This window comes from Ambystoma mexicanum, chromosome 10, assembly GCF_040938575.1.
Source record: "Ambystoma mexicanum isolate Mex_15411 chromosome 10, UKY_AmexF1_1, whole genome shotgun sequence".
NCBI classification, from domain to species: Eukaryota; Metazoa; Chordata; class Amphibia; order Caudata; family Ambystomatidae; genus Ambystoma; species Ambystoma mexicanum.
This window is the reverse complement of record NC_090932.1, coordinates 726010581-726082669: the sequence shown is the minus strand read 5'-3', so window position 1 is coordinate 726082669 and position 72089 is coordinate 726010581.

The following is a 72089-nucleotide window of genomic DNA, read 5'->3' as shown; positions in this document are numbered from 1 at the left end:
TCAAGAGTGTGGCCCAAGAGATCCTCCAGCCCAAAATGTAATCAAACCAAGCATCCAAAAGGATCATCGCTGTTTGGAGTAGGAGTCCATGATTCAAGTGCTGTAGTGAAGCTAAGTCCAAATAAAACCCAGTTGTCGGCACCCTCAGAATATAACAGTCTACTCTGTGAAGCAGCTTCGAAAGAGGCAGGAGAAAGAGACCCCAGACAGTGGTTGACTTAACGAACAGCAATAGGGGCAAGCAAGAAGCCACAACCAAGCCTAGTCTCCCTAATACCTACTAAAACCAAGTATTATCAACTCAGCCGAATCCAACACACTTAACGCAGGCTTTAAGAACAAACAAATGTAATAAGAGCCAGAGACATTGGACCCAGTAGCAGGATGGAGAAATAATAACTGCTTTAAAGGTCTTAATTGTGGGGATAAGAATGCCTAAAAAGTAACACTAATCAAAGCTTTGGCTGAAATCTTGTAAAATCTTTACATTCTTATTGGACTGTATGTTTTGCAGGGGTTGTAATGTGAGGTTTGGGTTGTCTAATCTGTATTTCTTTTCAACCATAATGAATTGCAATGATGTGTTTGGGTAGTTGATATGGTTCCCAGGGGTAAAGAGAAGTTTGAATTGTGCGTGCCATATTGGTGGCTGGGGTGACAGCGATGTTGACATAATGTGGCGATTTAGCAATGCATCCAGTGTAGCTAATGGGAATGAGATATGTGTTTTTTTGTATTTCTGTTTTAGTTGATACATTTTCGAATTGCATGTGCGCAGCAAGATCAATTCAATATGGGTGAGTCAGGCCACAAAACGCTTAATAACCAGGCATCAAGGAGCTCTACATGTGAATGCCAGGTAGGAGATTTGTAATGGGAAAATCAGTGTGAGGGGAGGCGGTAGTCCTGAACATACATGCATAGTTACACATACATAGGGTTCTCTCGGGAAATACGTTTTGGGCAGCATGAATATACAGATCTGTTTTGCTGCAGCGTTATCTGATAAGTTAGGAATTGTGCTGGCTGAAAAGCTGGGTTGGGCAATTTAACTCTGAGTGACTGAGAAACTAGTTTTACAAGGATGGGGAAAGACAGCAGCAGCTGCAATGAACAACACATGGTCAGTTTCCGGCAGGCCTTTTTTATGACCTAGGTGCATTATGAAGGGGAGATGCAATCTCTGTAAGTATATAGGAGTCTGTTATTGAATCACGGGAGATTCGGCCACCTGGTAGGGCAGGATTTTAGGGCCGGACAATTAAATCCGATGAGGGTTGCTTGCGGGGAAAGGAGCACCGATAGATCAAGGGTTTTTAATAAAGTTGTCATGGTGTGGGTTGGGACCATGTGGGCTGAACTGGTAAGTTGCATAGTTTAGAGTGAAATGTGGACGCCAACATGTTTGGGCGAAAAAACCCGGAAACAACAGATCAAAAGGAAATGTGTTTACTCTCCTACTCTTCACATCAACAGTATTTTTGAACCATATGGAACCGTGTGACAATTGAAATTGTTTGTAAGTTGTGTGAACTGTGTAACTAGGATATGAGGCTATGACCAAATATGGAAAGGCCCCAGAGAGGGGTGTAGTGTAAATATGAAACATGCAATTATAATTATAGAGGATGGTGCTTAGATCAATCTATCCAATAAGAAGTGTGGGAACTGAAGGGTATATGGTTCTATTGTATCGGTTTAACCAATCATGTGTTGGGGTTGACTCTGTAACAAACTTTTGGGAGTATGTGAGAAACCTGAAGGTGTCTGCCTCTCTAGTCCCCGGGGATCTGTCATCCAGGTGGCCAGGACACGGCCATCGCTATTGGATCCAGTTCCTGGGGGTGTACCAGTGAGGGAGGATCGTCTGGATGAGAGGTCATCTGGGAGTGGTAGTGGGCCACTGAGGGGTGAGAGGCGGTATCCCCCTTCTTTTGACAACTTTTCCCCAACCTTCCACGTAGGATACACAAACACTTTACCCCCCCCTTTTCCGACTTGAACATTTTTGCATACCACCATGTACGACGGACTAACACTCGAGCTATTTACCTGACATGTCCCAACACCAGGGTCAGGCAGAGTCAGGCAATTGAACAGAACCACACACATTCCTGACAGCCCTTTCTCTTCCCCACTGGGATAAAAGGTAGAGCATGAGAGCGCAATACGAGCAAGGCAAACCGCACATCAAGAGAGTTAACTCAGCACGGCAGTTGAAAAGGAGGAGAAAGACAGCAGATACGGAGAGGGTGATCAGGGGAAAAGTGACCTTGCCCTTTTCGACCAAGGCCTGTGAAGTCTCCACAGAAGGAATTGTAAGACTGCGAACAATAGCCAGCATGTGTTGTAGCAGATGCCAATGCTACACAAGACCCTCCTTCGCTGATAACCAAGCCGTGGTACCAACCTTGACTCCATAGAGAAAGAAAGCCAAGCAGTTCTTCACCGCCGGTGAGTCAAGGGGAGAGTCAATAAAAAAACCAAACTGTGTTGAACAAAAAGTAGCAAACGGCTAATTGAACTGTGAAAAGGTAAAAGAACTATTGATGCTAAGAGGGGGAAAACCAGCAACAGAGGAGTCCGGCATCACGTGGGTGCTCACTCAGGATACTCTGGGAGATAACCCGATTGTTGAAACTACCATAACCAGAAGGCCTTTGGAAAGGCGGCAAGAAGGGGGTCAAAGTGGTCATACATGGGTCTTGTAAAATCCTCTGTACAGTTGAAAGTCTTTGACCGACAGATAATTTGATTGTGAAGCTAAGGGAAATGAATCCTGCATCGTAAGAATTGAATGACAAAGGTACGATTGACACGATTGTCATGAGTGAACCCGAAAGAGGGATGCCGAAACAGAGGGGGAGAAGTCTAAAGTCCCAAAATACAGTGTGTAGACAAGAGTGAACCCGACCGAGGGATGTCCACAGTGAACTGTACAGAAAGGCATTGAGATCTCTGAATATCACAGAAGAGATTACCATAATGAACCCGACTGAGGGAAGATAACAGTGAGAAGGGATCGGCGCCTGGAAGAGGGGGATCCAAGGGTGAAAGGCATCACTGAGCGTGCAAGTAGAAACAAACTTTTGTTTATCATTTGAATACATCAGGCCCACGGCAGCAAGAGACTTTTTTGATAGAAAAGAAACTTAACCACTGAATGCACTGATTGCTGAAAGCAGAACTGTTAGCTTGTGCTGGGAAAGCTCAAGCGTGTGCTGTGCTCCAAAGTTCCACCATATCCCGTGCTGCAAATGTGGTGAAGGGAGACCCCAAGTACTGCATCCTGACTTATTATTTGTGAAAACTTCCTTCTTTCTTATGAACATATTCTTAGTATAGGCCCTTTTATTTTGACAAGATGCCACAAGGACTGCCTTATTTTTGTTTGATGGTCGAAGCTTGCTCCCAGCTTAGATTTAGCTTTAGATTAGGCATTTTTCCAACCTACCTTTGTAGTTTAATAAACTCCCTTGAACTGTGATAACTTGTGTCTGTCTTTACTGTTGCCACCTTGAGTTCCTCCTTACATATGGTGTCAGGGGTGGGATGTGACTCAATTGAAACAAATTGGGAAACCCTACAGTTTCAAAAACTTAGTCAGAGGAGGGGCGCTGTTGCGCGGCTAGCTAAAATGGCCGCTGCCTGAGAGGCTCTGTTCGAGGTTTTAATATCCTTTTAATAATCCTCCTCTGAATATGCCCATATACTTCTGACTTGGACTAGCTGTTTTGCTGCTACTCCTGGGGCACCGTCTGCACTAATTCTGTGCCTTATTGGGAGACCGGCTGAAGTGAACCGCCGAGACCCGTTGCAATGGCCTTGTTGGATGTGTTGAAGTAGCGGTGGGGCGCTCACCCAATGCCTGGTGGCGTTCCACTGGCGGCCCCTGGTCCGACTCTAGACGGCGGCGGGTACTCCCTCTCTGGCCCGCATGCCTGCCGACTGAGCCGGGGGTGGTCCGTGATCTGCGCCGCTGTTGGCGTTGCAGTTGTCCCGGACCCGTACAGGCGGCGTCTGTGGCCTTGAGACCCCGCCCTGCATTCTGCAGCCGGAGGCTGGGGCCCACCTGCCCTGGGGCGCCCTGCACTGACCTGGCCTGCAGGGAGCGGTGGAAGCAGCAAGATCTGGGGAACTGATCTACAGCCGATTCTGGATGGTCCTGGTGCCGGTGCAGTCTCCGCTTAGCGCTGGAAGCTGGACGGCTTTGTGCTGGTACCTGGCATTGTGCTCCACCCCACTCCGCTGGGACTAGCTGAGGAGCCTCTTCTTGGGATGCCGGCTCTACCGAGCGTGGAGAGCAGTGAACAGTGAGGCAGAGTGAGTGGGCGTACCTTGGCAGGAAGCCCTGGAGACATCTGCGGTAGTGTCCGCTCGGATCAGCGTGGGGACATCACCGTTCGTGAGGATTGAAGGAAGAGTGGCGAAGGTTGGGGTTCGCTCCCGTCCCAGACCCCCTGATGTGAGGCACTACGTGGTGGTCGTGAGAAACTGAGAACACGGCCGCCGCCGGGTGCCTGTCCGCTAGGTGTGCTGCTCAGGAGATCGCCAGAGCTGCTGCTGACACTGTCTGATTGCTGGGCCAGAGTAGTAGTGAGGGGGGAAGACTCAATCTGGTTCCCGCTCCTGGTCGAGGGACAGAGGCACATCTGGGAGGCGGACCGGCATTGGGGGAGACCCGAAGAGCCATATCTTGAGAGTCCGAGGGGGTTTCGTATTGACCTACAAGATGCTCATCTGGACTGGGCCCCGGGACCCCCGTTGCAGGCACCCTCCTCTTGAGTCAACGTCCGTGGTCCCCACTTACATCTGCTTCTACCTGGTATTTCCATGCTTTCGCAGTACTGCAGTTAAGGAACAAGCCCAGTGACCCCCCTATGTGTTTTAACGCTGATGGCCCCTGTTGGAGGTCGTTGCTTTTTTTTTTCTTCCTTTCTTTCTCTGTGTCAATGAACTGCGCCTGAACTGATCACCGGTGCGGGGTCCTCTGGCCTCCTTCCGCTGCCAAGCTAATCTGAAATACAACTGCAGTTGGATTTTTTTTTCCTTCCATACCAAAACTCACACCTCCACTGCAGCTACCAACTTTGGACCGAACTGCAGCAGTGCGGGACTGGGGGTTGAGGGGAGATCTCCGCCGCTCCAACTAGAGAATTTGCTCGGCTCACTCACTTGATACCCTGACTCGGGAGAACAGAGCTACCAACTTCTACATTTGTGTGCTCCTTCTCAGTGTGGTGCTTTGTTTCCCTGACCCTGCCTCACGTGCATACTGTGCATCGCCACCCACTCAATACCCTCGACATGAGGCACCAAAAAAAACAAGTAAAGATGGATCAGTTTGCCCGGTCCAATCGGTCTTCGTCGCCCCCCCTTCAGGCCGGGAGGCCATCAGGTTGATGCAACTGCCCTGAATCAGATGCTGTTAGCCTTAAAGAGTAGTACTGATAGTCTCGGGGTTAAAATAGACGCATTGACATGCAAGGTTGACACCTCGGCTTTACAAATTGATAAGCTATTTGGTCGCATGGCTGAGGCGGAGCAGCGATTTGGGGAGAGCGAGGACAAGGTTGCCACGCTACAGTGGGACATGGCAGAGCTTCAGCAAGCAGTAAAGAAAGTAATGGCCAAAAACGATGATTTGGGGGGGGTGCTCCAGGCGGAACAATATTCACATACTCAGTGTTCTGGAATCGACAGCTATCGAGAACATGGAGAAGTTCACAGAGTCCCTCCTGATGGATATCCTAGACTGACCTCCAGTAACAGCTATGTTCATGGTGGAAAGGGCTCATTGGGCGCTAGGTTCGAGGCCCCCCCAGTGCCCCTGAGCGCCCTATTATAGCTAAGATCTTCAATTACCGGGATATTATTCTGCGGGCTGCCAGGGAAAAGGGAGAGCTGCAATGGGGATCCTTCATGATTCGCCTGTTCCCCGATTTCAGCCCAGCGGTTCAGGAACAACAAAAAACATTTAATTCCATCAAAAACACCCTTAGAAAGAAGGGGGTTAAATATGCCATGCTCTACCCGGCTAAGCTCAGAGTGCAGTATAATGGATCCACTGTTTTCTTCACCTAACCAGAGGCTGAGGAGCGCTTTGTCTCAAACCTCCCGGACCCTGGAGGCTCCCCAAGGGGCTAACCGCAACACCCTTAGGGTCTAAGCAGCCTGATGACCCCAACGGTTACAATCATACAAATCTGTGACGGTATACCCAATCTTTAGAATGGGCTTCAGAGAGAAAGTATCCTGTGGCCTCGACCATTAGGAGCAGGTTGGCCACCTATAGTGCTCCAGGTTCCGCAGTCACTGCAGTTTGTTTTATTGAGATTACGGATCTGGTTGGGTTGGGGGTGGTTTAAGGGAGCCGGTAGGCTGTAGTTTCTGGCGTGGGTGGGATTGGGGGGGTTACTAAGTTGGGGATTGCTTTGTTTGATGTTAACAAGTACACAGACGCTCAGAGAGCCCAGGTTAATACACGCAGTCCGTAATGGGCCAACTCCCACAGCTACACGGCAACCTTCATCCCATGCTGGTCTGAACCAGAATATTCTCACTGCCACTAAAGTACCACAAATTCCATGGCTGCACACAAGTTAGGGGTTCAGCGGGGGAAAGCAATAGCTTTGATGTCTTGGAACATAAGAGGGTTCACTAAAGCCAAGAAAACACGCCTGATTACAAATTACTGTAGAAATCATGGGATAAGCATATTATGCTTGAAAGAGGCGCATCTTGCAAAAGGGGACGCTTTACCTACACTTGTAGGATGGGGTGTCCACAGATATGAATCATCTTACACATCGCACTCCAGGGGTGTGGCTATACATATACATAGCTCCCTACAATACAGGCTGCACAGACAAATTGCAGATAATGAGGGCAGATTCATACTGCTAGCAGGGCAACTGCCCAGCGCCAAACTCCTTCTGATAAACATAAATGCTCCCAATGCTGACTCCCCGGAGTTCTTTCACCATTGTGCCAGGCATATACACATGTTCCCCGGGTATGGGAATATATGGTCCTGCGATTTCAACATGGCCCTTACGCTTGACATGGACAGATCCACTACCTGTCAATTATCCTTACCGGCCGCGGCAAAAACTTGGTCTTCCATATCCCGGTATCACGATTTGGGCGATGTATGGCGCTCTCAGCACCCAGGGGTCAGGGAATATACCTTTTTCTTGGGAGTACACGGCAGCTCATCTAAGATTGACTATATAATGGCCTCCCCCTCTATAATCCGAGCTGCAACGGAGACAGCCATATTCCCACGCACATTGTCCGACCATTCCCCTGTTCTCCTCCGATTCACACCAGCGGAGAGCCCACCGTTTTACCTTCGCTGGAGATTCAGGGCAGCTGCCCTAGAGGATGTGGCTTTTAGGTCGGAGATAGGCCAGGACATACAAACTTAGTTTACTGCTAATGTTGGCTCAGTCCCAGACCAGGGCACAATATGGGAGGTATTCAAGACATATCTCAGGGGGTGCTGTATCTCTAGAGAGGGATGGGTGCTTAAAACTATTCGTAGATCCATGCGCATACTGGAAGATAGGATCAGGGATGGAGAAAATAAGCAGGGCTCAGCAGATAGCGATGCAGTCCGGCGCGATTTACAATCTCTGCAGGCAGAGCTCTTTCATATGGCCATGTGTGAGGAACGATATATGGGAGATCCAATCGTAGCAGTATGATATGGGGAGGGGAACCGTCCAAACAGAACCCTAGCATGGGCTATCAAGAATGAGCAGCAGCCAACAGGCATTACCGAGATGAGCTCCCTGACGGGACCCTGGTTAGGAACTTGCAGGGGATTAACAGCGAATTTCGAACATACTACAGCAGATTATATACGTCGCGCCCTGGACACGAGGAATTAATACGGTACCTAGGTGAAGTTGTCCTGGGCTGGTTGGACGCGGACCAGGGAGGCTCCCTAAATGACCCTATCACTGAAGAGGAAATAAGGGAAGCAATAAAATCACTCCCTAATGGGAAAGCACCCGGACCAGACGGGATAACAGCTGACTTCTATAAGGTATACGAGGAAATGGTGGTACCCCACCTTCTGTCTATGTATGAGCATGCCTTTTCCAGTGGTTCTCTCCCAGAAACTACCAGATCGGCCCTTGTGTCTGTGCTCCTTAAGCCGGGGAAAGACCCTCGGCAATTACCCTCTTATAGGCCGTTATCCCTCATCAATACCGACAATAATATGCTAGCCAAAATTCTCACTGCACGTATCCTTCCCCAGATGCCGGCTCTAGTTTTGCCGGACCAAGCCTGGTTCATCCCTGGTCGCTCTACCCAACATAATCTGCGGCGTCTCTTCACTCTCATACATAATGTAAACCCAGCTGTGCCAATAGCGGTGGCTGCTCTCGATGCAGAGATGGCCTTTGATTCGGTTGAATGGCCTTTTCTCTTCGCGGTCCTCAGACGATCTGGGTTTGGCTTAGCATATATACGGTGGGTTAAAATACTGTATACCGCCTGTTGTCCCCTGTTCCATGGGACATTTTGGTTTTGACTGGAGGAGGGAGGGGGGTTACACTGCCCACTTGGATGGGGTGGTGCGGGAGGGGGAAGGAGCGGGTTTGATTTGCGTTATGGAAAAAGGCGGAGGCAGATTGCCAGACCACAGAACATCAGGGGGCCCCTGTAGGGGCGGTTCCCGCCTTGAATGCACTCTACGACAACAGTGGTGGGATGTTACTTAGATTATTAAAATGCCTGTAACAGTGATGTCTTGGAACATACGGGGCCTGAGCAATTATACTAAGGCTCGTAAAATCATGTCATACACTAACAGATATGGTTGCAAAATACTACTCCTGCAGGAGACGCACTCCACAGGCCCTCTGGCCAAATGTATGGCACCATCATGGGGACCACACATATATTCCACCTCATATTCCATATGTGCCAGAGGGGTGTTGACAATGATCTATAAATCACTTAAGTTTGTTCTCCAAAAGAGCTATATAGACCCGGAGGGGAGATACATTGTATTGCACTGCGTAATAGCTAACAGAGATTATTTGCTGGTGAATACCTATGGCCCTAATGTTGACTCCCCCGACTTTGTCGACCAGGTGGTGTCAATATTGCTGGGTTATGTGGGGCTGCAGATTATCTGGGGTGGGAATATGAACTTCATATTAGACACTTTGCTGGATAGGAATGGCACAGCCCCAGACCCCTGTCTGGTGCAGCGCGCAAACTCCTGGCACACAGCACAACACTCGACATTCGAGATGCATGGAGGGCACTACACCCACAAACACGTGAGTACACTCACTACTCTTCAGTGCATGATAGCTCCTCCAGGATTGACATCTTTTTACTATCTAGTGCTTTGCTGGGCAGAGTGGTGGAAACACAGATACTTGCGCGCACCTTGTCGGATCATTCACCGATCTCGATATCCCTGGAGTTGGGAATACCTACCCCTACCATCAACACATGGCGATTCAAGTTGTCCGCTCTGCAGGACATTATATTTAAGGCAGACATCCTTGCTGATATCCAGTCCTTTTTCGAGCACAATACGCCCCAGTCCACCACCCTGGGAGTCCGCTGGGATGCTTTCAAAGCCTTTATCAGGGGAATGTCAATTTCTAGGGAGGCGGGAGTCCTCAAAACTATAAGAGCTGCCCTTACCCGCTCCGAAACCAAATTACATGAACTGGAGCGAGCCCACCCGGCGTCGGTTGACCCTGGTATTCTCGCCCAGATTAGCAAAGAGCTCCAATTTTTTAATGAACAAGCCATTAGGGAAGTCCAGTACTTCAGCCGTCCACAAGCTGCGCGGAAATACGGCGATGGTGATAGACCTGGCAAAACACTTGCTGCTTTGGCGAGGGGTGAGTGGGGCCAAACCCAGATTACCTGCATCAAGGACAGTCAGGGGGCAGTGCAGTGGTCCGACCAGCAGATCCTGGAGGTCTTCACAGGCTTCTACTCGGAACTATATTCTCAACCGCCAGAGCATAGCGATTCCCATATGCGGGACCTCCTCGAGCAGATACCTACTAGCTGTGTCTCCCCCGCAACAAGAGACCAACTAGACCCTCCAATCATATTGGATGAAATAGTTGAGGCCATATCCAGTTTCCCTAAAGGAAAGGCACCGGGCCCCGATGGGCTAACGGCAGAATTTTATCAGGAGCATGTAGCTATATTGGCCCCCAAATTGCTTGAAGTATGGAACGAGTCACTCCGGCTAGGATCCCTTCCCCCAACACTACGTGAGGCCGTCATTATGGTCCTACTCAAGCCTGGTATGCCTAGCGATGAGTGCGGATCATACCAGCCCCTCTCGCTAATGGATTTGGACACTAAAATCTTTGCTAAGGTAATCGCTAACCGCTTCCTCCCTGTCATGTCATATATGGTTCATGATGACCAGTCAGGTTTCGTGCCCGGGAGATTCACGTCCCACAACATCTCATGATGCCTACCTCCAAGGAGCCAGACAAGGCCCGGCACCCTCAGAGGCAGGCAACATGTATACTAGGGAAGTCCCAGCCAACCCAGATAGGGGCTCTTTGGACTCAGTCCTGGCGCCGTTGGCGTCAGGCTCATAAGGGATAACAGTCCTGGCACCATCGGTGCCATGCTCATCCAAGATATGGAAGGAATAGTGTTTGGTGCAAACTTACCTGGCAGACCATGCTGCAATTTCCTTACCTGGCAGATCATTCTAAAACTTCCAGATGAAAAAGGAACTACTTAACCACACGGGTGTGGCTGGTGGCAGGTTACATACCTTCGGTGGAAGGATACATACCTGGGAATACTTGAAATGCTATTTAAGCCACGCCCAGACAGCAAACCACGCTTCCCGTTGTTCTGCTCATAGCAGCTGGACGCTCACCGTGCCTGCTCCTGCTCCAGCCCTCGACCACGCCTGCCAGCATCCTGGAAACACCTAAGGATAGAAAAGGGAAGAAGAAACAGGTGAAAACAAACCTTACCTGTTAAAGCTGCATTCCGGATTCAGCGCGCCAACGTTCCTGCAAAAAGACATCATTTTAAATACTCACCGCGTCGCATACATCTCGGCGCACTTCTCTTACCTACACGTGGCGCCTTCGGCTCTGCGATGCGCATCCGGATCTCCTGCAGCATTCCAGCACCTACGGGGAGACGAAGAGAAGAAAGCAAGCTGAGAAGGGGAAAATAACCAAGAAGCACTTACCTGCCAAGCTAATTCTTCTTACCTTCGGGTCGATGCCATTCCTTGGGCATTTCAGCACCCCGGCCCCTATGGGGAAAAAGCAAACATCACATTAGTGAATGCAAGAACCCTAGCAAACAAACTATTTAAAACTTACCTGCTTACAGGTCGGACTCAGCTTCTGCTTCGTGCCGGCTCCATTTCTTCGGCATTCTCGAACTCCGGCCCCTAAGGAAAAAGAGACAGGAAAAGACAGTAGTGGGCCTACACCAAAACTCACCTGAAATCAGGTTTTCGACGGAAACCGCCCTCAGCCCGGAGTCTTCCATTACCTGCAAAAGAGAAGAGGAACAGTTTAGACTCAAGCTTGCCATAAACATTTACGGTACTTACCGGAACAGACAAGCGAACTCGAACTTACTATCCAGTGACGTAACTGGATCCCAACGCGCCCCTGCATCAGAAGCAGGATGGAGAGCTCGCCTTTTCAATCCCTAAGGTGAGTCTCCAAAGGAAATTACAGAAGGGTTGCAAGGAGGGTGAGAAGGGGAACGGGAGATCTACACAAAACCCGCAGAGTATTAACCCTTCCTTTTCGCTCACAGAAGGGTATTCATCCGAGCCAGACAAGCCAGATTTGGGAACCCAGCCCACTCCATCTTCAGGGTGCTGAACATCTCCTTCGAAGAGGCCCCTGCCGTCCAGACCAGGCCCGCGCCTCCGTGGGAACCAGGTGAGTGTTACGCAACATTAGAAGGCTGCTTAATGTCATGTCACGAATTGACCAGGGTGCGAGTGCAGTTGCGGTCACACTGGATGCCCAGAAGGCATTCGACATGGTCTCCTGGAAGTTTATGTGGCTAGTGCTGGAAACTATGGGCATAGGACCCAAGCTGATTGCATATATTAAGTTGTTATACACCTCCCCAGTTGCCAGGGTCCGAGTCAACTCCAAAACGTCCGCTCTGTTCCCTCTCTTTTGAGAGGGAACAGAGCGGGCATCCCAACAGGGCATCCCAACAGGGATGCCCGTCCTCCCCAATCCTATTCGCCCTGGCAATTGAGCCAATGGCGGACTATGTCAGAGAGCGTCACTCACGTAAAGGGATACGGCTGCAGGATACCCCCAAAATTATCTCACTCTACGCGGATGACGTGTTATTGTTTATTAGAGACTCCGCTGTTCACCTTGACCCAATCCTACGCTACATCACCCGCATAGGCACATACCCTGGTTTCACTATAAATTATACCAAATCTGAGCTCTTCCCTCTCACTAGCTCCACAGTACAACCTGCCACTGAGTACCCGCTCCGCTGGTCCCCTAACGGGATTAAATACCTGGGAATCCAGGTGTCCCTCACCAAAGACACATTGCTAGCAGACAACTACCTGGCCGCGGCAGAGCAAGCGGAAGCCAGGATGGCGCGCTGGGGCTCCCTTCCACTATCACTAGCGGAGAGACTCTCACTTGTATAGATGATGCTGCTCCCCAAGCTGCTGTACATATTCACTAATGTACCTATCTGGCCTGGTAAGAAATACTTTACAAATGTACACAAGCTGTGCGCTCAGTTCCTATGGCACTCTGGTGCTGTGCATAAAAAGTGGTCTGATAAAACACTCCCCTATGATAGAGGTGGGTTCACTGCCCCTGATATGCTGCGGTACTGGATCGCAGTACAGGCACAGTTTGCTTCTTACTGGTACACCGGGCCCCCTCCTCGCCCCCATGTCAAGCTGGAGGCCCTGGCGGCAGCCGGCACCAACATAATGTCATTAATATTACACCGGCAATACGAGCCGGACTCGGCGATTGACCCGGTCCGAACCACTGTGCTAGCCTGGGGTCGGATATTCGCTACATGTGCCGAACAACACCCATACTACAAGTGGCTCTCCGCCTGTCGGCTTCCCAGGCTGGAACCCACATATGACATAGCCCTGGCGTGACACTGGGAGACCCTGGGGTACCTTGCCCTAACCGATTTCTACCCAGACGGGCGGTTCATAACACTGCAGACTTGGAGGCCGGGTCACTCGGGTTCACCACTGGAACTCTTGCAATTTTATAGACTCCGTGTTGACTTCCAAAGTGCTTGGCCCGACTTTCCCAATGAGCCCTTGGACTCCCCTGGGATTGCCTACATCGCCAATTCGGTTGTCGCCCGTGGGGTGGTCTCTTCACTGTACAAACTTCTCCTAATTGCTGCCCCACCACAGCCTTCCAAGGCCCGGGACGACTGGGCGTCCGAGCTGGAGTTGGAACTCACTGACCAATTGTGGGAAAAGATGTGCTCTCACACTAATAGTGTCTCCCTAAACTTCAGCTATCGCACCATTCAGTACAAATTGTTGAACAGGCTGTATTACACCCTGCGTAGGATCTCCAGTGTTGTGCGCTCCGACCCACGGCTCTGTCCTCACTGTGACGCGGAGGGAGCAGACCATTTGCACATGCTCTGGGACTGCCCAAGGCTGTCCACATTCTGGGACGAGATCATGAAAACACAATCCGAAATCAGTGACGCTGTTATTGATCCTGATGATCCTGACCCGATGGGAGTTCTGTTTGGGGTGTGGCAGTCTGAGGGGGCTAAAAGTGTGGCTAAATTCTTAAATGTGAGCTACATAATTACTAAGAAATGTGTTTTACAGAACTGGAAGTGCTCCTCCCCCCCCACCTTCCAGAAATGGTTAAACTTATTAACATGGTCCCGGAACTGTGAAGAAGAGTACCTCAGTATGCTCCCAGCCCACTCCTGCCCCAAAAACGTATGGTCCACCTTTAACAGCTACCTTAACTGCTTAGACGCACTCTCCTCTGTGGACAATTCCTCGCAGTCATCTCTGTTAAGTGCTGCAGCATTGGAGGCTCAGTGATGTTGCATTCCTCACCTTCTGTTGCGTCACTGTTTCTGTATACCACTGTACTCATTTATACATGTATCAATTGTTTTTGGCTGCTCTGATGTATGTGTATGTTATTTGCCTCTGCCAACAAAAATAAAATTTTAAAAAAATAAAAATACTGTATACCGCCCCTAGAGCGGCTATATACACAAATGGCGTGACTTCCGAACACATCTATACCTCCTGCGGCACATGTCAGGGCTGTCCTTTCTCCCTGGTCTTTTTTGCCCTAGCGGTGTAGCCTCTTGCTTGTCACATCCGAGACTTACACGCACATAGAGGTGTTTGCTTGGGTGCACACCTTGCCATCGTGTCCTTGTACACAGATGACATACTGCTGTATGTTAAGCATCCGCGGCAGAATCTCACTCCCCTAACACAAGAGGTGGTCAGATTTGGGGAACTGTAGGGGCTCAGAATCAATTGGTTCAAGTCCGAAGTACTTCCCATAACTCCTAGCGTACAACAGATTGATGTGGGGGACGAGTTCCGATGGTGCCCCCCAGAAGATACGATACTTGGGTATTGTAATATCCACCACACAAGAAATCCTGTAGATGGACAACTATATACATGTATTGTAGACCCTAGAACAGAAGGTGGAGGCATGGTCACTGCTTCCTATATCTCGGGCAGCTTGCATCTAACTAGCGAAGATGGTAATTCGGCCTAAACTTCTGTATATATTTAGCAACGTGCCCCTGTGGCCCCCTGTACAATACTGGTCCCGGGTCCGGAAGATGATGACAAGGTTAGTCTGGGTCGGGAAACAGCCCAGAATAGCTTACGCCACCCTTACGAGGCCCTATGATCAAGGCGGCCTTGACTACCCGGAAATGTATCTCTACTATCTAGTCGCCCAGAAACAATACATCGCGGGGTGGGCTGCCCCGAGTCCTGAATCGCCTCACTCCCATTTGGCCAGAGCTATAAGTGCCCCGGATGACTTGATGGGCCTATTATGGGGTACCCGAGAGAGCACCCCCAGGGGTGAGATTCAACCATTGGCTATAACCTGCAGAGCTTGGGATGAGATAGGGCGCCTGTTAGACTCCTCCCCATACTTTCTACCCACATTTCCAATTTACAACATTGTCGGGACCCCGCTGACACATGAAAAATCCTTGAAGTCACACTTCTGGGCACTGGGGGTGCGATCCCTGGGTGATGTGGTTCGGGACGCCCTTTTTGTGTCCTGGGAGGAACTCAGGATGAATGGTGAACACAACGCCCTGACCCTACTGTACTACTATAGGGTTTGGGGTATTTCAAAAAATAAGTGGCCTGAGTTCCCGCGCGCCTCCAACCCTCACCCTGCCCAGTGCTATATTGCGCAGCCTCTGTCCCCCCGGAAGCTAGTATCCACAATTTATAAACTGATTAGAAACAGGCGGAGCATTCGAGCAACTAAATATAGAGAAGTTTGGGAAGCAGATCTGGAGGAATCATTGAGTGATGACCAGTGGAAATCCATCTGCATCCAGTCCTGCTACACATCTCTAAACACCCGATATAGGTTGATCCACTACAAATTCCTTCATCAGATTTACCACTCTCCTGCGGCCCTAAGTAAATTCTTCCCTGATAGTTCCCCGAGCTGCTTGAGGTGTGGGATGCAAGCGGCAAATTTCTTCCATGTTGCCTGGTGCTGCCCCCGCATTAGGCCTTTTTGGAAAGGGGTGGAAGATGCAATGATAAGTATGCTGTCCTCACCGGGAGAATATTCCCAGAAGCTTTGGCTGTTAGCCCTGATCGAAGGAAACAAGCACACCGAAAAAAGACTGCTGGGTATGGTTTCAGTGGTGGCCAGATATTTAGTAGCCAGAACTTGGGTGAGATCCAACCCCCCCACACTCCTGAAGTGGCTGGAAATCATGACTCAGTCTGAACAGAGAGAGACTAGATATGCCTCTACCCTCCCGCCCACCAGCCGCCCATTTGACCACTGGCCCCCTTTCAGACAATACCTGATGGATAATGCTTCGACTTCCCAAACTCCTGCATCCACCCCAGAGCATATATAGGAGGGCTTACCTCTATTCTTCTTTAGCTCATGGATGTATATAAAGATAAATTGGTGGTTAGCTGGAGTACCTGAAATGGTTTTATTTTGAATTCTCACTTGCTGTGTGAAGCACGGACCAACTGCAGCGGAACATGTGTGAACTTGATTGTAATGATGCAATTTTTGACTAGGGGGAAGATGGGCTGGGCTCTTGTTACCTTATGTTAATAGGGGTGTTATGTGTACTTATCTGTTGAAATTCAAGAAAGTTTAAAAAAAAACATAGTCAGAGAGCCTCTAAACCTTACATGGCCACCAAGGAATCAGTAGGGTTTGATATCTGCAGTAGTAGGGAAGCTATTATACCTCCTAGGAAACGAGGAATGATTCCTACAGACTTGGTCCTGATACCCCCTCTGGGGTGTTACATACGATTGGCCCCAAATATTGGCCTAGCGTGGAAGTTCGGGATAAGCGTTTTAGCAGGCGTTATTGATCCCGACTTCCGGGGAGATGTCAAGGTTCTCTTACAGAATCATGGTGAGATCCCTTTTGAGGTACGTCGAGGAGATGGAATTGCCCAGGGAATTTTAGAAAGAGCTTTATTCCCTCAGTTTAAAGAAAGTGTACCGGATAAAACAGAGAGGCAACTTATGTTTTGGGAAAGCTGATAAATCTCTTAATATTGAAGAGAAAAAGGAAGACGAGCCTACAATCTATCCCGATCTAGCCTTCGTCTAGTGAAATGATCCAGCCTTCGCTGAAGCTTTCTACAAGCAATCCCAGAAGGAGAAAGCTTAGAGAAGAGAAGTCCCTTTTTCTTCTTAAAATAAGGATTGCTTTATAGGAGAGAGACATCCATGGAAAGTCTAGTAAAAACACAATTGGTAATACCCAAGAGCCACCAAAAGGTTGTACTAGAGATTGCGTGTTCCCACCTTACCAGGGGGGCATTTAGGACAATCAAAACCCATGCGCATATTAGTGGGATGTTTTTCTGGTCAGGTATTCATGCGGATATCAAAACATTCATCCAAACATGCGAAATATATCAAAAGACCAGCACACACATCCCATTACCTGCCCCTCTCAACCCATTACCAATCATAAAAATTCCCTTTTCAAGAATTGACATGGACATAATTGGTCCTCTAAAGACATCCTGATTAGGCAATAAATATGTCCTTGTGATTGTGGATCATGCAACTAGATATCCCGGTGCCTTCCTGATGAGAAATAATACCACGCAGCAGATCCTCAAACATCTTCTACCATATTTCTCTAGAGTCTGTTTTCCCAAGGAAATACTTACAGACCAGGGTTCAAACTTTATGAGTAAGCTTATGGCCAAAGTCAAAGAGCTACTCCACATTACCACTCTAAGAACCTCGGTGTACCATCCCCAAACCGATGTCTTGGTAGAAAGATTCAAGAAGACTCTAAAACTGATTTTACGAAAATTGGGAGACAAGGACGGGAAAGACTGGGATTGAATTATCTCATGGGCACTATTTGCTGTGAGGAAAACCCCCCAACCTTCCACTGGGTTCTCTCCCTTCGAACTGCTCTACACTTCCTTCTTTCTTATGAACATAACCCCCCACTTCTTTTGTATTTAGATTAAGGATTAGCAAAAGGTTTTTCTTAGCATAGGCACTTTTATTTTGACAAGACGCCACAAGGACTACCTTATTTTTGTTTGATGGTCGAAGCATGCTCCCATCTTAGATTTAGGTTTAGATCAGGCGTTTGTCCAACCTACCTTTGCAGTTTAATAAACACCCTTGAACTGTAATCACTTGTGTCTGTCTTTACTGTTGCCACCTTGAGTTCCTTACAAGTGTTTTAACTGTTGCAAATTGTATAAAATGCATGCTGTTTGTGTGGTTCAGGGAGACAGGTTAGTTTGACTCTTTGATGTTATCTAACCCCTCCCGGCCGTTTGTACAATAAACTTGATTTACGGACAAAGCGTGTACGTACTCTTTAAGAGTGGGCCTGATTTTGGTTACAGTGATCAAAAGGCCCAATCCTACATCTGGCGTCCCTGGGTGGGCCCCAGGCTCTCCGAGACATTAGAGGTCTCTGGGCCACCCAGTTTGGCTATGGAGCTTCTCTGCGGGGACCAGTCTTTGTGCTCGACAAGGAGGAGAGCTACAGGTACCATATTGGTTAGAGGCCTGTCTCCTCCCCAACCCTGGACGTGTGGTATCGTGGCCTGGCTGCGCAGGCCAGATTAAAAGGAGCACCATATCAGAGCACTTCAGGGTTCACTTTCATGAGAGTGCATCTTTGCCAGGTAAAGCAAGAGGGTAACTGGAGAAGAAATAAGGCATCCTTTTTTAATTATTGGATAGGGCAAGATAGGTGTGTATAGGGTTAGTTGAAGTCAAGTAGGTTGGAAGAATGAGTGTTTTTGGAGGAGTGAATACATTGTTCTATGTCATAAGCTTTTACCTAGTTTGTTATTTTAGAGGTGTGGTCTCCCACACCTGCACGCCCATTATACGTCTTGATACCCTTCAGTTTGCTTTTCTGGTTGGCAGGATCCCTTGCCTTGGGGTGAGGTGGCATTTTATGGTAAGACCACCTGTAGATACCTTTCTGGAGTGTACCCTAGGGAAACCCTAACTTTGTATTGATTGTGTGGATGGAGCCTAGCCCTCGCTTTTTCTTGGTTAGTCAAAGTAGTGAAGGCTATCTTCCTGTGGTCAGGAAAAGACAGCCCTCTAGTCAAGTGTGTTGTACTAGTAAAGAAGAGAGAGATAGCTGTGTTGTATTAGAAAACATTGCACTCCTTTTTATGCTTGAGTAAAGGAGAAATCTCAGAGAAGTAATGATGATTTTGGCCAGCGTGTGTTTTGATAAATATGTCGTCTTTAGTGTATGCCTGAGGAGTGGCTGATCATCGAGACGATTGTGGTGAAGGCGAGTAAGGAGAGTGAGTGCAGAAAATTCTTTTTTTTGTTTTGTTTAAGAAAGGGGGATTTTTTGTGGGTAGTGATTGTTTGTGCTGTGTGTTTGGTTCTTGGGGTTTATATCGCGATTCATGAACATTTGTTTGAGTTACATTGGTCTTGAGTATGGAGACTCCATTGAATCATTTATGTCAGGTGCTCCCCGGATATGAGGTGAAGATTTTAAAATACCACTGAGAATGGTTGAGGGAAGCGAAATGCAAAATGCTTAATTCCTGGCCTAACGAGGGGTCTTATGATAAGACTTTGTTGGAGAATGAACATACTTTCCTAGTAACAAAGTATGCAAGTTTGAAATTGGAGAATAGATTGAATATGTTGGAGCTCTGGAGGTTAAATGAGAAGGACAGGAAGACCCATAAAATTATCACTGTTGAGGGGTGGACAAGAAAGGAGGATGTAGGAGTTTCCTCCCCCCGATATGGGTGCTATGCTTTGTCGCCTGCAGAAGGGTATACTAAGCCTGAGTTTAAACCTCCATACTCTCCGGTAACCACTCCGGCGGTTACAAGACGGACAGTGGTGACACCTCTGTCAGCTCCAATCTTCGAAAGATGGGATCATGAGGGGAACAGGAAATAACACCTTCTTTAGTAAAAGTTATTGATGGGTCTCAAATGGAAGGTGGAATGAGAAAAGTTTATTCAACATTTAGATCAGCACTGGAATTGGAGCTGAAGGAACAAGAGCAGGAGAGAACTATAAGAGCAAGGAGCGATGAACAGTTTAGAAGGGAGGAAGTGCCCCATGTCACTAGAATAGAGGATAGATTGCAGATGGTAGTAGAGTGGCAGGAACAATGAAAACGGGAAGCAACAGTAAAGTTAGCAGAGAATGAAGTAATGTGGTTACAACAGAGCAGGAGTAAAAAACAGGAAGAAGGTAATAGGCAAGTGACGGAGGGAGAGGAAGGGTGTTGGAGGCATGGTCAGATCCTCATTAGGTTAGATAAATCTGTTATAAAAGGAGTAAATGTGGATTTGGAGGAAGGACGTGCTGTCACAGGTACGGAATCAGAACAAGGAGAAAGAGAAGCAGCATGTTACGGCAGTGTCGAATACGCTTCTGCCCCCATGGAAAGATTAGGGGATGTACTACTAGCGACAGAGGATGAATGGGAAACAAATGACAAGCAGGGAGGACAAGAGGTAGTAGTTGGGCCTCCCGCTCCAGCAGTAATCAGGGAAAGCACACCATGTGGCCATCGGACGTGCTGTGGCGCTCATATGGCTGTAGGGAGAGGCTGATGACAGATGGGAAAAGCCCCAGCAAAGGTAGTGGTAACTCAATTCCCACTACTCCAAAAGGGTCAGGGGAAGGCATACTATGTCCTATGGTCACACATGGACTGAAACAATCTAATGAAGACGCTTACTTCGCTCACTGCAGGGGTGGGAAGTGAATTTATGCTTTGGAAAAACAAACCGCCAGTATCATGTTAGCGATCAAAAGCCTTTCACTGCCTTGATGGGGGACCATGCAAATGAGCTCTGGGAAAAAGAGGGATATCAGGGGTTCAATTGAGAATGAACACCCATGATGGAGAAGTCTTTAATAATTATAGGGCACAGCATAATTATGGTGGTCATTGAGAATGATGTACACTGATATGCCTGATATAAACTCTATATTGGCGAAAACAATGAACCTAGATGAGGATTTTACCACCCATATTCAATTAATTCAAGAAATGGGAGGGCAGAGATCGGAGAAGCATGGGACAAGAATGTGGCTATCTTCTAACACATGTTAAAAAAGGGACTCCCCAAAGAAGTCCAGCACAACCTGGATAAAGTAGTAGGAATAGAGGCCATGATTTGGCAGGGGATTCAAGCACACATTGTGCATTTTTGTAAAAGGCAGCAGGAGAAGGAGAAGGAAAGCATGGCGCAACCACAAAAGGCAGAGGCCAAGCTCGTTCAGAAAAAGCTGGCAAAGATCTCTTTATAAGGAGCAATGATAACAAGCTCCACCAAGGGACAGCAGGGACAACCAGGTCAGCAGGGACAAGTGGAAACCGGAATGGGAGAAGGATGGATAGACGGGTACGTACCTGGACCGAGACCAATGAGAGCGTTTCCACGGGGTAGGGGTGGATTATCATGGGGTGGTGGGTCATTTGGCGGGTTTGGAGGGAGGGGGCCTTGGTTTAATGGGCCGATGGGAGGAGGTTATGGAGGGTATGGAGTGCAGTATTGGATGTGTGGGAGAATGGGACACATTGCACAGGACTGTTGAAGCCGGCCATAATATTTCAATGCAGGTCCCCTACAAATGTATCCCCCAACTTTTCCCATACACCCCAAGCTCTGTGCCATCGCAGCAAGTCCAGGTTGATCAGCAACCAGACCCAGGAAATGGAATGGCACAGATCTATGCATCCACACCAACCGTTTCAGCCCAGGCACCAGTACAAGCTTGGGATAAAAACCCTCTTCCCCACGGGACAGTCACCCACTACACCAGATCAAGTGACCAGGAATAGGACTGCCCACAGGGATCTCTGATGTTTCCAGTTCTCTCAGTTACTACTGATCTGGAAGAGGAACCTCATATTGGAATAAAGGTAGGTGAGCAGACGTTTTCATTTATGATCGATACAAGGGCTACAAAATCATCCATCAAAGAAGGTGATTTTCCCCTTTCAGGCAAAATGATGGACACACAGGTATATTCTGGGGCTGTTCTGTCGGTGCCTTATACTGAGGATCTGCGTATCAAGGTACGTAAGCACATTTTATCTGCTCCCTGTAAGAATACCCCGGCAAATCTTTCGGAAAGGGACCTCCTGAACAAGCTTAATATGTTAATTGCTTTTTCAAAAGATGGCATAATATTGTCGACTCCAGGATTTTACTCAGTGAGAGAAACAGAGCTTTCACCGCATATTACAGGGATAGCGCAACTAGGAAGGTGCCAGTGCTTTCAGCATGGTTTCCGTATGGGGTGATGATAGTGTTGAGTTGGGTCCCGGGAATAAAAGATACTACAGCAGGCTTTTGGATTCAGTTCATTCCTGTGTGAACAAGCTCTTGTGGCAGAAGCTAATGGGCTGCCCAGGGAAGAAAAGAGGGTTTCAAAGATCTGACAGGCCCCAGTCCAGCATAGCACACTGCTATCCCGACTAATTGAAGTGCTAACATTGCCCTTAGAGGTAGGAATAGTTAAGTGTGCTGCGCATACTAGTAGAACTGATTTAATAGCACTTGGTAATGATGGCGCAGACAGAGCGGCATAGGGAAGCAGCATATTTGCCCTTTTCAGAGCCTCCAAAAATGGAAATGAGGTACAATTGCCAGTCCCATATACTGCTGTCGCTTTGCTTCAAATAGTAGAAATGCAGGGAAAGGCACCTTAAGAGGAGAAAAAGATTTGGGCAAATAGGGGATGTATGATCTCTCCTAGAGACAGGAGTTGATGGGGAAGGTAGTAATGCCTGTAGAACTGCTTCTTGTGGCTCTAGAGAAACTACATTACCCATCAGATATGTGCCGACAACAAATAGCAACAGAACTCCAGGAGGAGTGGTTTATACCAAACATTCAGGGAATTGCATAGTTTGTAAAGAATTCAATCCCAGTAACACCATGAAAGCAATGAGAGGGGTAATTCCCTGGCCTTTGGGGCCTTTCAGAGAACTGCACATTGACTTTGTTGATATGATACAGAAGTGTAATAATTTCAGGTATTTGATTGTAATTTTATTTCCATTTTCCCCATGGCTTGTGGTTGGACCATGCATGCACCCTGATGCAAAATCGGCAGCTACATTTCTGGTGAGGGAGGTATTTCCATGGTGTGGAATGTGTGAGGCCCTGAGATCACATAATGGGACCCATTTTTTTAATGCATTGTTTGCCGAGATTACATCCCTTCTGGGGATCAAGCCCAGGTTGTGCTCAGTGTATCACCCCAAGCCAACAGCATAGTGGAAAGGCTTAATGTTTTGCTTAAAATGCAGTTGTCCAAATTATGTAGTGAATTGCAAAAATGTTGGTTGTACTTTCTTCCCTTGGCCCTGTTTTACTTAGGAAAGATCACCACCTCAGTCCACATGAGTGCCATGATCACTGCTTCCAAGGAGCCAGGACCAGCCCAACGTCCTTGGAAGCAGGCCCCTAACCTTAATCCTAAGCACCAGCCGGTCCCCACTGGGACCTTTTGGACCTTGTCCTGGCGCCGGTGGCACCAGGCTCATCAAAACCATTTGTCCCGGCACTGGAAGCGCCGGGCTCATAATAGGTGTGAAGATGCTTGGGTGGACTTACCTGCAGCAGACCATGCTGCTTAATTACCAGCCACTTAGAAGCCATCTGAGAACAGGAACTACTTTCTTACCTGGGTGGGGCAGCTCCACTCCCTGGATACAGCACTGGAACTCTTCTGGAAACTGGAACTCTTTTCTTACCTAGGCGGGGCCGTGGAAGAAGACGCCTCATCACTCCAAGGCTATTTAAACCACACCCGATAGATGAAGCGTGCTTCGCGTTATTCTGCATCTGCAGCAGAACGCTCACCGAGTCTGCTCCGGCCTTTCTTCTTCCGATCCTGGTCCTGCAAGAATCCTACTTACCATTTCAGTATCCAGACATCATCAGCACCTGCAAAGAACAGAAACAACAGGTTAGCAAGGCGAACTTTACACGCAGTGCTTACTTACCTGATCCATCGGCTGCGGCCGTTTCTTCACGCCGCATCTCCACCTGCAAAAACAAAAGCATTGCCATACTTACCGGCATGCTGTGAATTCCGGATTGCTTCGTTCTGCATCGCCGCCTGTGAAACCAAAGTATCGTTAACAACTTACTGGCATTCCGCAGACTCCGGCGCTGCAACCCAACATCTGAAAGGCAAAAGAAAAGACATTAAGCAGGTATTTACTTACGTCCATCACGCTCGTCGCAATAAAACGCCTGCGAATACTCCGGCGTCTCTTTAACACGAACTAAGCTGCAAGGAAAGAGACAGTTAGAGCGCTTGCCATACTTACGAACTTCCAGGCGCTTCACTTCATCTGTCAAAACTAACAACTTCCCCCTTCTCTATGTCCAACTCCTCCTCACCTGAATCTCCAGTGGAGCCCGTAGAAGTTGACCAATCCTGTCTTCTTCGATACTTCTTTGATTCCGTCTTCTTCTTGGTCTTCTTTTGACGTAAATAAGGACGTGGCTCCTCGGAGGCCACCTTGACCGGATGGGAACCAAATCCGGTGATCTCCCAGGAGCCAGTCCCAAAACTCCAGGGAAAAAGCCGTTTGGCAAAAAACCCTGTGTAGCAGATCTTCTCTACTGTCGGAAAAGAGTATCCGATCTGTTAATTATGATTCTTGCTGTGGTGAAAAAAGGGTCTTTAGAGGTTGTAGAAATTCTGAAGACTTTAAAGCAATCAAAGGACAAGAACAGATTTGTAGTATGGAGAAACTACAAGTTCCAGCAGGCACCGTTCGAAGAGTACTGCTATCCAGAAGGCACCGCAGAAGGCAGACGTTGTCTGGAAAAACCGCAAGATCCGACAGGCACCGCAGAAGGCAGGAGATGCGAAGGACCAGCGGCTCCGTGGGAGACTGCGGTAACAGGGGCTTCGGCACAGAAGTATAATTGCAGCGGTGAGAGAGTGCAGCGGAAGAAGAACTGGAAGCAGACAGAGTCTCGGAAAGGCGAGAAAAGAACAGAACAAGAAGAAAATAGATAGGCAGAATAAAAAGATAGTAAAATACAAGTAAATGGACAGAAAACCGAAGAAAAAGAGAAAAGAAACTCCCGTGAACTTACCAGAATAAACCGCTGCTGAGTATACACCTGAGAGGAGTAACACCGCGAGTGAAAGCAGAAGGGTAGAAAAAAGGCTAAGGAAAGAAGGAGATGGTAAGGTCTTTCTGCGAAACAGAATAACACGAGCAAGGGGCAATGAACAAAGTTAGAAATCAACGATGATACAACGCACCGTTGTTACTGTGCGTGATGCGTATATACGTTCCGGACGCCATCTTGTTGGAAGGCTAGACCGTTAACTAGGCATAGAAGGCATCCGTGCTAGGTGTATCTCCACCTATACCATAACTTCCATGGCTGGTGCATAACAGTATGCCCCCTTTGATGCCGGAACCCTCCCGGCTTACCGGGATAAAATCTGTGGAACTTCTTGATTAGTTCTGGGGCATGTAGATGCGAACTAGGCTCCCAAGTTCTTTCGGAATTTGGGTAACCCTTCCAATGGACCAGGTATTGCAATGTCCCTTGTTTGTAACGTGAATCCATCAATCTGGCTACCTCATACTCTTCAGGAATCGGGGACGTCTTGATGTCCTTCTTCCTAGTCCTTCTGTGAAAAGGGTCCTCAATATGTTCCTTCAACAAGGAAGTGTGGAATACAGGGTGTATTCTACTGAAACGAGCAGGTAGCCTTAGTTTGTATGCCACAGGATTGATCTTAGTCTCTATCCGAAAAGGACCGATATATCTTGGGGTGAATTTGCCTAGCCTCGCCCACCTGGGTAAGTACCTGGTGGATAGCCAGACTAGTGACCCTGGGCCCCATTGAGGGACTGGTCTTCTCTTCATGTCCGCGTACTTCTTGGAGTTCTTTCTGCTCTCTTCCAAGGTATGTAGAGCAGAGGTATGTAATTGTTGGATCTCAGCCAAAGTTTTGTCCACAGACGGTGCCTTGGTATCGCTAAAGCCGATCTTGGGGAAGGAGTGAGGGTGGTAGCCGTAAGTACACAAAAACTGACTCATACCGATAGATGTGTGATAAGTATTGTTGTAAACAAATTCTGCCATGGGGATCAAGGAATCCCAATCGTCCTGTTCCTTATTACAGAAACAACGGAGGTACTCTTCAAGAGTGGCATTGAGTCTCTCCGTCTGTCCATTTGACTGCGGGTGATAACCCGACGACATAGCTCTATGAATTCCTAGCTCCTTACAAAGTATGGACCAGAACTTTGAAGTAAACTGTACGCCCCTATCGGAAATGATCACTCGAGGTAGACCATGTAGCCTTACTATGTCTCTAAGAAACACCGAGGCAGTTTCTGCTGCCGAGGGTACTCCTTTCAGAGAAGAAAAATGGGCTTGTTTGGAAAATGAATCAATCGTTACCATTATTGCTGTCTTTCCCTGAGAAGAAGGTAGGTCCACAATAAAATCCATAGAGATGTTTTCCCAGGGGCGAGAGGGAAGCTCTGGTTGTTGTAATAAACCGATGGGTTTCTGCCTAGATACCTTAGCACTGGCACAAACTGAACAAGACCGGACATATGACTTAACGTCAGAATTTACCGAAGGCCACCAAAAACTTCGAGTAAGTAGCTCATGTGTGGCTTTTTGGCCTCTATGTCCAGCCAGAGGGAGGTCATGACATAAACTGAGTGCTTGTTGTTGAAGCTCTGGAGTGGGTAGAAAAAGAGCTGACTTGTAGAACCATAACCCTTTTATCTCTTGTAGATCCTTGGAGGTAGGTGTCTGTTTAGTGCAAGATTTATAACCTTCCTGTACCTTTTGGAGATAAAGATTGATCATGGCTATAAATCGTTGTTTGGGTAACAACTTCTCTACATTGACCAACACAGTCTTCTCCTGTCCGGGTTCAGGCCAGCTTCTGGAAAGAGCATCAGCTACTCCGTTCAATGTACCTGGTATGTAGGTAATCTGGAAATCAAAAGTCGAAAAGTAATAGGCCCAGCGAGCATGACGAGAGTTATGGCATTCCATCTGCTGAAGGACTCTTAGGTTTCTATGGTCGGTACGTATGAGGAATGGATTGGTTGCTCCTTGTAAGAGGTGTCTCCACTCTTCACAAGCCATTCTCATGGCCAACAACTCTCGCTCGAGCACAGAATAATTCCGCTCACTGATGGTAAGCGTTCGTGAATAATAGGCGATAGGGTGTTCCTGTCCTTCCTTGTCTTCCTGTAAGAGTACAGCTCCCAGAGCGCCGCCGGAGGCATCAGTCTCAACTATGAAAGGCTTCGACTGGTCAGGTTGTATTAGAACAGGTGCTGTAGTAAACAGTTCCTTTAGTGTGGCAAATGCCTTCTGGGCCGCTGGATTCCAGGAAAAAAGAACTCCCTTCTTAAGGAGTGAGGTAAGGGGTAACACTTTCTCAGAGAAATGTGGTATAAAGCGGCGATAGAAATTCGCCAGACCGAGAAAGCGTTGAACCTCCTTGATAGATGATAGATCAGGCCATCTGAGAATGGCCTTAACCTTATCTGGATCCATCCGTATACCTGTAGATGAGATTATGAATCCAAGATAAGGTATCTCTGTAACCTCAAATGAACACTTCTCAGGTTTGGCGAACAGATCGTTCTCTCTTAGCCTGCGAAGAACCTCTTTAACCTGTGTACAGTGTTCGTGTAGTGAGCTGGAGAATATCAGGATATCATCCAGATACACTACAACAGATATGTTAAGCAAGTCTGAAAATACCCGGTCCATGAATCTCTGGAACACCGCTGGGGCATTAACAAGACCAAAAGGCATTACGCAATACTCAAACAACCCCAACGGTGTTCGAAAGGCGGTCTTCCATTCATCGCCATGACGTATCCTTAGCAAATGATAGGCTCCTCGTAAGTCAATCTTAGTGAAGATTTGTGAGTCCTTAACAGCCTCTAGGATATCCCTGATGAGGGGCATAGGGTATCTGTCCCGAACAGTAATACTGTTCAATCCACGGTAATCGATACAGGGACGGAGTTCTTTGGTACCTTTCTTTGCTACAAAAAACAAAGATGCACCGCCTGATGACTTTGAACTTCTTATCAGTCCGTTGCTGAGATTGGAATCGAGATATTCCTTAAGTGCAGTCCGTTCCAGTTGGGACAATGGATACATTCTTCCAAAGGGCAAGGGTACGTCTTCCTTAAGTTCGATGCTGCAGTCCTCAGGGCGATGAGGTGGGAGGAGTTTAGGCAGGACGTCTTCAAATACATCCTCGTATTCCTTGTATTGCATCGGAATAGCTGATATTGTCAACTGAGGTTGAACTACCAGGTTGGCGGATTGTACCTCTGGGTGCGGAACCTTGATACAGTTTTTGCTGCAAAATTCGGAATCAAAACTCAATCGGTTGGTACTCCAGTTGATGCATGGGTTGTGAAGTCTCAACCAAGGTATTCCCAGTATGAGAGGGAAGTGTGCTGCTCTAATCACATCAAAAACTACCTCTTCGTGATGGTTACCCATAGATACTCCCATGGGTAGCGTTTCCATGGTGATAGGTCCAGAGGATAAAGGACAGCCGTCTACTCCCTCTACTGGTATTACCTTCTTCTTGGGTTGGAGAATGATCATATTGTTCTTAGCCCAAGTAATGTCAATAAAGTTGCCTGCTGCTCCGCAGTCCAACATGGCTAGAACCGAAATACAATTTCCGGTTGTTGTGGTTAGTGATACTTGAAAAATCATTAGACTGTTATCTTCTACTCCTTTTCCAGATCCTGTGGGGTTGCAAGGACTTGTGCTATTCTCCCGGTTACCTCCCTTGCAGAGGGACGAGGTTGAGCATTTCCCGAACGTCGGGAAGGAATCTCGGTACAATCCTTCAAGTGATCTTTGGAGGAACCACAGTACATACACAAGTTTAGTTCTCGCCTGCGTCTTCTTTCGTCTGATGTCAAAGGTCCGCGAGTAGCACCTATCTGCATTGGTTCCTCGGTGGAGGATCTTTCCCTGGGAATCGAAGGAGGGTTATAGTTCAGCTGGCCTCCTCGGGCTCTCTTCCTCTCATGGCGTCTCTCATTTATTCTGTATTCGATCCGTAGAACCAAGGTTACTAGTTCCGCAAAAGTGTCTGGTCTGACTACTAGGGCTAATTCATCTTTTATCTCCTCTTGGAGACCTCTACGGAATATTGTCTGCTGAGCCGTCTCCGGCCATCCGGCCAAGGTAGCCAACCCTTGGAATTGAGATACGTAGGATTGTACGTCTTGATTCCCTTGTCTAACATCCAACAGTGCCTCATACGTTGAGTACTGGACCTCTGGTCTCTCAAAACGTGTCTGTAAATTGCGAACAAATAAGGCATAGTCGTTCACTGACGGATCGTCAGCCGTCACCAAAGGTGTTGCCTATCTTAAGGCATTGCCTGTCAGGTTGGAAATCAAGAACCCTACCCGGGCTCTTCCGGACTCGAAGGTTCTCTTTCTAAAAGAAAAGTACACAGAGCAAGAATCCAGGAAATCCTTCATACCCTTTGGGTTTCCGTCGTACTTGGGCATGGAAAAAGGCATTGCCGGTAATTCACCTCTTCCTTCATCCCTGATTGCGGCTTGGTTCCGCAATGTTTGGTTCTCAGCCTGGAGTGCTTGCATATCGACTCGTAGGCTTTGGATGGCATTACACATCTCCTGTATCTGTTCTGGAGTAGCCATCTGGGTTTTCTCTAGGCGTTGTATACTGTCAAAACTAACAACTTCCCCCTTCTCTATGTCCAACTCCTCCTCACCTGAATCTCCAGTGGAGCTCGTAGAAGTTGACCAATCCTGTCTTCTTCGATACTTCTTTGATTCCGTCTTCTTCTTGGTCTTCTTTTGACGTAAATAAGGACGTGGCTCCTCGGAGGCCACCTTGACCGGATGGGAACCAAATCCGGTGATCTCCCAGGAGCCAGTCCCAAAACTCCAGGGAAAAAGCCGTTTGGCAAAAAACCCTGTGTAGCAGATCTTCTCTACTGTCGGAAAGGAGTATCCGATCTGTTAATTATGATTCTTGCTGTGGTGAAAAAAGGGTCTTTAGAGGTTGTAGATATTCTGAAGACTTTAAAGCAATCAAAGGACAAGAACAGATTTGTAGTATGGAGAAACTACAAGTTCCAGCAGGCACCGTTCGAAGAGTACTGCTATCCAGAAGGCACCGCAGAAGGCAGACGTTGTCTGGAAAAACCGCAAGATCCGACAGGCACCGCAGAAGGCAGGAGATGCGGAGGACCAGCGGCTCCGTGGGAGACTGCGGTAACAGGGGCTTCGGCACAGAAGTATAATTGCAGCGGTGAGAGAGTGCAGCGGAAGAAGAACTGGAAGCAGACAGAGTCTCGGAAAGGCGAGAAAAGAACAGAACAAGAAGAAAATAGATAGGCAGAATAAAAAGATAGTAAAATACAAGTAAAGGGACAGAAAACCGAAGAAAAAGAGAAAAGAAACTCCCGTGAACTTACCAGAATAAACCGCTGCTGAGTATACACCTGAGAGGAGTAACACCGCGAGTGAAAGCAGAAGGGTAGAAAAAAGGCTAAGGCAAGAAGGAGATGGTAAGGTCTTTCTGCGAAACAGAATAACACGAGCAAGGGGCAATGAACAAAGTTAGAAATCAACGATGATACAACGCACCGTTGTTACTGTGCGTGATGCGTATATACGTTCCGGACGCCATCTTGTTGGAAGGCTAGACCGTTAACTAGGCATAGAAGGCATCCGTGCTAGGTGTATCTCCACCTATACCATAACTTCCATGGCTGGTGCATAACATCATCTTTCATCTCAAGAGCCCTGCAATACATAAGGGAAAAGCATTATACAGAGTCTGCATATAAACGTGCCACGCATGTAAAGACTATAAAGACAAAAGGTGTCCAGAAACCCACCGCTCGTGCAGATAACGACGGTAACCATCCTCTGAATTCAAGAGGCCTGTGTTTCACCAGTGAAGGAACTGGCAACGGCACCCTGCACCAGACGCAGATGGAGAGCCCAGCATTCACCTATATAAGAAACCTCACTCTTCGAGTTCGACACACAGTGCAAAGAGGTTCGACCCCAGAAGCCAATCGAGTCCTGCACATCACTTTTCGAGTCACAGACAGCTTCCTGCCAAGACCCGCGCCTCCGTGGGAATCAGGTGAGCGTTACAGAACGCAAAGCCCACCACAAAACTCCTACCCAGGCGCAATGGAAACCTCAGACACTGATCAACTAGCCCAGTTGCTCGGGGAATTAAGAGCAGAAGTACATGCAGCTCGTCAGGAAACGAACTCTCTAAGAAGAGAACTGATAATTTCCAAGGAGCGAACAGAGGACCTTGTTAGGCAGTTGTTACAAACGCAGGCAGGACAGACACCTTTGCCTGTTCCAGGAGGAAGTTATCCTTCTGCATCATCTTCAAATCCAGTGCAAATCAATCTGCCCGGTAATGTTCCCTTGGCTCCGCCCGAACGCTTTTCTGGTGATCCAAAGAAATTCGCAGTGTTCATCAATCAGTGCCGTCTACACTTCTTATGTCGACCAGCTGCATTCCCAACAGACCAGACCAAGGTGGCTTTCGTGCTTTCTTATCTCAGTGGCAGCGCCGCAGATTGGTCGATCCCTTTAGTCACCCAGGATGATCCGGTTTTACATGATTTTCAGGCCTTCCAGTCCAGCATGGAGAAACTGTTCGCAAGACATGCACAAGGGCAGGCCTTGGACAATGAACTTCTCTCATTACGACAGGGTAATCAAGACCTCTTGACTTATATAGCCTCCTTCAATAGACTCATAGTGGAAACACAATGGCCCGAGGACAAGAGAATAACGCTTTTCTACAGAGGCCTGTGTGGAGAGCTCAAAGATGTGTTAGCGCAAGTTTTGAATCCTCCACAAGAATGTTCTGACTATATTGACTTAGTTGTCCAATTGGACCATAGACTACAGAACAGGAAGGCAGATCGTTCCAGATTTGATACCCGAGTGTTTTCTAAACCACAGACCTCGAATAAGGGAGCTGACACTGTGGAACCCATGCAAATAGGGGGCATGAAAGGACCTTTAACCCAGAAAGAGCGGGAAAGAAGAAGGCAGCTGCAATTATGCCTCTATTGCGGAAACTCAGGACACTTTCTTCGGGACTGTCCAGTGAAACCAGCTAAGAAGACTGTAGGAGCCGCGGATACCTGTACCACAAATTCTGAGCAGGGAAACGACCTCGTCCGACAAGAGTAGAGGTCCTCTTGCCGAGCGTTAAGATCTGTCCCGTGACCTCGCATTTCGTGATACCCATGGTCCTCATTAGTCCTGAACGTCCGGATCGTTTGCATGCAATTGAAGCTTACATTGACAGCGGAGCAATCGGTAACTATGTGGACCGCGAAATGGTATCAAGGTGAATCTACCCCTTGTCCCTAAGGCAGTGAAAGACGTCATCACTACTGTGGATGGCACGGAGATAGCCTCCGGACCAGTAACACATGCCACCCAAGAAGTGACGCTAGTGAGTCAAGATGGACACCGGGAGAGAATCGTGTTCGATGTAATCAAGGCCCCTCAGTTCCAGATCATTCTGGGAATCCCTTGGTTAGAGAAGCACAATCCTCAGATCGATTGGCGAGCAAAGACGGTTCAGTTTCCAGAGTATTTTACCACTTGTTATCCTCGGCCTGATGTTTCACTGGCGGCAATCTCTTCTGAGGAGGTTCCCAAATTACCTCCGGAATACCAGGAATTCCAAGACGTCTTCCGGAAGGATCAAGCCAACACCCTGCCTCCTCATAGGTCTTACGACTGTCAAATAGATCTGATACCTGGAACAACTCCTCCTTGCAGCAGGATTCATGCCCTCACCGAGCCAGAGAACCTTCACCTCAGACAATACCTAGACCAATACCTAGCTAACGGGTTTATCCGTCCTTCAAAATCTCCAGCTTCATCGGCTTTGTTCTTCGTTCAGAAAAAGGAAGGAGACCTTAGGACTTGCATAGATTACCGCGCCCTGAATCAGATCACCGTTAAAAACAGATACCCGTTACCTTTGATCCCTGAACTCCTGGATCAAGTCAAAGATGCATGTATATACACAAAGTTGGATCTCAGAGGAGCCTACCACTTGGTACGGATAAAAGAGGGCGATGAATGGAAAACGGCCTTCCGCACCAAGTACGGGCTATTCGAATATCAAGTGATGCCCTTTAGACTGTGTAATGCTCCTGCTGCTTTCCAGTATTTTATGAACGATGTCCTTAGAGAACTCATAGATGTGTGTGTTGTTGTCTACATTGATGACATCCTCGTCTATTCATCATCTGAAGAGGAACATCAGAGACACGTCAAAAAGGTTCTCGAGAGATTGCGTCAACATAATCTTTTTGCTAAGCTTGAGAAATGCGTTTTCAACGTAACGGATCGAGTTCCTGGGATTCATATTGTCACCTAACGGAGTCCATATGGATTCAAAGAAAGTTGATGCAATCCTCAAGTGGCCATCACCAACCTCTGTAAAAGGAGTTCAAAGCATGTTAGGGTTCGCTAACTTTTACCGCAGATTAATTCCTGAATTTTCTCGGATAGTCCAGCCCATCACCGCTCTGTTGAAAAAGAACAAACGTTTTGAGTGGTCTTCTGAAGCAGAACAAGCTTTTCAGGACTTAAAAGCTAAATTAATTTCTGCACCTGTTTTAAAACATCCTCGCCCAGAACTCCCCTACATCATGGAAACGGATGCTTCTAGTCTTGCTATGGGGGCAGTTTTATCACAAAGAGATCCGGTCACACACCAACTACATCCTGTTGCCTTTTGGTCCCGCAAGTTTTCGCCTCCCGAGATCAACTATTCAATTACAGACAAGGAACTTTTGGCCATCAGATCGGCCTTTAAAGCCTGGCGGCATTATCTTCTAGGAGCCAGACACACAGTCACCATAATGACTGATCACCGCAATTTACAATATCTAAAGACAGCCAAAGCTCAGTCTTCCAGACAGCTTCGCTGGGCTCTGTTTCTAGCAGAATTTGACTTTATAATTACTTATCGACCGGGCAGTAAGAACGGAAAAGCAGATGCTCTCTCCCGGATGGGAGTAGACGAACATTTGACCAATCCAGAACCAATACCCATAATCCCAGAACAAAGAATTTTGGGTTTGGTCAGCGCTCAATCTTTTGAAGACATCAAGACCATAGTTAAATCACTCCTAACTCCGGGCGATTTGCAAGATTGGCAATTAAAGGGGAAAGAATTCTCAGTGGATCAAGACCTACCATATTTCCGAGGACGATTGCATTTACCCTGTGAGAAAATACAAAAACAAGTAATCTCCTGTTATCACGACTCTCTAATGGAGGGTCACCCTGGCATTACCAAAACCATGGAAAAGATTAAAAGACATTTCTGGTGGCCGTCATGGAAAAAGGATATTAGAGACTTTGTAATCTCATGTGGTGTGTGTGCCCAGAATAAAAGTCAGAAGGAGAAACCAGCCGGCCTATTACTGCCACTAGACATCCCTCCCTGTCCATGGCATACCCTGTCCATGGATTTCATCACGGACATACCTCCATGCTCGGGGTATACTACCATTTTAGTAGTCGTGGATCTATTCTCCAAGATGGCTCACTTCATTCCCCTGAAGGGTCTACCATCAGCCTCAGTATTGGCCCGAGAATTCTTAGAAAACATTGTTCGGCTACACGGTTTTCCCTCGGTTTTAGTCTCCGATAGGGGAAGTCAATTCATCTCTCACTTCTGGCGCAGTTGCTGTCGACTAGCCCAAATTGATGTAAGACTTTCAACTAGTCACCATCCCCAAACTGACGGACAAACCGAAAGGACAAATCAAACTCTAGAGCAATATCTACGTTGCATGCTCCAACAAACTGAAAACCCCTGGAAGGATATTCTTTGGATCGCTGAATACGCTTACAATAATTCGATTCATTCTGGAACAGGGAAGACTCCCTTCTTCCTACTATACGGACACCATCCTAGAACCTCTAACCTGGATCCTCCCCAGGAATTCGAAGCACCTGCTGTGGATCACTTGCACTCAGAGATCACCCGTGCTTTTAAGGAAGCCTCGGCCCATCTGCAAAGAGCTAAAGCTCAATTCAAAAGAGGAGCAGATCGACACCGTAAAGAGGCTCCTCACTACGCTGTAGGAGATCAGGTCTGGCTATCCACTAAGCACCTGCCTCTAAAGGGACCCCGCACCTTCATCCCGAGATACCTTGGACCCTATCTCATATCTGCCATAATTAATCCGGTGGCGGTCAAATTGGAGTTACTGTAACGCTCACCTGATTCCCGTAGAGGCGCCAGTCTTGACTGGGCGTATACCGTATCTTCAAAGGTGATGTGTAACACACGGCTGGCTCTTTGGGCTGGACCTCTGTGCACTGTATGTCTGACTCGAAGGGTAAGATGTCTGCAGATAGAAAATATGGGATTAATGAACTGGGTTATTGAATGTCTCTCTCTTCTTCCCTTTCTCTTCTCCTGTAGAACCCCAAAGGTTAACGCTCTCACCTTAGGTAAGTGAACGCCGTGCTCTCCATCTGCCTCGGGGCAGGGTGCTGTAACCAGTTTCTTCACTGGATAAGGGGAGCAGGCCTCTTGACTTCAGAGGACTGCTGTCCGTCGTTTACTGCACGAACGGTAAGTTTCGAGTAATTCTAATGTCTTTAAAAGTCTTTAGTAATGATGTCTCTTGTTTTTGCAGGGTTCCGGCGATGGCGGATGACGGGCTGAAGTGAGTTGAAGATGGAGCCCGTGTGATGAATGGAAGCGCCTGGAAGCACGTAAGTAAGCGCTTGTTGCCTGCTTCACGATGCGCTCTAACTGTCTTTTTATTTTGCAGGTACAAGTTCGGAGCGGCTGCAGGGTGCCGGAATACCCACTGGGTTAGATGTGGAAAGGAGTAATGGCACGTGAGTATTAAAGTTCTCCAATGTCTTTAAACGCACCTTGTTTTGTCTTTCAGATGCGGGATGCAGCGCCGAAGGCCTCCGGAGCGTGCGAAGAGCTGGTAAGCTTTTGTCTTTCAGATGCCGGAATGCAGTGCGAAGACCTCTGGAGCGCACGAAGAGTAGGTAAGCCTTTGTCTTTCAGATGCCGGAATGCAGCGCGAGGCGTTGGTGACAGCCGATGGACCAGGTAAGTGAAGCGCTGTCACTGAAGACCGTAATGCTAACCTGTTCTTTCTTGTCTTTATAGGTGTTGCTGAAGACTGGATTCAGGATGGTAAGCCTTTTTCCTTAGGCCCAGGATCAGATGCAGAAGACACGATGAGCGTTCTGCTGCAGAGGATGCAGAATAACGCAAAGCAAGATTCATCCATCGGGTGTGGTTTACATAGCCTCCTGTAGTGCTTAGGTCTCTCCTTCCACAGCCACGCCTAGGTAAGAAAAGAGTTCCTGCTTTCCAGAAGAGTTCCAGTGTTCTGAACCTAGGGAGTGGCTCCTGCCCCACCCAACAGGAAAAGTAGTTCCAAACAGAAGAGGATCAGAGGCTCAACTGGCAGGCAAGTAAGCAGCATGGTCTGCTGCAGGTAAGTCCACCCAAGCATTATGAGCCCGGCGCTTCCAGCGCTGGGACTGGGCATATTTATGAGCCTGGTGCCATTGGCGCCAGGACTGGGTCCAAAAGGTCCCAATTGGGACTGGTTGGCACTCGGAACCTGGGTTATGGATCTGCTTCCAAGGGAGTTGGGAAAACCCTGACCTTTTGGAAGCAGAGATCATGACAGTCCCCCCCCTCAAGGCCCCTCCCAAACCGGGCTTCTCCGGGGGTTTTGGCTTGTCAGGAAATGTTCGGTGAAATCTTTTAATTAGACGAGGAGCGTGGACATATTCAGCAGGTTCCCAGGATCTCTCTTGGGGGCCGTAGCCTTTCCAGTCAATTAGGTAAAATAGTTTAGATTTGGAGATCTTGGAGTCCAGAATGCTTTTGACTTCAAACTCGAGTTCTCCATCAACTAGGATGGGTTTTGGAGATTTAGTTAGTCGGGTTTGAGGTTGCACGGGTTTTAATAGAGAGACGTGGAAGACCGGATGTATCTTCATGTGCGGGGGCAAGTCCAACTTGACCGCTACTGGGTTTACTATGGTAGTGATGGAATAGGGACCAAGGTATCTTGGGTTGAATGTGCGTGGCCCTTTTAGAGGTAGATATTTGGTGGATAACCAGACTTGATCCCCTACTTGATATTGAGGGGCTTCCTTCCGATTTTGATCTGCTCCTTTCTTGTATTGTTCTTTAGCCCTTTGAAGGTGAGAAACAGCTTCCTTAAAGGCTTGGGTGATTGTAGAATGCAGGTAGTCTACTGCTGGTGTTTCAAGATCTTGGAGGGGATCCAACTCCGAGGTTCGAGGGTGACTGCCGTATAAAAGAAAAAACGGGGTTTTCCCAGTTCCCGAATGGACAGAGTTATTGTAGGCATATTCGGCTATCCAAAGGATGTCTTTCCAAGTTTTTTCAGTTTGTTGCAGCATGCAGCGTAAATACTGTTCCAGAGTTTGATTGGTCCTCTCGGTTTGTCCGTCGGTCTGAGGGTGGTGACTGGTCGATAGTCTCACATCAATTTGAGCCGACCGACAGCAACTTCGCCAAAAATGAGAAATAAATTGACTACCTCGATCCGAAATTAGAACCGAAGGAAAACCGTGCAGTCGGACGATGTTTTCGAGAAATTCTCGGGCCAGAGTTGCTGCTGTTGGCAAGCCTTTGAGCGGAATGAAATGCGCCATCTGGGAGAATAAGTCCACGATTACTAGAATCGTATTGTATCCGGAGCATGGAGGTAGATCGGTGATGAAGTCCATAGAAAGCGTATGCCAAGGGCGAGGTGGGATGTCAATAGGGCGTAAGAGGCCGGCTGGTCTTTCCTTTTGACTCTTGTTTTGGGCGCATACTCCACAGGACATTATAAAGTCTCTGATATCTTTTTTCCAAGACGGCCACCAGAAGTAGCGCTTGATCTTTTCTGAGGTCTTGGCCATACCGGGATGTCCTTCCATTAAAGAATCGTGATAACAAGAGATTACTTTTTTCTGTAAATCTGTGCTGGGCAGGTATAATCGTTCTTGGAAATACAATAAGTTGTCCTTTACTGCAAAGTCCTTTCCCTGCAGATGCCAATTCTGTATGTCTGCTGGAGTTACAAGTTGCCTGGCTTTATCCTTAACTTCCTCTATGGATTGTGTGGCGATTACACCCAGAATTCTTTGTTCGGGAATGATAGGTACAGGTTTAGGGTTGATCAAGTGTTCTTCCACTCCCATCTGAGAAAGGGCATCAGCTTTACCGTTTTTTGTACCAGGTCGATAGGTAATTATGAAGTCAAACTCGGCAAAGAATAATGCCCAACGGAGTTGTCTAGAGGATTGGGCTTTTGCGGTTTTCAAATATTGCAGGTTTCGGTGATCCGTAATCACAGTAACGGTGTGTCGGGCCCCCAGCAGATAATGCTGCCAAGCCTTAAAGGCAGACTTGATAGCCAGAAGTTCCTTGTCAGTAATCGTGTAATTGATCTCAGGATGCGAGAATTTGCGGGACCAAAATGCCACGGGATGCAACTGATTGGTTACCGGGTCCTTTTGTGATAGAACTGCCCCCATGGCAAGGCTTGAAGCATCAGTTTCCACGATGTAGGGGAGTTCGGGGCGAGGGTGTTTTAAGATTGGTGCAGAGATAAATTTAGTCTTCAAATCCTGGAAAGCTTGTTCCGCCTCGGTAGACCATTCAAAACGTTTGTTTTTCTTTAACAAGGCAGTGATGGGCTGGACTATTCGAGAAAATTCGGGGATAAACCTGCGGTAAAAGTTAGCGAAGCCTAACATGCTTTGCACACCTTTTACGGAGGATGGTGATGGCCATTTGAGAACTGCATCGACCTTCTTTGAATCCATACGCACTCCGCCAGGTGATAATATGAATCCCAAGAATTCAACTTCAGTCACGTTGAAAACACATTTTTCCAACTTAGCGAAAAGTCTGTGTTGACGCAACCTCTCGAGGACCATTTTCACGTGTTTCCAATGTTCAGATTCCGATGAAGTATAAACGAGGATGTCGTCAATGTAAACAACAACACACACATCTATGAGCTCTCTGAGGACATCGTTCATAAAATATTGAAAGGCGGCCGGGGCATTGCAAAGTCCGAAGGGCATGACCTGATATTCAAATAGCCCATATTTGGTGCGGAAGGCCGTCTTCCATTCATCGCCCTCTTTTACTCGTACCAAGTGGTAGGCTCCTCTAAGATCCAGCTTTGTATATATGCATGCTTTTCTGACTTGGTCCAGGAGTTCAGGGATCAAAGGTAACGGATATCTATTCTTGACGGTGATCTGGTTCAGGGAGCAATAATCTATACAAGTTCTAAGGTCTCCTTCCTTTTTTGGAACGAAGAACAAAGCTGAAGAAGCAGGGGACTTGGAAGGACGAATAAACCCATTTGCCAGGTATTGATCCAGGTATTGTCGGAGGTGAAGGTTCTCAGGCTCGGTGAGGGCATAAATTCTGCTACAAGGCGGAGTAGATCCATGTATCAGGTCTATCTGGCAGTCATAAGACCTATGAGGAGGTAGAGAGTTAGCCTGGTCCTTCCGGAAAACATCTTGGTATTCTAGGTATTCGGGAGGTAACTGGGGAGTCTCTGAAGAAATTGCTGCCAGTGCAACACCAGGTGGAGGGTGACAAGTAGAGACACATTCTGGAAACTGGACCGTTCTTGCTCGCCAATCGATCAGAGGATTGTGTTTCTCTAACCAAGGTATTCCTAGAATAATCTGAAACTGAGGAGCCTTGATCACATCGAACACGATCTTCTCATGGTGTCCATCTTGACTTACTAGCGTCACTTCTTGAGTGGTATGAGTTACTGGTCCGGAGGCTATCTCCGTACCATCCACCGTAGTAATGACGTCCTTTACAGCCTTGGGACAAAGAGTTAGATTCATCCTCAAAACCATTTCATGATCCACATAATTGCCGATGGCACCGCTGTCGACGTAAGCTTCAATCGCATGTAATCGATCTGGATGATCAGGGCTAATGAGGACCATAGGTATCACGAAATGCGAGGTCACGGAACTGGTTTTAACGCTCGGCAAGAGGACCTCTATTCTTGTCGGGCGAGGTCGTTTCCCTGCTCAGAGTTTGTGACCTTGGTAACTGCAGCTCCTACTGCCTTCTTGGCTGGTTTCACCGGACAGTCTCGAAGAAAGTGCCCCGAGTTTCCGCAATAGAGGCATAATTGCAACTGTTTTCTCCTTTCCCGCTCCTTTTGTGTTAGAGGACCTTTCAGGCCCCCTATTTGCATGGGTTCCCCGGAGTCTACTCCTTTGGAAGGAGTTGGTGGTTTGGAAAATACTCGAGCATCAAACTTGGAACGATCGGCCTTCCTGTTCTGCAGTCTGTGATCTATTTGAACGACCAAGTCTATATAGTCCGAACAGTCTTGTGGGGGATTCACTACTTGGGCTAAAACGTCTTTGAGCTCTCCACGTAGACCTCTATAAAACAGCGTAATCCTTTTGTCCTCAGGCCATTGAGTTTCCACTATTAGTCTGTTGAAAGATGCAATATAAGCCAAAAGGTCTTGATTACCCTGTCGCAACGAAAGAAGCTCATTGTCCAAGGCCTGCCCCTGTGAATGTCTTGCGAACAGTTTTTCCATACTAAGCTGAAAGGCTTGAAAATCATGGAGAACCGGATCATCTTGATTAACTAGAGGGATCGACCAGTCTGCCGCATTGCCACTAAGGTACGAAAGCACAAAAGCTACTTTAGCTTGATCAGTTGGAAAGGCTGCTGGCCGGCATAAAAAATGCAACGGCACTGATTGATAAATACTGCAAACCTCTTTGGGTCACCAGAAAATCGTTCGGGCGGAGCCAGAGGTACATTCCCAGGTAGGTTGATCTGTACTGGATTCATAGAGGATGTTGAAGGAAGATTTGCCCCTGATGCGGGTAACGGGGTCTGTCCGGCTTGTGACTGTAGCAATTGTCTAGCAAGATCGTCTGTTCGCTCCTTGGAAATAATTAGTTCCCTTCTTAGAGCATTCGTTTCCTGACGAGCTGCATGCACTTCTGCCCTTAGTTCCCCAAGTAACCGGGCTAGGTGGTCGGTATCCGAGGTTTCCATAGCGCCTGGGCGAGAGTTTTGCGGTAGGCTTTGCGTTCTGTAACGCTCACCTGATTCTCGCAGAGGCGCCGGTCTTGACTGGGCGACTACCGTATCTTCAAAGGTGATGTGTAGCACCCGGTTGGCTCTTTGGGCTGGACCTCTGTGCACTGTATGCCTGACTCGAAGAGTAAGATGTCTGCAGATAGAAAATATGGGATTAATGAACTGGGGTTATTGGGGTGTCCCTATCTCTTTCCTTTTCTCCTCTCCTGTAGAACCCCAAAGGTTAACGCTCTCACCTTAGCTAAGTGAACGCCGAGCTCTCCATCTGCCTCGGGGCAGGGTGCTGTAACCAGTTTCTCCACTGGATAGGTAGCGCAGGCCTCTTGACTTCAGAGGACTGCTGTCCGTCGTTTACTTCACGAACGGTGAGTTCCGAGTATTTCCAATGTCTTTAAAAGTCTTTTGTAATGCTGTCTCTTATTTTGCAGGGTTCCGGCGATGGCGGTTGACAGGCTGAAGTGAGTTGAGGATGGACCCATATGCGGAATAGAAGCGCCTGGAAGCGCGTAAGTAAGCGCTTGTTGCTTGCTTCACGATGCGTACTAACTGTCCTTTTATTTTGCAGGTACCAGTTCGGAGCTGTTGGAGGATGCCGGAATACCCACTGAGTTCGGCGTGGACGGAGTAATGGCACGTGAGTATTTAACGTTACCCAATGTCTTTAAACGCACCTTCTTTTGTCTTACAGATGCGGGATGCAGCGCCGAAGGCCTCCGGAGCGTGCGATGAGTTGGTGAGCTTTTGTCTTTCAGATGCCGGAATGCTGCGCTAGGCGTTGATGACAGCCGATGGACCAGGTAAGAGATGCGCTGTCACTGAAGACCGTAGTGCTAACCTGTTCTTTCTTGTCTTTATAGATGTTGCTGAAGACTGGATTCAGGATGGTAAGCCTTTTCCTTTAGGCCCAGGACCAGATGCAGAAGACACGATGAGCGTTCTGCTGCAGAGGATGCAGAATAACGCAAAGCAAGATTCATCCATCGGGTGTGGTTTAAATAGCCTCCTGTAGTGATTAGGTGTCTTCTTCCACAGCCACGCCTAGGTAAGAAAAGAGTTCCTGCCTTCCAGAAGAGTTCCAGTGTTCTGAACCTAGGGAGTGGCTCCTGCCCCACCCAACAGGAAAAGTAGTCCCAAACAGAAGAGGATCAGAGGCTCATACTGGCAGGTCAGTAAGCAGCATGGTCTGCTGCAGGTAAGTCCACCCAAGCACTATGAGCCCGGCGCTTGCAGCGCTGGGACTGGGCATATTTATGAGCCTGGCGCCACTGGCGCCAGGACAGGGTCCAAAAGGTCCCAATTGGGACTGATTGGCACTCAGAACCTGGGTTATGGGCCTGCTTCCAAGGGAGTTGGGTAAGTCCTGGCCTTTTGGAAGCAGAGATCATGACAGTAGTATTCCTCGATCTGGCGTAAGCTTTCGACTCAGTCGATAGGAGTATCCTATTGCAAAAACTAGCCAACATAGGGGTCCCGCGGGAGACTGCTGCAGATGATCCAGCTGGTGGATGGTAATATCTCGGCAGCAATCTGATGTGTGGGTGGGAATAAATACTCAAGGGACATTGTTACAAACAGGGGAGTCCGACCGAGTTGCCCGCTGGCCCCACTCGTATTTTCCCTGTTTCTTTACAGATTTAACCCACATGAGTCATCCGCTAAGGTCATTCCAGTGAAACTAAATGGAGTGTCCTATAGCGTGCTGCTTTAAGCTGATGACACAGCACTGATTGATCTCACAGAGGGCCAGAGGCATTGCTACGGAGGGATGAGGGGACTATAGCAGTGGGTCTTTTGGTTGTAGCCCTGCATAGAAAATCAGGGGTTACAACCAAAAAGGCTAGCTAGCCCCCAGTGCTGACAGTCAAAACATATGCATAGCCCCGGATCGTTTCCAGATCTAGCAACGCCCCTGCAGAGGGGGGTCTGCAGCAAAGCCTAAAGTATGCTGAGCAGTTTTTTAAAAACCTTAAACTGTTGCTAAACCTGTCAAAAACAAAAATTGTAACCTTTGCTATAGGCAAACAACAGGGGAAGTGGAGCATCAATCAAGAAAGAATAGAGGAGGTGACCTCCTACAGATACTTTGGGATAATCTTTGCAAAGTCTGGCAGATGGACGGCTCATATAAATCAGGCAGTCAAGCAGTTGGAAGTAAGTCTGAAGGGGCTCCAAAGGCTTTACCTTCTGTATGGGGGGAAAAGACTAGATACATTTCTAGAAGTACAGAACGTTAAGACCAAAATGGTGGCACTGTATGGAAGTGAGCTATGGAGATATGAGACTTGTGCAAAATTGTAGATGGCGCAAAATGCTTTCCTCAGGAAGGTGATTGGGCTCTCAGCAGCGACACCTGGGGCAGCACTATGCTGAGAGTTGGGGTTCCCAGCATGGCATGCCAGGCGCGTAGTTGTTTACTCCAGTACTTCCTGAAAATCCATATAGACGCTACAATCAATCCCAAAGTATATGATGCCCTGGTGGAAAAGACAAGTTCCCCTCTTAAGAGGCAAATATTCATGGCTCACAGAAGGGACAGAGGTGCAAGAAAGATGAGAGCTAGGTGACTCAAACTATTTATGCACCGCATCTAAAGGGCAGAGGAGGAGCATGGTTTTGAGTTGCGCCGAGAAAGAGGACAGGGAGCGCACGCAAGGGCTTTTGTTAAAACTGTCAACAATTAAATTGTATAGGGAGAATGTGACAGAAGGACAGTCAGAAATCTTATTAAAAAGGTGAAATCGCACGATTGCAGAAGAATAATCCTTATGATAAGGTTAAACGTTCTTCCGGTACGTTACAGGACCCTGTGGCTGCGGACAGACAAGAAATGCCCATGTGGGCTGCGATTGACTAGGAATCTCACGCATTTTTTGCTGGTATGTAAGGATAATATTGGTCCAAGAAGAAAATGGCTAAAATCACACTTTTTAAAGAATTAAGTGAGTAATTGTGCAGAAGCAATGATCTTAATAATTAATTCAATAGACAAGGTTTTTATGTATGATCTTGTGTCTTTTGTGAAAGAGTCTATGGGGGGGGGGCAGATATGCACTGTATGGTAGGACTCTATTTTATGAAATTTCTTGTTAACTTTTTATAATATGTATCCTTTTTTTGCGGTGCTTTGTCATTTATAATATGTATTCAATTGTTTATGTATGTTGGATGTTAATCGTTTGTACTGAATATACACTGATTGACTGACTCTTGATTTCTGTGGTATATGTTCTCAATAGTAGGAATGTAAATGGGTCTGAGTTATCAAGTACTATCGATACGGCAGAAAAATTATTAAGAGCACAAGACCTTGAAATAGATTTTGTAAATAATGATGATGTAAATTTAGAAACAGTAAATGACGCACAAGGCTTTGCATCAGATAATTTGTGGTATAATTATATGAAGAGGGTGGGAGAGAGAGAGCCACAGAGTTGTGTTATATTTGCTCTCTTAGCCCCCATACTTCTAGTGTCCCTAGATTATTTATTCCCGACATGGTAGAGGTAGCAGTGGCATGGTGTCTAGTGCACCTAGCTTTGTGCAGGGTCTGAGAGCAGTTTCAGGGGCTCTCTGTAGTAGCATCTACCCTTCCAGTCGAACAAGATTGTTTACCATCAGAGAAGGAAAACAGAAGGATGTCCATTGCATGCAGAGAGTACAGTTCAATCTTGAAGGACTAATTATCGTGAACAATAAATGGGAGCAAGTGGTGAAGAGTTGCAGAGCAGGAGGATTGGTGGGACTTCCTTGAGAAGGGATGGCACAAATAAACAGAGTATGTGGAAGTGTATGGTTAAGGTATGTGAACCTTTTAACATGACTCAAGGAGCCAGAGAAACCTGTTAAGATCCAGTTACTTACACATTTTTCTCTTTGTTTTAAGGATGATAGCATGGTTTCTGTAGGCATGAATCGAAAGTGCAGCATCACGCTTCGCATCGCTGAACTGGCTCGAGGTACAGCAGCACTTCTCGACTTGTACTGATCCTGTGGACCATTCTCCTACAAGCAGTTACCTCCGACCTGGGTGAGGCGTTTGCAGTTTCACAACCCTACATGTGCCCATCCTTGTGGTTCCCCAGAGCCACATGACATTCGCAAATTCAAAATCTGAGTCTACATTTGTGCCCCCTTTATCCCCCATGCCCCATGCATACCTTGTGCCATCAGATATGGACAATTCAGGAACTTAACAGACTTTCGTAGAAACAGACTCCTTGAAATGATCTAGAAGATCAAACTACATCTCATTAGCATCCACTGAGGATCCTATGAACATTCCTGAACAATTACGACTATTTAGCTGGACAGAAATGCTTTTTACTTCCCTTTTGGCCTCTGGCGTACAAACTTTAGCAAACTCTAAGTGGTTACAAATGGTTCGCAATGAATTATTATTATTTATGAATTCCTCTGAATCAGCATTTAGTGCAATTAAGGAAGAACTCAGGGCCTTGAGGCTTGTAGCGTTGCAGAATTGGTATATCCTCAACCTCCTAACAGCTATGTAGGGCGGGGTTTGCCAGAACATCAGGAGTATGTGTTGCACATACGTATCTCCCAATGATTTGGACAATGGAACTCTGACCTGAACTATTGCCGCATTGCACAACCTGAGGGGAGCCATTAAAAAAGGGAGGTGGGAATTGCTGATCACTCTTTATTGGACTCTCTTTTTTCTTGGGTGCCTTCATGGATGAGCATAACAATGAAAATGCTCATACCTATTTTTTTCTTTTTTTTAATTATCTTTTGTTCCTGTCAACAATGTCTATGGTGCTGCTTTGCCCAAATGCCTAGAGCCGCTGCTATGATGGTTGTGATCATGTCTAAGGCAGGGCCACTGCCAATCCATCTCACATGGTTACTCAGACTGATTCTGAAATAAATACAGGAGTAGTCTTATGTCCTCCACCAGGTTGGGGTGAATATGTAGAACAACGGGTAGATTGCGGAATTGGTAGAAGGGTAAATTGGGATTGTCAAGCAGAGGTGCATTGGTGCGAGGGAACTAGTATGATAGATGGCTGTAAGGTTTATTCCCCAGAGAAGGTGAGATTGATGAGATGGAAATCGGTTTGTCAGTTAATGTATTATCTAAAGTGGGGAATGTTGGGGTAGTTGATAAGGGTCCCACGGATAAAGAGAAGTGTTGATTGCGTGCGCCATATTGGTTGTTGGGGTGACAGCGATGTTGACATAATATGGCAATTTAGCACACATCCAGTGGAGCTAATGGGAATGAGATTTGTGTTATTTTTAGTGTTGTTTGTGTTTTAGTTGATACATTTTCGAATTGCATGTGCGTAGTAAGATAAATGTTAAAACTGCTGATACAATATAAATTCATTATAGGTGTGTCAGGCCACATAGCGCTTAACAACCAGGCAGCGAGGAGCTCTACATGTGCATGTGAGGTAGGAGATTTGCCATGAGAAAATCGGTGCGAGGATGCGATAGTCCAGAACATACATGTATAGGTATTTACCTAGAAAGGGTCAACTCCTACTCCTGCTGGTGGCTGGGGTTAAATATTAACATATACAAATATTGTTTCCTCCATAGGGCCTTGCTCATGAATACATTATTTATGAATTAGGATTCATAGGTACGGGTATCCCTACCAGATATCCCGTTGAGTATTGCTGGCATGGTGATCTAAAAGAAACAGATACTGTGAAAAAAATAGCTATTTCTAAATAAATTAAAGAGACCGTTGTTTATTTTGGCCAAAAGCACATGGGGCATATAAAGCTTACAACATATAGTGAGAAAATGATAAAACCACAGCAATTAATGTGTGTAACAAATGTACAGCATATACATTTCCATAGAGTGATTTCAGCACAACTCTTTGAATTGAGCTATAGTATCACATAGAAATAAATAGTGTATCCACAAAGTGTAACACAAAAAGACAGTGAATGAAAATACTTTTCGTGAGCTTGTAAAACAGATGATTGCGTAAGATACTTAGTTTGTGGTTGACACACAGTTTTAGTATCCTAAATCGGTGACTTGAATACGCAGGAGTTTGTTTGCCTAGGTTGGAGTCTGCCTAAACCGAAGACATCAATGTCATAAACTCGATTTTCCTAGGTTATTGTCTTCCAACATGTTGGTAACATCAAAATGATCTTTTACAGGGTTGTGTCGAATGATTTAGAGGGATTCCTAATCTGCCACATTTCTGCGAGAAAACTTTTGAATCGGCTCGCCTTCGTCAGGGCCTCTTTGTAAACAGTGTGGGCTTCACAGCATATGTGTTTTAGTCATCTGACAGGGTTAGACTGTATATTATTTAGAAATTGCTTCTCGGGGTGAAAGTTCAGCTTCTCGAAGATTTGGATGGTGTTCGTTGTGTCGCTAAGGTAGGTTTCCGTTGGAGCACTCATCGGTTTGAGAAATGTACCACCGACAGGAAATAGATAGCAAGGGATTGGGTGATTGCTAAATTACAGCACCAATACCAGATTGAGGGAAACAAAACATGCCCAACCTATTACACTCAGTTCAAAACAACACAGCTGGGAACGTGCCACTCCATCACTCATAACAATGAGATGGACATGAAAAAAGAACATGCTTACCTATAGGACAACAGGATACATAGAACAATAATTATAAGGACTAAGAGACATATAACCCACTAACCCTATGCTCAAATATCTGCATACCTAACTCACATGAAAATCCACACAACAAACATCTTCTCGCTCAGCAAACCGCACGCACTTGTGAATCTTGGGGAGAGCATAAAAGGTAGGGTTACGTCCTTGAGTACTGTCTAGGAATTCTGCTTCTTTTTTGGAGGCCTATCCTCTTTGAAGTCCGTAGAAAACTGTCTCTGAGATATTGAGGCTTAATTCTTTCGTGGGATCCTCTGTTAGTAGCGTATAGCTATTTGTGTCATTCAATAGCGCATATACCATCTTTTCATATTGTTTGATGGTCATAATCACTATTCCTCCTACTATTGTCTGCTGGTTTGATGATAAGGTTCTTATCAGATCCCAGTTTGTTCAGGGCATCCCTCTCTTCTTTAGAAATATCATGTTGTAGAGTCACTTTTCTGCATTTTAGTCTGTTGAGATCATTTAAGATGCATTTTTCAAAGATGAGAATGTCTTTTGGTACCTGAGTATCCAAAGGGGTAAAGATCGAGCGAGGGTGAAATCCTGAGTCAATTTCTCAATCTTGTTCAAAGTGTTCCTTAAAGAACGTATGTAAACGTATCATTGTAAGGAATCTGCACACTACCATCTCTGTGTCAAACCAGTCCGTGTGTCTAGATGGCACAAATGTGAGGCCCTTAGATAGTACAGATATTTGTGTCTGGGACAATTCTGTTGCAGCAAGGTTAAAAATAGGTAAATTACATTGGTCATTGGTTACTGGAATGACCCTCTCCTCTGTCCCATTGGTCTCATCCCAGTTCTGCAGGGCTGTTTTCATGGCGGTGGACCCCAGTTGTCTCCTCTGAACCCTCTTCTGCCTAAAAAAGGGGGAGGGGTAGGTAGTTTCTTGACATTGGTTGTTGGTTGCATTTGGTGTTATCATCCGTTGCAGAGTTGATGCTTGAAACTGTGAATGTCACCCACCTTCTTCTGCCAAAGGGTCTGGGTTGCGTAGATGCGGCCCCTTGTCTGTTCAGGGTTTCCAAGTAGTTATCTCTTGTGTAGGGATATATTTCTTCCCATTTGAATTCTCTAATGTCCTTTATCAATTTCTTTGTCTTCTTCGTTATGGTTGAGACTTTAAAATCATCAAAGAGTTTATTAATGTCTTTTAGTTGGTCACGTGCATTGGTAAGTGCTGTGTTAGAGAGGAATTTCTCTTCCTCCATATCTAGTTCTCTCTGGATCACTGCACTCACTTTTTGTGCTGTGGTGATAGTTAGGACCAGAAGGTCCCTGCTACATTTTGTAGCTATGTAGTTAAAGTTCGACGTGTATTCTTTGTCTCCTAGAAATAGACGAGTTTTAAAAGGTTGGCGAAAGACAGCAGCAGCTACGATGAATATCAGATGGTCAGTTTCGGGCAGGGATTTTGTATGGCTTATGTGCATTATGAAGGGGAGATGCAATCTCTGTAAATATATAGGAGTCTGTTATTGAATCACGGGAGGATTCTGGCCACCTGGTAGGGCTGGATTTTAGGGCTGGACAATTAAACCTGATGTGGGTTGCTTGCGGGGAAAGGAGCACCAATAGATCAAGAGTTTTAATAGAGTTGCCAAGGTGTGGGTTGGGACCATGTGGGCTGGAATGGTAAATTGCATATTTTAGAATGAAATGTGGACACCAACATGTTCAGGCGATAAAACCAGCAAAAATAGATCAAAAGGAAATGTGTTTAGTCTCCTCCTCTTCACATCAATGGTATTTTCATAGAATAGCTGTGTGCATCACAAATAGGGGTAAAGGTTCCTAACCAGATGGAACCTGTGATAATTTAAATTGTCTGTAAGTTGTGTAAACTGTGTAACTAGGAGATGAGGCTATGACCAAATATGGAAATGCCCCAGAGAGGGGTGTAGAGTAAATATAAAACATGCAATTATAAGTTAAAGAGGATGGTGCTTAGATGAATGTATCCAATAATAAGTGTGGGAGTTGAAGGGAATATGGTTACATGGTATAGGTTTAACCAATCATGTGTGAGGGGGTTTGACTCTGTATCAAAACCTTTGGAAGTGTTTTAACTGTTGCAAATTGTATAAAATGCATGTTCTTTGTGTGGTTCAGGGAGACAGGTTAGTTTGACTCTTGGATGTCATCTAGCTCCTCCCGGCTGATTGTACAATAAACTTTCTTTACGGACAAAGCGTGTACATACCCTTTAAGGGTGGGCCTGTTTTTTGTTACGGTTAATAGACTTGTTCAAATGGATGACTCCTTGATGCATGGAACTCAAAGTTGACCAAACATGTGAAATTGAAATCAAATTGATTTAGAAGAAATGTTGACTAGACCTGCTGTATCCTCACTAAAGGGGAGGGAAAATGTACACAGCTATATAACACATGTCCCTCCGGTTTTGTCCTAACAAAGTTGCTAATCGATTGCGTAGCATAAAACATTGTTTCATCGAACATCGCTGGGTTGCTGTTAGAAAAGTAAGGGTATTCTCACTCCTACTACCCTTGGATCGTCTGTGCAGGTGGCCAGGGAAAGGCCATTGGTTTTGGATCCTGATCCTGGGAGTGGAGAAGCGAGGGAGGATCAGCTGGGTGGAGGGTCCTTGAGGATTAGGAGTCGGGTGACCTCGGGTGAGACATGGTATCCCCCTTTTTTAATTTTTTTATTGGTATTTCTTTTATTTCAAACTTTTACCATCCATTACTTTATCAAAATTGTACAATTTAACCACATACTACACAATGAATCATATTGACATTTAAAATCACTTAATTCATCCTTATTTTGTTAATAACTAAAAAAAACATAAATTCTCACAGCCCTCCGCAGTAATTCATCACTACTTATTTTTTAGTGTTTTTCCAAACAAATCATTTAGGTATTTGGTTAATGCAAATGTCATTTTGAAGTCTCCCCCCCCACACATTTGTTAGAAGTTAGGGAAGTTTTTTCCCATATAAAGTCCCCTAAGTACGTTATTCTGAAATCTCTCAGCGCTGGGCAAAATAGGGTTAAGTGCTGCAGGGTAGATTGGAAAGGCTATGGCCCACAGGACAGAACATGGGAACCTTGTGAGTACATCCATGCTCCACGCTTGGTAAAACGGTTCCACCAGAATCACCCAACCAAACCAGGACCAGGCAGAAGGACTACCGTGAGAGGGGCCTTGGGGGGAAGTGCTGTCATGGTCCCTACCCCCAACCCTCATAGGCAAGTTAATCTTCCCCTGGGAGCCAAGTTAGGGTCTCCTATTATGGCCTCAAAGGCCTTGCCACCTTGCCAGAGACTCTCCTGGAGTCAGTTCGGGCGCCTCTGGCGCCAGGCTCATGCTTAATGTGAAGGTAATATGGGGGCCTGGACTTTGTAATGGGCTGGTCCAACATGGAGGCTCCCACATAGCTCAGTTCCCAGAACTGAGCCATGTGGTCTAGTGTTTTGGGTGTGGTCGGGCCTTGAAGTTCGTGGGGCTATATAAGCCACGCCCAAACAGAGGAACACGCTTCGCGTTACTCTGCGGTTAGCAGCGTGACTCTCACCGTGTCCAGCTCTGCCTCCTGAATTCCTTACCTGCTGAATCCTGGAATTGCGCACCCTGAAAGAACAAGAACATCATTACTACAGCACTTACCTGTGAGTAGCATCCTGTCTTCGGTCCATCTATTACCCGGTCCGGAGAACACCAGCATCTAGGCGCCACATCCTCCTCCGGAGCATCACAACCTGGAAAGGAGAGAGAGAAAGAGCAGCATTGGTGAGCACCGAATCATTCCTGTTAAGGAAGCACTTGACGCTTACCTGATTCAAACGTCTCGTGGTCAGCATCCATTCTGGAACATCACAGCGACCTGCAAGCAAGACAAGAAACACAGGTTAGCACAAGAAAGACAGATGATCGCCGCGCACCACACATTACTATCGGAATAACGCCGTGCAACGCACATTCGCTCACCAATTCATGCTCCACGCCGATCCGCATGGCAATGCCAAAATCCAATTCCACACCTAGAGGAAAGAAAACTGAGACATTAGCAAATGAATAAGGAGGAAGAAAGAAAGAAGAGAGACTGAAATATCAAAACTGTGAAGAAGCAACCTACCATAAGGCGTCACAGCAGGACTGGACTTGCACAGGGCTTGCACCAGTGAAATAACTTGCCCGCAACACGCCCGCTCCATCTACACGCCCCTGCATTGAGAAGCAGGACGGAGAGCGCATCGTACAAAAAATCAAGGTGAGGACAGGTCTGAGGGAAGGTCTGGTTTTCAAGTGAGGCGGGGGGTTAAACAGCAAGGAACAATTAAGTTTGAACCCAGCACTCCTGTATTGCAGGACCAACTCTCCGAAGCATTACCAAGGGAAGTGGTTCAAGAGGGAGTGAAGGGCCCAGCCAGGCTGAGTGGCGTCCCTGTGGATACCAGGTGAGCGTTACAGAACGCGAAGCCTTCATACCGCTATCCACCTGGGCGTCATGGAAACGTCAGAAACTGACCAATTAGCCCAGTTGTTGGGACAGTTACATGCCAAAGTACATTCCGCCAGGCAAGAGACCAACGCCCTGAGGAAAGAATTGATAGTTACTAAAGAGCGTACTGACGAATTGAGCAGACAATTACTCCAATCACAGGCGGGACAGGCCCCACTGCCTGGTAGCGTTCCATCAATGCCAACACCATCAGCCAGTCCGGTACAGATAACTCTTCCTGGAGCAGTTCCCTTAGCTCCACCTGAATGATTTACAGGGGATCCCAAGAAGTACGCGACATTCATGAACCAGTGCCGTCTTCCTTTCCTTTGCAGGCCTGGGGCCTTTCTTAATGACCAGTCACGGGTTGCTTTTGTTTTATCTTACTTGAGTGGCAGTGCTGCGGATTGGTCTGTACCATTAGTAAGTCAGGATGACCCTCTACTACATGACTTCAGGAGTTTTCAACAGGCGATGGAGAAACTCTTCGCTCGCCGAACCCTTGGACAGGCATTGGATAAAAATATTTTGTCCCTTCGTCAAGGAAATCAAGACCTGCTAACAAACATAGCAACGTTCAACAGGCTTGTTGTTGAAGCTGGGTGGCCTGAAGATAAAAGGACCAAGTTATTCCATCGGGATCTATGGGGAGAGTTAAAGGACGTTCTTGCTCAAGTGGTTGATCCAATCTTGTTGTTCAGAGGTTCGAGAGGGAGTGAAGGGTCCAGCCAGGCTGAGTGGCGTCCCCGTGGATACCAGGTGAGCGTTACAATATTAGACTTCTTTTGTGTGCATTAAATTCATTCTAAACTTCAAAAATAATGCTTGATGGTGTGCGCTAGGGAATTTGACAAGGTATCTTGAGAGTACATTAATAAATTTAGGTGGAGTGTCTTCTGGCTGTCTGAATAATTTAAATTCCTTATTTCTGCACTCTGTTTCCAACCAGTCTTTACACCACAGCTTCTTTTTTACAGAGTCTGGACTAGTTATTAGCAGCTGTTCTGTTGTGCCCAGACCTCTTAATATCCCACTGCACTGTTCTACCCATTCTTTCAGTACTCCATTGAGGAGGACCCCCTTCTCCTTCTTTAATACAAGGACTTGCAGTGGACTGTCCTCCATGATTAGTTTTCGGAACAGCGCTAGGGACTTCAAGGTCACCATTACTTTGATCGAGAGAAGTCCCAATTCGTATCTAATGATTAGGATCAGGGGACAATTTGGCAAACTCAGAACTCTCCTACAGAAGATACCTTCTAGCATTCCCCAGATTTCCCATGATAGACACAGTGCTGATTCTGCCCCATTTTATGTGGCCAGAATAACCTTCTGTTTGAAATTTTTAGCACCAGGATTAATGAGAATTTTCCAAAATGCGGGGGGCGTCGATTGGCAGCCATGGAATAGGCTGCTCTTCTCTGGTGCTCCCGCGGATCCAAAATTGATCCTGGCACCAACGACCTTCAAAACACTCCATATGTGAAAATAAATGGAACGGAGGCTGTCAGAATGAAGAGAGCATGAGATGTGCCAAACTAGCAGCACATTGGAAGTGTGAGACGGCAGCGGTGAGGATTACAGCGTGCGACTTGGCCTGCGGACCAGCACCCAAGATGGTGGACGGGTCCGAACAAAGGACAATATTGTGATGCGGCCGGCGACTCGGCTCGCATTGAAACAAGACAGCACTGCAGGGGGAAACGGGAGTGCGGTGCCTCTCCTTGAAGTGTGTCCACAGGAGATGCTTGACTGTAGCGAGCCGCGGAGGCAGTGTGACACAAGGCTGGCTGAGGCATGCAGATACATTGTATTCGCAGAGTTGCAGAGTACGCTTGGAGCCCCCAGTCACCGCACGGCCCTTGTGTTGATACGACTGCAGGATCGGACAAGGAAAGACCGAGGTACGGCCCCCTGAATGCACAGGTCACGCGTGCCTCAACATACAGAGGCGCAGGCGGCGCAACACACCACCCGCGGCCCGAACTCACACAGAATGGTGCCACGGGCCGGGCGCATTTAGACAGATGTGTCCCGGACTGCGGAACAAGCAGCTGGTACTTGGAGGGAGCTCTGTGGCACATTTATGAAGGGCATGGAACTGCCTGGAGCCAGACAGGCAGCAACCCCCAGGTGATCGAGGGAGTAGTGGGGAAGCTGAAAATACTAACGGCTCGCACATTTCATTAGAAACCCCAGCGGAGCTTCACATTGAGCTCACAACTGCAGACCTGCAGAAACATATTAAACTACAAGCGGATGCACGATTAATCAACACCCAACGTGTTACTGGTGGGCCAAAACGCAAGGTGCATAGATAAACCCATAGGAACATTGCACTACACTGATGCAATACATGGACAGGCAGCTGTGGGGAAAGGAATCTGACCCTGGTTTTTGGTACCCGCGGAACAACCCACTGAGTTGCGCTGGGGAGATGAATTGCCGGGAGATATTAAAGAATGATGCGCAGAAACTAGGAATAGGGTGTTGCAACCACAATGGCCACAGGAGAGACCGGAGCATAAGACTGGAGCTTGGCTAGAACTAATAACCACTGCAGTGACCCACTACACTATTTGGGGTGGCACAGACTAACGCAAAGGGCCTCAGCACAGAGACACAGCGAGAGGAAAACACCCGACCCACCCGCCACCCGTCCGGTGGTGGTGGGGAAGCAGAAATACAACTCAGATTGTCAAGCAGATACATTGTTTGGCCAAAAAGGCCTCGATCAGGTAGTGGAAAAGAACCAGAGAAGAGACATCATAACATAACTCTGAGAAGGCCAGTGTGGGGGCAGGGAACATGGCGGCTGAAAATAACAAAGCCAAAGGAAAACAACCAACGATGGACATCTTCACAAAACAGGCACAGTCATCGGAGGCATCCACATCCGTAAAAGGAGCCACTCAAGACAAGATCGGCCCGCCTCGAGATGACCATCATATCCTAGAGGCCAAAGCGGAATTGAAGGGCGCATGGGGAAGTAAAATCGACACGACCATGGTGGAGTTAAAAGCTGCACTCAAAATCAAAATTGATGCGGTCAGTGTGGATGTGAACCTTCTAAGACAAGATGTAAGGTTGTTAGCGGAATGCACAAGTGGCCTGGAAAGGAAAGTGCAAACCAACGCAGAGACCAGCACAGCCAATGCCAACGAGGTGCACATATTGCAGCAACAGGTGCGCAACCTGGAAAACCGAGCAGAGGAGGCAGAAGGGCGAGCATGTCGCAACAACATACGAGTGGTAGGCCTGCTGGAGGAAGAGGAAGGTATGGACCCTACAAACTATTTGGAGAACATGCTGATTCAGGAGACTGGAGCAGGAGCGCTAACTCAAGGGTTCACAGTAGAGAGAGCGCATAGAGCTCTGCTCAGGAGGTCCCAACCAGGAGCCCCTCCCCAAGCAATTATTGCCAAGATTCCGAACTATAAAGACAGAGAGAAGATCCTTGAATATTTCCATAAGGGCGGAACGATAAGTAGAGCATCGGCGACCGTCACAGCATATCCGGACTACACCACGCAGGTACAAAGGCAGCGATTATACTACGTGGTGGTCAAGAAGCGACTGAGGGAATCTGGATTTAAATACATGCTGTTGTACCTGGCGAAACTAAAAGTCTTGCACAGAGGAAAAGTGTTCTTCTTTGAGTCATCCGAAGGGGCAGTAAACTGGCTAGACACACAGGATTGCCCAGCGGACACAGGAGATCGTGACCAGAATGGACAAGATAAGTGAAGCAGCCGCATGTGGGTGGCTAAACGTGACTGAGGCTAAACTAGCAGACAAAATGATGACTTAGCCATATGGTGGGTAGACTCCTGGCGGAACCCTCTGAGCATGTACAGAAGGTAGAAGATATTGACAGTGGGTGATACCATGGAATAGCCCTAATATTATGATTGATATTGTAAACTGTAAGTGAGTGTCAGGAAAATGTGAATGGCACATTGCCATTAATGCGGGAGCAACGGAGGCAGTGCGTTCTTACCCCCAGTAGTTAGTTGAGTCGGGACACCAATAGGGTGGACCCACGCTAGGTTCTATTGGTAGGACTAGATGTGGGATAGCCTGAGATCCAGGGATGGAGCTGGGCACCAGTTGGGGATGGGAGAGAGGGTGTGGGAGGGGGTAGTTGGGGCATTTGGAGGGGCGTTAACGGCCGGAAGGAGGTGAGTTGGGGGTTTGGTAGTGTTATTAGTTAGGGGAACGAGCTTACATACATGCGCGTCTGAGCCTAAAGTGATTAACCAAGAGGGAAAATGGAGGGGACAAGGTAGGGCAGTTAAAAATGGGGGACCTTAAGATAGTGACCTGGAATGTTAGGGGGCTTAATAGTTACTTGAAAAGTAATAAGATTATGATTTACTTAAGGAGACAGAAAACAGACATAGCCTTAATACAGGAAACTCACCTCACGAAAGAGAAACTAGAGGTGATAAAGAGGAAATGGAAAGGGACCACTATAGGCGCAACATATTCAACCTGTGCTAGAGGGGTGATTACTTGGGTAGCACCACATGTCCCCTTTCAACTACTACATACCACATCAGAAGAAGATGGGAGGATGGTGGCAATAAGGGGACTGATAGAAAACAGAGAAATATGCATTATAAATACATATGCCCCGAATCAAGATACAGTAGCTTACTTCAAGACCCTACATAGCAAGATGAGCCCATACCTGGGAGAAGCAGTGATATGGGGGGCGACTTCAATTGTATGATACACCCAAGCATAGATAGGTCAGACAGGAAAATAGCCAAATCCACCCCTGCTGCCAAAACCCTAATGATTCTGTTGGGAGAACTTTGGCTAGAAGACATGTGGAGATTGCACCACCCACACGATAGACAGTACTCACATTACTCAGCCCCACATAACTTGTACACACGGTTAAATTATATGTTCGTTTCACAGGAGATAGCGGCTGAAATAGTGCGATTGGAGTACAAAGCAAGAGTCCTTTCAGACCGTTTGCCTCTGATCCTAACATGGCAATACTTGCACCCAAGAGCAAAGATCCCAACGTGGCGACTTAGAGCAGAAGCACTGAAAGCTATAGAGAGAGGAAATTATAGAATATTTTGAAAAGAACACAGAGTGTGGAATCGGCCGGTACCTTATGGGAAGCTTTTGAGGTGGTGATGAGAGGTACAGACATAGCCAAATCTAAAGGGTTGCAAGGAGGCATACAAAGAGAATTGCAAAAGGCAGGGGCGGAACGGGAGGCAGTGTTGGGTAGAGGCAGTGACTCCCGGGAGGATGCTGAAGCAATAAACCAATTGCAGCAGAAATGCGTAGAGCTCTGAGGGAGATTGTGCAATTTAAACTATAAGAAGTACATAGAGAGGCAACGCGCAGGGGGAGACAAACCGGGTAGATTGCTAGCATGGCTATACAAAAGCGAGACCCCCAGGTCAACGATCAGAGCAGTTATGTGGGACAGCGGGCTAATAGTGGATACCCAAGAGTGTGTGAATAGAGAGTTCCTTGAATTCTATAAGCGATTGTACCGGGATGAAGGAGGGTGCGAAAGTAGCGAAAATAAAGGAAACATTAGAGGAAACTGGGCTACAGAAAATAAGTGCTGAAGAGCAGGAAGATCAGGACGCCCCAATCACACTACAAGAATTAGAAGTGGTGGTGGAGCAGCTACCCACTAGCAAGACCCCGGGGGCAGACAGACTCCCCAGTGAGTTCTACAAAATGTACAAGAAAGAAGTGCACCCCCGCTGCTCGCAATGTTAAACAAAGCATTCGAAACAGAGATATTGCCAGAATCCCTGAAAGAGGCGATTATTTTCCCACTCCCTAAACCTAACAAGCCGAGCACGGACTGCAGGTCATATAGACCATTGTCGATGCTGAACCAGGACAGCAAAATACTCACGGCTGTGTTGGCAAATAGAATGAGACAGGTTGTAAGCAGATTAATACACCCAGATCAGTCTGGATATGTCCCATGTAGGAACATATCAGATAACCTCAGACGGCTTCACCGAGTCATAGAACATACAACAGGATACTCGAGTGAGATCGCAATTGTATCACTGGATGCAGTGAAGACCTTTGACTCTGTCAAGTGGCCCTGGCTGATGGCATCTCTGAGAGAATATGGGATGGGACCCGGGTACCTTAAGTGGGTGAGATTACTATACAGCTCACCGCTAGGCAGGGTTAAGACGGGAGCAGTCATCTCGAAGAAGTGGCAGCTCAGTAGAGGCACCAGACAGGGCTGCCCTTGGTCCCCGATGCTGTATATCCTAGCGTTGGAGCCCCTAGCGATATACTTGAGACAACAATGTGAGGAAGTCGGGATCCACAAAAAAGGGGGACCACGCCTAATTTCATTATACGCAGATGGCATGTTGTTATACTTGAGGTACCCTGAAGAGAATCTCTAATATATTCTGGAACCAATGGAGCGATTTGCCATGCTTTCTGGCATTGCAGTCAATCCCAGGAAATTGTGCATATTTCCCCTTGGGAGATACATGGGGATGCCGTGGGAACAACTGCCAGTCTTAAAAAATACCGTGGGTGACCAGTACGTTCAGATACCTGTGGATTGACATTTACCATACAGTAGAAGCGGAATATAAGCACAATACTGAGAAAGCAGTTGTGAATATAGAAAGCAGCGTGAAGTTTTGGGTTAAGCTCCCCCTGGCCATGATGGGGAGGGGGGCATTGTTGAAGATGGTTATATTGCCTAGACTATTACATTTCTTTGGGAACATACCATATATGATACCATTTGTTAAACTCCAAAGCATATGTACAGGCTTCCTTTGGCATGGAACCAGGAATAGAATTGCCCTAAGGAAATTACAAAACACGCATGAAAAGGGGGGTATACAATTACCTAACTTTGAGATCTATCACTTGGCCAGCCAACTACAATACGTGGCCAAATGGTTAACAGAAGACTTGACATCAAAGTCTAGATTACTGAGATCAAAGTGTGCCCTGTTCTTCCTGAAAGAGGTGATATGGCTGCCCCATCCTGAGGTAGTAGGGCGCCTGGGGATGTTGGAGCAGGGGTGGAAGATGTGGCACAAGGCTTGCCGGGTCATAGAAAATCCAGTGCCGTGCTCCCCCGCAGATGCGGCTAGTGGCATTGACCGGAGGAGACGTGCAACTGAGAAGGACAATACGTAAGCACTGGGAACCGGTGGGGATTGCAACAATGGGAGATATATGGCAGTACGGAAAAGTGTCGGAATTTGGGGAGCTGACAGAGGAAACAGGCTTGCATGTGGGGCAGTATATCACCTATAATAGACTGGTCCGGAAAATCAGAGAAACATGGTCTGAAATAATACTGGAAGATCACCCTGACATGGCTATCGAAACGATATACAACATAGCAGAGGGAGGTCATGAAGTTTCCTGACTCTATGAGATGCTGATGTCTAGGGTGGGAAAGGAGGTAGCCCAATTAAGACAAGACTGGGAAGAGGAAGCTGGGGAACTCATGAGAGATGGGCTATGGCAGCGGGTTCAAAGGTACCATAAAAAAGTATCTAGGAACGCCAGGCTACAACAAATACAGCTATATGTAACCCACAGGGCATATATGACCCCCCAGAGGATAGCACGGTTTAAAGATGCTGGACGACAAACGTGCCCCAAATGTGGAGAAGAAAATGCAGGGATGACTCACATGTTTTGGGCGTGTCCGGAAATTGGGAAGTTCTGGGGAGAAGTAGCCCACAGACTAAACAAAAAACGGGTTAAACTGAATGTTAAATCGGTGCGGGCATGTATGGTAGGGGGGTTCCCTAGACCGCGCCAACTAAAACATATCAGCAAGCTTAAAGACTTGGCATACATACTTGCCAAGCGCAGGATTGCCATGGGGTGGAAAGCATGCTACAGGCCGAAGGTAGAAGTTTGGTGGAGTGATCTCCAGAAATGGACCGAAGCCGAAACGGCAACATGGCATGAAGCAGTTCATAGGGGAGGGGAGGAGGAAGCAGAAACCCTGACGACCTGGAGACACATAGTAGCTACATTGTATGGGTCCGCCCAGGACGGCTCAAGCGAGCATGAATTTTCTGAGAATACAGAAGGAGAAGTTCCCTCAGACGGAAGATGAGCAGAAGGCAAAATGGTGTAGGCTCGAGTGGGGGGAGGGTAAGGGTAAGCGGTAGGAACATGTTGATGTGCATATGACGTTAATGTATCATACAAGTACAGCTGGTTGTTTTCTTAAAAGTTGATTGATTCTTGTAAAAACCAATAAAAATTGTTTAAGAAAAAAATAATTTTCCAAAGTTGTTGTGAATCACAGCTCCTTGGGCCGCCAAGCTCATTGCCTGTAAGCTTCTGCAGCAACACGATTTCCGATTTAGCTCTGTTTATTTCTAAGTTATTGGAATTAATGTAGTCCTCCAAAATCTTCAACTTCCTCTGAAGTCCAATTGGCGTTTGGCCAAGTAGGACCAAATCATCCGCATACAACATCCATGCCACCGGGATACCATTTATCCTTGGCGTGAACACATTGGGCGGATTCATTATTTCTTTTTAGGTCTGAGATGAACAGATTGAACAAGGCGTGGGCCAAAGGGCACCCCTGCTTTAATCCCCTATAGGTGTTAATCTTTCTGGATCCCTAATCGCCAGGATCAAAGCTTTAGGGCAGTTCCAGTGCTGAAGCTTCTTCCACAGCAGATCTCAATCAACTCTGTCAAATACCTGCTTTAGGTTGATAAAGGGCGCATATAACTTAATTGCTTACTTTATGGGCCGGATTTTCAGTTGATTTAGCTAGAACAAGTTAAGGCCACTTAACCTCATTGATAAAACCTGTTTGTTGATGGTCGTATTGTTCTGACCTGAACATCCACTCTTGCAGTGTCGTCAACAATTTTGAGGCAAATATTTTTCCTAAAACATCCAGAAGAGCAATAGGGCAATAGTCTTTCAGGTCAGCCCTCTTGAAAATCGTACCAGGATATCCGTCTTCCATGAGTCTGAAACTGCCCCAAATCTCATGACCCTACTAAACAGGATATAACAAAACTCTGCCCGTTCCTCCAGAGCTTCTCTCAACATGCTATTTGTCAACCCATCCAGTCTGGGGGCAAGTGAGATGCTGACCTTTTTAATCAAAAGCTTTATTTCTTCTTAATCAAAATGAATTGCCCATTCCCCCTCTTCCGCCATCGGCAAGGCTACTTTACTACTGTTCAAGTCTTTAAAAAGGCTTCCATAATGGTCTGCCCATTTATCCTCAGGCACCTGGTTGCTTTGGAGCGCTAGTTGTGGCTCCCCTGTTACGTTTAGTACCTGCCACAGGCTCCTCGTCTTGTTATTTGCTACCAATCTAGGCATTGCTTCTGCATCATGTTGCAGGTCAATACTTCTATGCAAGAACAGCCAGTTCTTATACTGCTGTTTCCTTTTTTTGCAGCAAGCATCTTTCACTGAGCCAGGGAGACTTCGCATCTTCCTAATATCCCTGTGTAAATTTCTCTTTTGAACCTGGATGCCTTAATCATTAGACATGTTTCAGTTTAAACTGCAGTGTACCCCATTTGGGTCGATGTTCAGTAAAATCTAATTGTAGGCGCATATACTACATCCCATCGGAATGAGGTCTTATCTCAGCTAGAAGTCTTTCTGTCAGCTGCAGTACCTCTGCTGGGCATAGCCTCAACCTATTATGGCCGGACTCCACCTCCATCTCTCTTGGTTTCTCATTGGGCAGAGACACCACATCATTTGTACTAGGTCATGATCACTTCTACGAGTGGGAATTACCTCTAACAATCTTACCAAGTGTCTGATGTTTTGGGAGACCACAAAATAGTCCAATGTGGGCTTCTGGGGTCCTCTATGCCAAGTGGGTGCCCCTGATATATCTCCAACTGTATCATCATTTAATATTAGGAAACTTCATTCACAAATTTACCTTAAACACATGGCTGCTCTGCCTTTCTTCCTCTGCCATTAACTCCTTACATTTGAACTTTTTCTGTGCTTAAATGCCAGGCAATTAATATTCAGATCCCCACATAATATAATCCATGGTTCAGACAGTGATATATCATCAATCAAGGACATAACACAGTCCACAAAGCAGGACATCACACAGTCCACAGAGCAGGACATCACACAGTCCACAAAGCTGGTTTTCTTCCATGCAACAGGGTTCCAATATAAGTTAATAATCACCAGCACATTTCCCCTGGCACTCTTTGTGGACTCCATCTTGATTATAACTGTTTGTATATATGGATTAGGGTTACCTTCTTTCAGTACCTTTAAACCAATACCTGTCTTTACCAGTGTTAATATGTCTGCCGATGGTCTACCCCTCAGACCTTTTTTTGCAACATTCAGGTGAGCACTAAAACCATCCAGAAAAGGAATATTCCTGAACCAGATTTCCTGGAGGCATAGAATGTAAAAATTTCCAGCTACGTCATTATCCTTGCTGAACAGATGTACAAGCCCCTTAGTATTCCATGATCCCATTATAATGTGTTCTTCCTGCACCAGATGTTGGCATTACATATTATTTTTCTGTGCTGTCAGGGCGCCAGCCAGCCAGTTCCATGATTCTACTTTCTCCATGTTTGAGTGATCTTTCCTTTCTTCTACAATCATTCTTTAGGCATTTTTTAGGATTAAATGTGATCTTTAGGTGGTCCCCAAGTCCTTCCATCATCAGCCTCTCTACTGATGGTATGTTCTCATCTCATGCAGGAGGGCTAGTTGCTCTAACTTTTTTGTTGCGTTGGTGTCTTGGCTCCATCTCGGGCTCCCAGTCAACACGTTTGCTTTGCTATTGTTGTTTGGGCCGCCCATCCCTGTTTTTTTCCATCCCCAGGTTCTTCTCGTTTAGCTCTGTTAAGGTAAACCCCAGCCGATGTAGAGATTCAGCCGCATCCAGGAGTAAGTTGCAAATGAGGGTTGATCATATATATAAACACTGTCAAGAAATCAGCGTCTGCTCCCCGCTCCATCCAGCGTTATGTCAAAACTACACGTTCCACAATTCCAAAACACACGGAGCCGAAGCGTTTCCAGAGTATCAGACAACGCTGGGGGTTGCCGTGGAAACGTTGGTTGCCTGAGCACGTTCGTGCACGAGTACGTCATGGCAACGTTCCCCGCAGGGTCACGTGATTAGTTTAAATCTCCGCCCGGCATTCGGAACGCTGCTTCTGAATTTTCGATTTTTGGAGCTCCCTACTGTGTTCTTGTCTGGCCTGTTTTTCTTGGACCCTGTTTTTGTCTCACGGATTGATCTTGAACTACCCTTAAACCTTGTATTGGATTCTACCTGTTTACTCGACCCCGGAACGAACGACCATTCTTTTGCCTGGCATTTTCTGTATTTGGCATCTCGGACCCTTTCTTGCACTTATCACGGAAATCTCTTACTTAGGAAATACTGTCACTCGGAACATTGTTCTTTGGACCTTCCACATTTCTTTTGGAAAATATCACAAGAAACTCGGATTATTCACGGACATTTTTTCATTAGGCGTCCGCGTGCCGGCGGGTATAGGTATAGGTTGGATTGTCCCTGTTTCCGGAACTGGTATCATCGGACGAACTTCCTTTCATCTTCCTTTCCACGACAAAGAATATTACACTGTCAAGCACCAAATCTGATATCCTGGTTATCCTGGCCCTCTGTCCTGCCTGATTTACTAGCCTTGCCCAGAGGTATTCCCTACGTGAGTACGTTGTTTGATCTACATTCATTTGCCTTGTTTATGTCTTATTTCATGAACCCAACTCCTGACATTGTGTTCTTTGTCTAGGTAGCTGCGTTCCGAATCATATAATCTTCTGGGCAATTCCCCTTCCAATATAGTCCCTTTGTACTATTGGGAGTTGCATTGTCTGGAAGGTTTCTACGGCTACACTACGCGCTCAACTGAATCCTGGTATTACCAAGTTTTGCGTGGGTGGTTCTAACATATTCAGAAGCCGTATATCCATTATAATGGACACTGCCGATGATCCGTTGGCAGCTTTGGTTCAGTTGGTTGCTGGTTTACGCGCAGATATGACTACGGCTCATGATGCCACCCAGCGTCGGATCGACGCCCTTCAGGCCGGGTTGCAGGCGGGTGGCGGTGTTAGCGCCCCTCCTTCTGGTTCTGCCCTTGGAGCTGGCGTTCCTCGACAAGAGAATGCACCTGTGTACATGACGGCCCAGTTTCCCTTGGCCCCTCCGGAACGTTTCATGGGGGATCCTAAGACGTTCCGCACTTTCATCAACCAATGTAGGCTGCATTTTTTGTGCCGTCCTACGTCTTTCCCTGATGCCACTACCAAGGCGGCTTTTGTGTTATCCTACCTTGGGGGCACGGCAGCGGTCTGGGCAAACCCATTACTGGAACAAGGGAGCCATCTTTTGTACGACTGTGATGCTCTCATCTCTGCTATGTCCCGTGTCTTTAACACACGGTATAAATCCCAAGCCTCGGATTTGGAATTACTCTCTTTACAACAGAAGGATTCGTCTTTGTTGTCCTACCTAGCCAAGTTTAACCAACTGGTGGCGGAGACGGATTGGCCTGAGGCAAAGAAAGGGGCTCTATTTTACAAAGGGCTTTCGGACTCTCTCAAGGATGTTTTGTCCACTGTCCCAGTGATTCCTACTGGTTTTTCGGAGTTGGTTGATCTAGTTCTTCAAATCGATGCACGGAGGGCAGAACGCAAAGGGGAAAAGAGTCTGGTTCCCTATCCTACGCCAGTAGCTGCTGATCAGAGCCATGCTACGCCTGAACCTATGCAGATAGGTACCCTCAGGGCTCCGCTCTCGTCTGAAGAAAGAGAGAATCGTAGGAAGAACAACTTATGTTATTACTGTGGCTCCTCGGAACATTTCCTGAGACAGTGCCCCAAAAAACCACGAAAACAGGGAAACTCCAAAGCTCGGCAATAGAGAGAGCCCCTTTGTCGAGTCCCTTGAATACGGGCTCTGATACCATGGTTTTGTTTCCCATAACGGTTGATGTCTGCGCTCCTTCCATTGTTTCTTGTACAGCGGACGCTATATTGGATTCAGGGGCCACTGGGAATTATGCCGACAGCCAGTTTGTTAAGAATCATGGTATTCCTCTGATTCCCAAGCCTTCTCCTGAACTGGTCAACGCCGTTGACGGCACGACCTTGTTATCTGGTCTGGTTACTGAACAAACGGTAGATCTTTTCATGACTACGTCCTCTGGGCATACCGAGACCATAGCCTTTGACATCATTACAGCACCCCAGTTCAAGTTAATCCTTGGGTTGCCCTGGCTAAGGAAACACAATCCGTTAGTGGATTGGGCTAAAGGGACGGTTTCTTTTCATTCTGAATACTGTGCTACGTCTTGTGGGACATCAGGATCCTCATCTGTGGGACCCAGTACTCATCTCTTGGATTCCGCTCTGGTCATTGGAGCAGTCATGAACCCTGTATTACCTGGGGAGTACCGAGACTTTAAGGACGTATTTGACAAGAGAGGTGCTGAGATTCTACCACCACATCGACAGTATGACTGTCCCATTGATTTGGTTCCTAATGCGGTTATACCATCTGGTCGTGTCTATTCCTTAACCCACAAAGAGGACTTAGTGCTCAAGGAGTATCTGGACAAGTCTTTGGCTTCTGGCTTCATCAGGCCATCACGTTCTCCGGCGGCATCACCTCTTTTTTTTGTTCCAAAGAAAGAAGGTGATTTGCGCCCTTGCATCGACTACCGTGCATTGAACGCTGTCACCATCCGTAATCAATACCCAATTCCGCTCATCTCGGTTCTTCTAGACCAATTGGGTTCTTCTACCATCTTCACCAAGTTGGATTTGCGGGGCGCTTATAATTTGGTCAGAATACGGAAGGGTGACGAGTGGAAGACGGCGTTTAAAACCAAGTACGGCCTGTATGAGTATTTGGTCATGCCTTTTGGTTTGAGCAATGCCCCGGCTACGTTTCAGTATTTTATTAATGATGTTTTCAGTGATTTACTCGACCACTATGTCATTGTATATCTTGATGATATCCTGATCTACTCACCGGACTATGATACCCATGTTCAACACGTCTCCACGGTGCTACAAAGGCTCCGAGACAATCATCTCTATGCTAAGCTAGAGAAGTGCATCTTCCATGTCCAGCATGTGGAATTCCTGGGATACGATATCACGAACCAGGGAGTCGGTATGAGCGATTCCAAAGTAAGGGCTGTATTGGACTGGCCTGCTCCTACGTCTAGCAAATCCTTGCAATCTTTCTTGGGGTTTGCAAACTTTTATAGACGTTTCATTCGCTCATTCTTTGCTATTGTTGCCCCTTTGACTGCCCTTACCAGTCCTAAGAATGGGTTCAAGTGGACGGCAGAAGCACAAAAAGCTTTTGACAATCTCAAGATAGCGTTCACCTCCGCGCCAGTCCTCCAGCATCCCAAGTCTATGCAACCATTCTATGTGGAGGCCGATGCTTCGGATCAAGCGGTTGGGGCGGTATTGTCTCAGTATTGCAAAGACACAGGTTTCCTTCATCCTGTGGCGTTTCATTCCAGGAAGCTTACCAAATATGAAACAAAATACACTGTCACTGAGCGAGAATTATTGTCTGTACGTGATGCATTCAAGGTGTGGTGACATCATCTTCTGGGTACTGCTGTTCCAGTACAAGTTTACACTGATCATCGCAATCTTCTTGCCATGCAGTCAGTGAAATGCACCACAGCCAGGCATGCCAGGTGGCACGAATTCTTTTCACAATTCAATTTCCAGATCACGTATCGTCCTGGGGCTCTACATTCCAAGGCAGACGCACTTTCAAGGAGGTATGGGGATGACTCCTCTCCCAAGGAATTTGGTGGAATGTTGTTACCAAATCAGGTAATATGCTCCTGTACCTTGAAGCCTTCATTAATGGAATCCATTAGAGAATGGGTTTCGGGGAATCCTCCGGAGATTGAGAATTTGAATATGACCATAATTAACTCCATGCCTTATGTTAAAGGTCGTCTGTATCTTCCAGATGTCTACTCCAGACAAACAGCTTTAAGGTGGGGTCATGATTCTTTGGTTTCAGCCCATTCTGGGGTGCGCAAGACTCTGGAACAGCTCAAGAGATGGTGTTGGTGGCCTTCAATGCAGAAAGATGTCTCGGATTACATCTCTACCTGCGCCATTTGTGCCCAGTGTAAGTCCTCAACCACGAAACCCGTGGGTTTATTGTGTCCCCTTCCGGTTCCTAGCAAACCATGGACCATGATATCTATGGATTTCATCACTGAACTCCCTCCCATTCAGGGTTTTGACACCATATGGGTGGTAATCGATTATTTTTCCAAACTGGCCGTGTTTGTTCCTTGTCAAGGTTTGCCTACGGTGCCGGTTCTGGCGGATCTGTTTCTTCGCCATGTTTTCCGCCGTTTCGGCCTTCCTGATGTCATAATATCCGATAGAGGCTCGCAGTTCACCTCGCGTTTCTGGAAGCATCTTACTATGTCCCTGGGTGATTGACTGCTTATCATCCGGAAACGGACGGTCAGACGGAACGTTTGAATGCCACACTTGAGCAGTATTTACGTTGTCTAACTATGCAGCATCAGGAATCCTGGTTGTCGGCATTAGCGACTGCCGAATTTGCGTACAACAATTCAGTTCATACTTCCACAGGTACTTCTCCTTTCTTTGCCTTGTATGGTTGTCATCCCCGTTCTTTGCCATTGGATCTTCCAGTCTTGTCAGACAATCCCGCGGTCCAAGACAGTCTTAGGGATATTACTTCTCTACATCAACAGGTGCATTCCAGTTTGAAGGAAGCTCAGGATCGTTCTAAGGAGTACACCGACCGGCATAGGTCTCCTGCGCCCGATTACCACCCGGGTATGTTGGTCTGGCTTTCCACCAAACATCTCCGTATTCCTATGAGGAGTTGTTTGAAACCCAAATATGTTGGTCCTTATCCTGTCAAGGATGTAATTAATCAGTCTGCAGTGAGACTTGAACTACCGAATACTTGGAAGATCCATCCGGTTTTTCATGTATCTCTTTTGAAGCCCTGTTCGGAGGGGACCAGGCTCCCCGTTCGTCCGCCTCCGGTCAAAGTACAGGGGGAGGAGGAGTATGAGGTGAAGGCTATTCTAGCTACTAAGGTTTCCCGAGGTGTTCGGTATTTCCTTATTGACTGGAAGGGTTATGGTCCCGAGGATCGTACTTGGGAGCCTGAATCCAATGTACATGCTCCGGTTCTCTTGGCTCGATTCTTGGCCTCTCGGGGGGTGAGGGCATCTTTGGGGGAGGATACTGTCAAGAAATCAGCGTCTGCTCCCCGCTCCATCCAGCGTTATGTCAAAACTACACGTTCCACAATTCCAAAACACACGGAGCCGAAGCGTTTCCAGAGTATCACACAACGCTGGGGGTTGCCGTGGAAACGTTGGTTGCCTGAGCACGTTCGTGCACGAGTACGTCATGGCAACGTTCCCCGCAGGGTCACGTGATTAGTTTAAATCTCCGCCCGGCATTCGGAAGGCTGCTTCTGAATTTTTTCAATTTTTGGATCTCCCTACTGTGTTCTTGTCTGGCCTGTTTTTCTTGGACCCTGTTTTTGTCTCACGGATTGATCTTGAACTACCCTTAAACCTTGTATTGGATTCTACCTGTTTACTCGACCTCGGAACGAACGACCATTCTTTTGCCTGGCATTTTCTGTATTTGGCGTCTCGGACCCTTTCTTGCACTTATCACGGAAATCTCTTACTTAGGAAATACTGTCACTCGGAACATTGTTCTTTGGACCTTCCACATTTCTTTTGGAACTTATCACAAGAAACTCGGATTATTCACGGACATTTTTTCATTAGGCGTCCGCGTGCCGGCGGGTATAGGTATAGGTTGGATTGTCCCTGTTTCCGGAACTGGTATCATCGGACGAACTTCCTTTCATCTTCCTTTCCACGACAAAGAATATTACACTGTCAAGCACCAAATCTGATATCCTGGTTATCCTGGCCCTCTGTCCTGCCTGATTTACTATCCTTGCCCAGAGGTATTCCCTACGTGAGTACGTTGTTTGATCTACATTCATTTGCCTTGTTTATGTCTTATTTCATGAACCCAACTCCTGACATTGTGTTCTTTGTCTAGGTAGCTGCGTTCCGAATCATATAATCTTCTGGGCATTTCCCCTTCCAATATAGTCCCTTTGTACTATTGGGAGTTGCATTGTCTGGAAGGTTTCTACGGCTACACTACGCGCTCAACTGAATCCTGGTATTACCAAGTTTTGCGTGGGTGGTTCTTACAAACGCACCCGATCATGTTGGTTTTCATTCATGAGTTCAACTACTGCTATATCAATAGATTCAATGGCCCCTAATTTTGGTATATGATGGAAAAAACGCGACACGTTGTTTCGATCCAATATCAGGCCGTCCTCCGTCGATAGCATTCTCTCCAGTATTAGGGTTCCTTTGTTTGATGTTTCTCCGTCCACCGGAAGGGTCTTCTCTTTGTTTCATGTAAATTAGCTGGTGTCTACTCATCCCCATCGTATCGGTTTTAACTTGACTGCACGACCTCAGTGCATCAATATCTGGGGTTATTTATGGAGGCTTTACCAGCCCCCTGCCCCAGCTGTTGATTGACTCTTCTAGCCACAATGTCTGCCCACGTGCGCTTTTCTACGATCAGGAATGGCCCATTTTGGTCTAAACTCCTCACACTTTCCACAGAGCGTCTACCAGCCTGATTATTTATTTGAGGTTGACCTCTTGTGTGCGTTGGTTCCTTGGCGTGAGATACATTCTGTGTTTCATCATTCACTTGCTGTTCATCTTCATCGTCATACACAGGAATATGAATTAGATCATTCTCTACTGAGGTGATCTATAGTTCTCCTGCTTCTTCTTGTTTTTTTATTTTTATTTATTTGACTAAATTCATAAAAATGTTTACAAATGTTCACACTTTAATTCTCAATTTTTCCGTTTCACTTTTTCTGTCCTTACTTCACCCGTTACAGATTTTTATCAACCTTGTGTCTCAACTCCTACTAGTAGCGTAGCTCGAATAAATGAGACCGTTGCTATTGTCCACGAAGTTCTTTCCCCATTCATCATTCATTAAAGGTCCGATAGCATAGCGAGTAGAGCGTGCGCTTTGACATCTGTGCAGAGCCTGCTGATGCAGATTCGAATCCCGGCAGGGCCAAACTCAGCCTTTCATCCTTCCGAGGTCGATGAATGAGCACCACACACTGTGGGCAATAATAAACAGTGCTCAGATACCTGAGGGTTTGTAGCCTATATAAATGCTGAATTATTATTATTATCAGATCCGCCCATCGAGCATCTTCGTTATAAATCTGGAATTTGTCAAACAGAGGTTCCAGATATTTTTCTCTTTCCTTCCTTAGTGCGTGGCAATGGAGCAGCAGGTGTTTTATAGATTCACTTACCTCCTCTGTACCACAGAATCTACAAGTGGCGCCATCTGATTTTCCCTGTATGGCGTTGATCTCCTTAGTTGGAAGCAGGTTAAGTCTCATTCTTAGGAGAGTGTCCCTATAAGATCTATTTGGAAACTTTGACAGAGATCCTTGCAATTTATTACATTTTTTGATGTTTGAAGGTAAGCTAATGGTAAGCTTACAAGAGGCAGCCAAGTTTAAAGTTGTAGTCCAATCACTATCCATAAGTGTTCTCTTTACACTAGTTGGGTTTGACCTTAGATGCAGTTCCGAACAGCACAATTGCTCCAGTCTGGATCTAATTTGGTTTAGCCACCCAGTCAAGGATTTGCTTGATCCGGTCGTACGTTCTTGTTTTATGATTTGAAAACTTTTTGGGCTAGATGGAGACATGATTTTAAAAAATAAATCCAGGCTATTCCACTCCACAGTGGCGTTTAGCGAAAGAAGGCTTAGCGCTCTACGTATTGACGTTATGGTCGTAGAGTTTAGCAAATTTAGCACCTTGCACTAAAATACAACTTCTAGCTTTTTCCACAGTTTACTTAGTATGTTGGGCATGGCTTCCTCTCCATATGTTAGCGCCAGCATTAACTTTACTTTATAAAAGTCAACTAGCGGAATCAGTGAAAAACAGCCATATTTCATGTCCACTAGTTTGGCTTAGATAGCTAAAGATATGGCCTTTTCCAACAGGGCTTCTTGCATTGGCAGTCGACTGAGCTAATGCTAAAGATGACACTCAAGTATTTAAACTTTGTAACTTGCTCAATCTCAGTCTGACCTAGAATCCATTTCACTGGCCTTCTCCGGGTTGTCCACGCACATAATTTTAGTTTTTTCTTGGTTTATGTCCAGATGGTTTGAATTGATGTACCTTTGGAGGCTGTCCAATTGCCGCTGCAGGCCAATTTTTGTTTGATCAATTAAGATCAGGTCGTTAGCATAGAGTAGACGTGACATTTTTACGCCCCAATGCTAGGCGGGAAAGATCTTAAACTGGACTCGAAATTCATGATATCTGAGATGTAAAAATTATAGATGGCTGGTGCTAGAGGGCTTCCCTATTTGACCCCTCTTGCTGTTTGGATCTCAGATACAACAGGCCCAAATGGTTTAAACAAACTCTCATAGATGTATTAGAGTGCAGGGCCTTCAGAGGTTCAATTATTTCCCCTGGGCAGTCCCTCTCTATTAATTACCCCCACATGTTGCGATCGACCAGGTCGACAAATCCTCGGCCTGCCCTCCAAAATGTTGCCCTTCAAGATGTTCAACATCATGATGTTCGCTGATGTGCCAATGGTTTTAACGAAGCCTGTTTGAAACAGATCTGTCCAGCCCGATGATATTGAAATCTTGAAATTGGGACAGCAAGAGGGAGCCAAAAAATGTCCCAATCACATCTAAGAGCACGATCAGGTGATAGTTTTTTGGGTACTCTTTCTTCCCTTTCTTAAAGATGGGCATGACAGATGCGGTTCTACAAGAGTTTGGGATTGTCCGTGTTGAGGTTGCTTTTTTTATTACCTCGTGGATAAACAAAGCCCA